Consider the following 70,905-nt stretch of genomic DNA (forward strand, 5'->3'; position numbering starts at 1 on the left):
AAGGTGGCGTAAACACGAACTCCACAGCACACTGTCTAAACTCTTAAAAACACTTAAACAAAACACACCACTACGGACCCAACAACATGGAAAAAGGTATTTGAATAGATTCAATAGTGCTAATCCACCAATGCAAGGCCTACTAGACAAAGAATCTAACCATCCTTAGGACTCTTAACATTCCACAAGGAAGAAAACAAAGAGGGCTTTGGAGGGGGAAACCACAAAAATGGAAAAGAACTAAAGGAAAACCCAACCAAAGGATTGGAGCTTTAAGAACAAACATCCCTACAAGATCCAAGATGAAATGTATCCCTAATAATAAATCGGAGGGTAACCAAGGAGAAACTAAATACAAGGTTATAGTTCTCCAGACCATACTCATCAAACTTATGGTGCTGGAGTTGACAAGGATTGAGATGATATGAGTAAAAATCTGTTTTTGTTAGATATTTTATTTTATTTTATTTTTAAGGGAGAATAGTACATCAGCATCTAAGCTTAGTTTTTTTCTTCCATTTTTAAAGTTTTTATTTAAATGACTATTTTAGAAAACAAGGATTCTCATTGTGTATGGGATCAAAAGTTTAGAAGGAATCTTACTGATGTGGAGATTGAAGAGTGGGCAACTCTCTTGAACCACTTACTTGCTTTTAGACCGAATAACAGGGAAGATTTGAAAGTGCAGATGCTGGAAAAGGAAGGTTAAATCTCTTTTTTCTTTTTTTTTTTCACAAGTTTATTTTGCATCAAGAGGCTTTGGACAAACAAAAATCTGATATTACGTGGCAAGCCTAGTGTCCTAAGAAGGCCAAGATTTTCTGGTGGATTTTCTTTTTTGAGAGGCTGAATACTTGCTGAAAAATCCAAAGAGTACATTTCCCTTCCCCCAGCTAATGCTATCTTTATAAAAGAAGTGAGGAAACTTTGATGCATCTCTTCTTTCATGCCCGTTTACTGCTGATTGCTGGGAAATGTTGTTTAAATTGGTCAATATGCAGTGGTGTTGGCCCAACAAAGCATCGGATGCCCTCCTTCGACTTATTGATAGCCCTCAGTTTAAGGCTCAGACTAAAATCCTATAGTTCAATGGTGTATTTGCTGTCCCTTGGAGACTGTGGTCCGAACAAAATTCCAGAATTTTTCATGGTTAAGAAACTAACTAGGGCGTTTTTTGGGATTTGGTTACTCTTTTTGCTTCTGCTTGGTCTTCTACTTCAAAAGGAATTTTTTTTTTAGCCTAACTCATATTTACACCAGCTGGGCTTCTTTTTTGTAACCCGTTGGTGTAGAGATATCTCATATCCCTCTCCTTTTGTATTCTCGCTTTTTACAATGAAAGTTATGTTTCTTGTTTAGAAAGAAAAAAGAAAAAAAGAAAAGGGGAGAAGAAAACAAGGATCCTAAGGATGGAAGCCTTAGTTTTTCAGCTCTCGATAGCTTTAATATTTTCTTGTTTTTTTTCCCTTCTTTCTTGCAATTACTCCCCCTCAGCTATTGTTTTCTTAACTCTTTCGTTGCTTTTACCCCTTTCAATTTCACAGTATCGATGAAATTTGGTTTATTATCAATGTGTCATGTCTATATTCATGAATAATATTTAAACCAATATACTTTCAAGTTTTACCAGTTCTCAAGAGTTGAGGACTTCAAATATGGCTACGAAATTTCAATTTCAAAGCCTAAGTAATAGCGCCATTCAGAATTTTAAAATAAGGATACACTGTGCTACAAATGCTAAAATAACATTCAATCCAGCAATTACATACGCAGAAAAGATGCAACTAGCTTTGACCTGCTCATGTTTCAACTGGGTACAAGCCCCTGACTGAAGAATATCCAAGGCTTCTGAGTACCTTTCTGCAGCCACGTATCTGAAATGAGACAAACACATGTTCAATAACATGCCTCTTGATTCCCCATTTTTTGCATAATCATTTGGGTGAAGACAGTGGTTTTAACAATAATTGAAGAAGTATAAGTCTATTACTATTTGTGATTGATAGAAATTGCCATTTATAAACAGTTTAACTAGGAGTGCAGCAGAGACATTGGGAGTACTGGTTATCAACTAATCACCATTAATTATCTACTAGTAAGAATCACTTTCTACGTGCCCATTTTGCATAATAATTTGGAAGGATTTATTTTTTTAAGATCAAAACCAAATGAAGAAGGTATTACTGTACCTTGCACTGACAGATTTGTACATCTGTTGAGCACCGTAGTAGTCACCACTGTCGACAACGTCTTCTATTTTAATAATATGCTGTAATCACAGTTCAAAGAAGTTAATGCAGTCTAAACATTCCTCGACTCAGTTAAAAAACAATGCATTAGCCTAAAGAAACTAATTGATTCTCAATGAGGGAGAGGTTAAAACCAGCTATAAAGCAAGAAAAACACACAAACACAATGAACATATTGACTGGAGGACAAGGCTTCTGCTGAATGAACTAAAAGGGTGATTTAAAAAAATGATGCCACGAGTATATTACAAAGTTAAAATTAAATAATCCATGAAACTCAAATTCTTTTGATCCAAACACGACATCCTCAATGCAATTGATAGTAATCGCAAAAACAAAACGTCATGCAATTTCTTCATTTCAAACAAATCTTAAGAAATGGTAACAAAATGAATCCCGACAACAAAAATAGAGTCATAAAATTCCCACTCAAGGCTCAAAATAGTCATTGAACAACGTAAACAATGAACAAGAGGGAGGGAAAAGATCTTTAACAACAAGTTTGGAGCATTCATTACCTCTTGAACCGGAGGCAACACAATTCGCCTGGATCTCGCGCGGGACATGGTCTTCTGCAACGGGTGGGAGCTCATTTTGATTCGAATAGCGATCGCAGAAGAATGAATTCGTTCAGTTGATGATCCTCCAAGAAAGAAGAACAAAACCGGGGACTTTCTGTTTTCGTCTTCGATTGAGAAGTGTAAAAGAAGAAATGGAGGTACGTGATTATAATAAGCCCCTTTCTTTTACCAAAATAACCTTTTATATCCCTCTGTCAAAAAATGGTATTTTTCAAAACACGATTTTACTAAAATCGTTTTATCTGCCACCACAATAACAAAACTTATTTGGAAACTTTTTAGGGTTTTTTTCTTAAATATCTATTTTTTTTAATATATAAATTGTATTTAAACATTATAAAATATTTGAATGTTCACCAGATCAACATTGAATTCAGAAGTCGAGTATGAAACGTTGAGAATGTTGAACACCCCGCATGGGTGCACTAAAATACTTGTCTGCTCTCTAGAAGAGAGTGGAAGAGGAGAGGGAGCAATGAGACGTTGTCTTATGCATGTCGAGGTCCAGATTAATCACAAAAGGATCAAGAAGAGACTCACATATGATTACATGTAAAATATTAATATTTTCAATTAATGGAGTTAATAAATATTTTGTGGTGAATCTTATATAAATTTATTGTATACAATTTCTTCACTCACAGATATTCATGTGAAAATTGTGGATCAAATCATTCATCAGTCTACTTAGTAGACTATATCATTAGGATAATGCACTCAACTTTATCCATATATTATAAACTCTTTCAATCCGTCTATTATAAACTCTTTTAAGTTATTTATTGAACATGATCCTCTCATCCATTAACCACATCCCATTTAAGATTATACTAATAAATCAATTGAATTAAAATTTTAAATTTGTTATAGATCTATTAAATACAAAATTGAGAGTTAAAAGGTATATTAGAAACTTTTAAAACTTCGAAAATTAGGTAAATACAAAATTTAAAATTTAAGAACTAAACTTGTAATTCTTTTAAGTGATTACATTTAAACGCTAAATTATGTTTATGTGGCAAAAGTCATTATTTGTTTAAATTAGGTAATGTTTATTTAATTAGGTTAGATTACTGTTTCTCCCACATCGGAAGAGTGTTAAGGGCGGCTTTTCTTTATGAGAATACTTGAAGCGATAAGCCATCGCCGAGCTTGGTTACGCAAGCTTGTGACCCATGTGGGGGCGATATTGTGATGGAATGGTGTAACTTCTCCCGCTAGGCCGGATTCGATATTGACTTGTATGGCTCGCCCATTGCAAGCACAGAGTTGAGCCATGGGGTTAGGGCGAAGGCCCATGTCTCATTGGCTTCTAAAGCGGAGGGCAATGCGTGAGGCTGGTTTCAACAGAGCAACGATCACCTCCCTCCCTGTGTAGTGCAAGGATAACAGGCCGTGTTAGTCGGATCCAAATTGCCCCGTCGGGTTGGCATTCAACGAACCATCATTTTTTTTCACTAAATGTTAATCGTCCATGTTGATTAAACAATATTCAATGATCCATTCAAAGTCGAGAAATTTCATTGTGTGTGTAAAATTGAGGATTGTACAACTTTTTTGAATACTTCATTGAGAGGAAATGAGTATGAAATGGCATCAACATTTTGGCACAAACTAGAGGGTTTTCCCATATATATCATTCCCCGGGATTATAGAAATAAGCCACAAATCGATAATACAATCCAAGAGGGAAAATAATTACACCTTTAGTGGTTTTCATTGACTTATATAGCCATACCCTCTTGGATCGATGTGCCATACTATAGAAAGCTTCAATGGGACTGAGAGTGATTATAAATTCCATATGATTTGGTGCTGTAATGCCTCCAATAAGACACTCTCCATCCTGCATGACATCAACCCAACCAATTCATTTTCTTACCTTTCTTCAACTCTTATAATTAAGATTTAATCATACCTCTTGGGTAAGAATCGTCTCTAGCATGATCGCGTAAGAGAATATGACTCGGGTACTCGTTACAGTCACGTGAACTAGGATAAAGGCAACAAACTTGTTAGAAACTCGTTATAAATCGAGGAGGAAGGAAGAAGAGGCTGATACCCTAATCGACGAGGTTTAAGGTTTAGGGTAAATGAGTTTAAATTGAAAGAAAAAGAAGAAGGGGTTGATACCGTAATCAAATATTTAGGGTTTAGGGTTTAGGGTAAGCATGGAAAAGAAAAAATGGGTATAGAGTAAACGAGTTTAAATTGAGAGGAAATGAAGGAAGGAAGGAAGGAAGGAAGGATTAAGGGTTTAGAGTAAACTCGTTATAAATCAAGAAGGAAAGTGGGGTTGATATACCGTAATCGAACATGTGATACTCAGTAACAATGTTTACGAACTCTTCTGAATCCAAGCTTACAAACGACGAGAAATCAAAGTCGCCGACCTCCAACGGGTCAAGCGAAGGAATCAATTCGAACTCAACCTCATTAGAAAGACCTAAAAAAAAAGCAATAACACCATAAGAAATGGAATGTAAAGTTAAATAAAGTGAAAGAAGTAAATAAGTAAGTAACCATTTGGGGCTTGAAATTTGAGTTCGGCGCTTTCAGGGTATGTGACAGTGAAACTCAAGGAATTAAACCCAGATTCTTCCATGTCGATCATAAGAGGGAAAAGGTTCTTGACGAAAGTCCATGACTTCAGAAGTTCGTTGCAGACATATTCGTCAAAGAATTGAGGCCACAAATGGAGGGCTATCACGCCGCCGAGGGCAGGGTATGAGTCCGCCATTATGGCAAACATTTCCCGGGAGAATTTCATGTCCGCCATGTCGTCAGCACTGGCCACCACCGACGCCGCGTCCACCAGGTCCTGCATTTGGTTAAGCACGAATTTGAATATTATTGGGGTCGCCATTGCTAAACTCGCTGATTTTCTTGGTTTCTTGGGTTTTGGTTTCTTTCGAGTTTGAACAAATTCTTTTGCCTTTTGCTCCTTATATACTAGTGCCCCACTTCAAGAATTGGATCATAATACCATTTTGTATTAGTTTCGGAAAATTTACCTTTTTTATTTAATAATATATATACACTAATTTTGCTCATAAATTTTCAAAGTATAGCGAGTCAAAGGTCAAGTAATGCACTTGATCGACCACGATTTGTGAAGATAACAAGTTCAAAAAGAAGATTGATGGGTCTGACATCAGGAGATGCAAATTGAAAGTTATCTTGCTAAAAAAATCTTCACAAACCCTTGTACGAGTGAAGATGCTATCCAATTGGCACTCTCCAAAAACATAGTGGAAGCTCAAGAATTGATAGGCTCTAAGTTGGATTGAGTTTGATGCTATCTAGAAACATAGGGGAAGCTTAAGGATTAGCATACTCTGGTTGATCCAGATGACACTATCCAAAAGCATAATGGAAGCTTAAGTATTGCTAAGCTATATGGTTGATCTAGTTGACACTGTAGAAGCGCATAGTGGAAGCTCAAAGATTGGTAGACTCTATGGTTGATCTAGTTGATATTATCTGGAAGAGCATTGGAACCTATAGGATCGAAAGGCTCTCGAGTTGATCTAGTTGACGCTGTTCAGAAGTGGGGTGGAAGCTCAAGAATCAGTAAGCTTTAGGGTTGATCTAGTTGACGCTTTCTAGAGACGGAGTGGAAGCTTAAGGATTTGATATGGAAAATCAACCTAAGGGAAAGTATGGAACGAATTACCTTGATGATCAAGATCAAGAATAAAGAAAACTCGTTTCTAAACTCGTGATTTGAATCACTCCACAAGAGGTTTGATCAATACCACTTGAATGACTCTATATGCAAGTTCTAAACACAAGTATTTGCAAAGAAAGTTTAGCTCTCAACAAAGCTAAAATAGAAATTTTATTCTTAATTCCAAAATATGATGTCTAATCAAAGAAAAAAAGACTTTATATAACTGTTACAACCTTAACCTATGTGATATATAACTTCCAAATTAAATGGGCTAGTAAATGAAAAATACTCATAACCTTCCTATTAAAATGGCTAGTTAATGGTGGAATATAGTAACCTTAACTCCTATATTTAAAACTAGCTGACAAACAAATAGTTAAACTATAATTAAATAATACAATTAATAAAATGTGATTATTGACTCATCCTTAGACTAGTTTCATAAATTCAGTGGAGTTCATTAAATACAACTTAAAGTGCATTTAATTCAACTCTTTCTTGAGGCTAAACTTTGCACAACATATAAGGGAGGTCTCCAGCGTCTTCTAGAATTACATTTGATGAGCTCACCATAGCTTGAATATAACTGTATAAGGTTTGTTGTAGCTTCTTAGCTCTCGTTCTTTGTAATTGGACCTTGAGGTATGAAAATTCATTGATCGTGGTTCATATCAGGATTGGTAGGCTCTAGGGTTGATCTAGTTGATGTTGCCTAGAAACACAGTGAAAGCTCAAGAAAAGGTAGGCTCTAAGGTTGATCCAATTAATGTTGTCTAGAAATGTAGTGGAAACTCAATGATCAGTAGACTCCACGATTTATCTAGTGGATAGTTTGAGAAACGTGGTGTTCAACATTGTCAAGGAGAAGACAATGTTGGATATGTTGAAGGCCTTGTCAAATATGTATGGCAAACTGTAAGACAAGATAGTCGAAAAAATTAAACCCGAGGGTTCAATGAAGACTTCAATAGTGCGTCACGAGTATTAGATTTGAAAGAGCAATTGTGAGTCAAAATCAGGATAGCTTTGGAGGTCAAAGCCAAACTCCTTGAGTAGGAGAAGTCTTACCCATCAATGAAGCAAGAAGATAGAAGTGCTTTGGGAGGAGTAAGCATGAGACTGGTAAGCTACACTAGTGGAAGTGCTCCAAAAGGAGTGAGCATGAGAAAGACAAGTGACACTCGTAGAAGTGCTCCAGACAGCGAGCACATGTGTATTCCTTGAGCCATCGCCTGTACGTAGGGTGATGATTCCACAAAAAAAAATGTTAAGACCAACATTTGCTCAAGAAGAAACACCAGACTGGATGTAAAAGGCATAGAAGAATGAAGTTGCAGCAAGATTAAGAGGAGCCTCAGTGCAACAGTTGCCACACGAAGATGGTTAAGTAAAGAGCTGGTTGACAGGACTCTTTAAAATCTTCTAGACTTTGCTTTAGTAAGGGATGTGACCAAAAGAGGAAATATTTGGGTTAATCTATACGACTTAAAGAATATGTGTATTGAAGCTAAAATGGCCACGTTTGGGACATGCTCCTCCTAGCGTAGGCGAAAATATGCTAATGCTAGATTTAATATGGTTTGTTTAGTGAGTCGGGCGAGTCCGAGAGTAGGACGAGGTATGCCCCTAGTGGGATATCTCACAGTTATTGGGCGTTTGACATGCTTATTGATATGAACCAAGACATCTCAATCATGCAATATGAATTTTAAGATAGTTGGATTTCATTTATTCTTCAATGGTGACAAATTTTGGGGATGATAATTTAGAGTTATGATATTTCTTTAATATATTTTAAGACCTTTTATTTAAAGTTACATTTACATAATGGTTAATTATAGTCATAAATGATACATAATGGCTAATTATGGTTATAAAGTAGGAAGGTTAACACTCTTGTAATGCCTAATACAAAGGTTAAGGATTTTTATTTTAAGCCTATATAAAGCTAGATATATTGTTGTTGTTTTTTTAGCTAAAGACTAAGTTTGTTTTTACAATTTTATGTTGTTTAAATTGCATGTTTAGAATCATTCTTGACATTATCAACCTTCTTTATGGAGTGATCTTGAGATATTTGGTCAAAAAATAATCTGAATTTTACTTCCTCTTAGAGTAATTCCTTATCAATAGGGCTATTTTTTTTTGCTGTTCTATATAGTTTAGATTGTCTACAATCATTCAAGTTGACATGATCAATATGGATTGTGGAGTGATTTGAATCTTAAATAAGTGTTCTTGTCTTGAGATATTCGATCAACAAGGTAATCCAAATCTTACTTTCCCTTGTAGTGATTCCTTATCACTTTGTTGCGAGTCTCGAAGATCGAGAGAATGTCTATCAGTGAGATAGTCCATAAGTGGTGCATAGTTTTCATATTCGTTCTGAAACATGTTTATTTCCAGCAAGTCAGTTATCAGACATTTTGATGTTCGAGTCGTCATTGAGACGATACCGAGATTAAGGGAGAGAATGTCATAATCCACAATGTAGTTCTATTGTGAACGATGACTAGTTTAAGTAGGCGAGAGTTTCATAACCAGACTATGAAGGCAATAGGTTGTGACCCCCATATGCAAACAAATAAGCAGTGACACAAAAGTGGCTCCCAAACGATCAAGTGAGGGACGAGACAAGACAAGTGTCATTTAGTTGGTGAATAACCCGATCTATCATTTACAGACAAAACATATCAGAAGAGAATACCCTTTCACTCGCATATCCGTGGATGAAGTTGATATATGTTTTGAGAAGATAGAAGGAGCCTCTAACAAAAATGTTGACAAAATGTGTTGATGTCAATCAAACCTTGATTAGTCTTTTGTAGCTTCTACAGATAATATTTGCCGTGAAGATATTGATGATGAGGAGAATCCTTTGAGTACGAGTTTTTGGATTACCTGTATCAGTCTCTAAGCATAGAATGATTAAGTTGTAGAGTTTGATCTTTACTTATTATTAGTTAAATTGATCTGTAACTACTTGAAATCATCTCTAAATAAACTATGGCCATAGTAAAATTTTCCATTTCAATGCCTCCATGTATATTTCTCTTTGTGTCGACCCTAACACCAAACAAAGTATCGAAGATGAATCTAAACCACATTACTCGTTCTTAAAGCTATAAAGTGAGTTGTAAGTTCCTAAGATCCTAACGTGAGACATTGTTTTTAAAGAACAACTGGAAAGAATGCATTATGTTACAACCGTCCCTGACTTACCGCATTTACGCTACTACTACTGTTATGTGAATGGTTCAAATTAGTTTGATCTTTCTTAATTATCCTAATCGGAACAAGAGAATTAGGGTACTGACTCAAAACCAGCTTACTTAGAGAATCAAAGTGTTCATGTCAAATTTTCAATAAAGAAAACTCAATCTTGACGGCTGGTGAAGATGAGTAGTGGCTACATGACACTTACGGTTCAGAATTATTAAGAGTAGTCCCATATCAAGAGAAAGATCATCGAAGTAATACTATCTCCATTCGATGATTCATTTTTCAAATTGATCAACGTTGAAACATGTGATTATAACAAATTCAAGAGTAGAACAATTAAAAAAAAAAGAATGTCAAGAAATGGCATTTGATCATAGTTTTGTAAGGCTACACAAACTTTCCCATTTCATTCTTTCCAATCATCAGGAAAATAGGTCACAAATCGAGCATGCAGTCCTAGAGGGGCAGAAATTACACCTTTGGCAGCTTCATCGGACTTGAATAGCCATACCCTTTCAGTTTGACGAACCAAATTGCAGAAAGTATGCATTGGATGAACAGTGATTACATATTTAATCAAACCCGATTCTTCAATACCTCCAATAACGCATCGTCCACTCTACATGCAATAAATTCCAAATTTTAATAACGACTCGTATGTTTACTTGTAAATCCATGATCATTTTCTAACAATCCATAAAAAATAATACCTCACGAGTAATAATATTCTGAAACCTTGTGTACGAGAACTTGACTTGCGAGCTCGTGAGAGTAACAAGAACTGCCACAAACATTCAAGAAACTCAAGAACATGTTAGCAACATAAAATGTGTATCTTTTGATTAAAGGGAATTACCATAACGATAAAATTCAAAGTCTGTGATTATGTTTATGAACTCTTTCGATTCCAAGGTGACAAAAGTTGAGTAATCATATGGCCCGATATCCCTCGAACCATCGCACGGATTTAACTCGAAATTGGCTTCACGTAAACGGGATGGGCCCTCGAATACGAGGTTGGCCAGATTCGGGGCTGTAAAAGAGAAGGACAAGGAAGAGAAGCCGGCTCGGTTCAGATCGGACATGAGAGGGAAGATTTTGTGGATGTTAATCCATGAATAATGAAGATGGTTGCAGGTATATTTTTTGAAGTATGGAGGACATAGTTGTATTGCTATGATGCAAGCAGTTTCTGGTGAGGCACTGCCCATTATGGACATTTTTTCCCTTGAGAAATTCAGATAGGCTATGTCAGTAACGCTGGCGATTACGTACAGTGCTTCGGCTAGCTCATGGGTTTGGTCTAGTATGAAGAAGAACATGATTCTTGGGTTATTGGGTTCTTGGGGTTCTTGGGGTTCTTGGATTTTGGTTTCTCTAAGTTGAAACAATTCTTTGGTGGGTTTGGCTACTTTTGGATTGGAGGCCGCAGGTTGTGATTTAAAGATTCATTTATTGATGGATCGTGCTTCCATGTATGAAATTTTTATGACTATTGAGACGAGAGGAATTAAAATGTGTTCTAAAGTATGACTCAAATGCAACGAGTATATATGTTAGCCTGGTATGTCATGATATCATGGAAGTATGGTATGAAATCCTTCATGCATGCTATGTGTACACTAAACTAAATGATTTCATGTTCTATTTCTTCTTTTAGCTCAACTACGTGAGAGTATAACGGCCCAAGCCCATTGCTGATAGATATTTTTCTTTTCAAGTTTTTTTTCTCAAGATTTTTAAAACGCTTGTGTTAGGAATAGCTTTTCACACCCTTATAAAACGTGTTTTATTCTTCTCTCCAACTGATGTGGGATCTGACCGAGAGCCCATGAGCCTATTTGGAAACCTAAGGTCTACAAAAAAAAAAAAAATTGGGTATTCATATAAGAGTGGGCCATGTGTGGAGATGTGTTATGCATCCATATCCATTCAAAGATGAATTAGAAGTTAGGATAATAGACATGATTTTAGGTCATTTTAAAAAAGAAACCATGGTTTTATGTGTTTGTATTTTTTAAGTACAGACAAGAGACACATGTACAAATTACGACCTCCACTAAGAAAGCCATAGATTGTATAGTTTCAATTGTTAGAATAACCTAATAACATTTCAATTTTTAAACTCTCCTCTAACCCTAATCTCGATTCTTTAAATCCGTGAAAATTTAGATGTAAAATGTTTTAAAATACTCTTTCACTTGAATGGATCAAGGCATTACATGAAGTAACAGTATATTTTAAAGAAAAAAATGGGATCGTTATAGTTGGTATTAGAGCTCCAAGCTTAAAAATTCTATAGACTAACTTACCATACAATCTTAAAGTATTTATATATTCCTAACGGAAGCACCTCGTCACCATTAGATATGTCTAGTAAAAGATTATAAATTATGTTATGTTGTCAATGGGTGAAATTCCATGTTGAGAACCATAAATTCCTTTTATATGGATACTAGATCATGTTGCCTCATGGTGTGGAAGAAGATGACCATCGGTCAGGGACGAGGTAGTAAAGAAAGGAAGTTTGACTCACGAAACTTTGGTGAGTTGGATATCTGTGGCATTTCTAGCTGAGGAACTAAAAGTTTAGCAAATAACACCTAAGCAAGTGTTGAGAAAATCATCCAGAATCATCAAGTATCAGATAGGTATTCGCATAAGTCTAGATGATGAGATGAGTTCACTTGAAAAGAATGACATGAAGGTGTTGATTGAGTTACATACACAGAAGAGAGTTTTGTTGAATAAGTGTGTGCTTAGAATCAAGGTTGAAGCCAATGACGAAAAGAGGTTTGTTAATGAAAGAACGAGTGATTAAATGGTTGATGAGAAAATATATTATGAAGGGCAAAATGGCTCTCTATACTACAGAGAATATAAAAAGATATTAATAAATCTACCTAAAAATCTCTAGAAATTTTAGTAACAAACCTGTAAATCAAATCAAAACTAAATAAACTCCTAACTATCAAGAGATTTAATCACAAATAGAAAAATACTAACAGATAACAATCTAAAACAAGTGATCTTTAACACTTCTCCTTGTTTAGATGTTGCAAACTCCCAGCTTTTTCCTGAACACCCATATTACTCCAATTATCTTTTTGTTTAGAGATCGATCAACCAACTCCCATGTTTTTTTTTTCTCGATCATCGAAAGCTCCTCCTGCATTGCATTTTTTTTTTTTTTTTTGCATCATGGAACCCTGTAGGCTCACAAACAGCTACATTACACCTTTGATAAATATCAGACAACAACCTTGTATCTCAAACAGGTGCATCATCAACCAAAGCATCTTGTCGTTCATCTTTAGACTCTTCTAACATGCAAGCTTCAAATGGTGTCAGGTCCTTCACAGCTTTTGTTGAAATTTGATTTTGGAAATACACAACAGTGTTTGCTGCTTCTCCCCAAATACGTTTTGGAAGATTCTTCTCATGAAGCATGCATCTCGTCATCTCCATTATGAATCTATATCTCCTTTCACTGACGTCATTTTGTTGAGAAGTGTATGATGCTGTCAATTGATGTTCAATTCCAGCCTCTTCACAAAACTTGTTAAAAGTTTATGAAGTGTACTCCTTGCCATTATCTGATCTTATAGTCTGAATTTCCAAAATACACCCACAACTTCTGACTTTTGCTTCAACAAGAAGATCCAACACATTCTTGTTAGATCATCAATAAAAACAATGTAATAAAGATTATCATTTAATGATGGTGTTCGCTGAGGACTACAAAGATCAGTTTGAACCAGTTGTAGCTTTTTCGAGGCTCTCCATGCTTGTTTAGGAAAAGGTTGTCTATGTTGCTTCCCAAAATTACAAGCACGACAAAGAGACATGTCATCATCAATGTCAGCGAGTTCTTCTATGAGCTTTTTTGACTGCATCTGAAGCAAACATCGATGATGAAAGTGCCAAGTCTTTTGTGCCAAATCTCAGTGGCACTAGCTCTGGATATAAAGTCATCTACTCTTTCTCCATCGGATTTAGAGCAAAGTTTTTTCCTTTCATTTTGACATTGAACAAGTATTTGCCACTAGCATCTCTGATCAAGGATTACTTATTCTCAAGCAACACTTTATAGCCTTTATCAAGTAACTGACCAATACTTAAGAGATTTTGATCAATTCTGAGTACAAATAAAATATCTGGAATAAATTTTGTACTCTCATAGCTTGTTATAGCTACTATGTCTTTTCCTTGACTTCTAAGTGTTCACCGTTGTCAATCCTCACTCTCTTGACTTCCGTATCTCTTGATTCCTCAAAAAACTCCTGTCATATGTCATATGATTTGTGCACTCATTGTCAATCGACCAGCTCTCGCTTGATTCTTTGCTTGAGAAACAAGTGGCCACAAACAATTAATCTTCATCTTCTTGATCAACTATCTGGGCATCTACTTCTTTCATTTGATCTTTGACTTTGTAGATCACAACTTCATGTCTAAGTTGATTGCATTTGGAGCATTTGGAGCATTTGGCGTCAGGTCTTCTCCAACACTTGTACGGTGAATGACCTTTCTTCTCACAATGGCGGCAAGGTAGATAGGATTTTTTGGAACCTCCTCCTTTTGTCTTCTAATAATTGGCATATGAATCTCCATTCGTCGATTGGTTTTTGATAATTTTCTTTTTTTATACCTGTCGTTGTCTTGATGCTTAAGAGGTAAGGCACCTTCAATCATCCCTTCTTGCCTCATAGACCTCATTTTCTCTTGTGCTTGTAAAGCATTCAGGTCTTTGGTGTTCTCCAAAGTAGTAATAGTGGCTTCAAACTTCTTTGGAACACTGACTAGCAGCTTTTCAACAATTCTGGAATCATTTAACATAGAACCAAACAATCTCACCTTGTTGTCAATGCTGAGAAGTCTGTCAGGGTACTCTTTCATCGACTCAGACTCCTTCATCTTCTGCAACTCGAAATCCCTATTCAAATTTAGGACTTTCATTCCACGAATCCTCTCATCTCCTTCATATTCACCCTTGAGGTAATCCTAGATTTCCTTTGCTATTTTGAGGGACATTATTCACAGGAAGATCATTTGAGATACGGCTGCAATAGGCAAGCTTTTGCCTTTGATTTTCTTGTCTTCTTTTCCTTTTGTGCTTTGATTTGTGCTACAGTAGAATTTGCTGGAAGTGGAGAGACATCGTAATTCTCTTCTATTGCTTCCCAAAGATGAAAAGCCTTCAGATAAGTCTCCATACGAACTGCCCACATTTGATAATTGTCTCCATCGAATACTGGTGGTGCAACAGCTGAAAAACTGAATTCTCCTTCCATTTTGATCTCACAAATCTATTAAGAAGACGGCTCTGATACCACTTTGTTAATGAAAGAATGAGTGATTGAATGGTTGATGAGAATATATTATGAAGAGCAAAAAGGCTCTTATAGATAGAATATAAAAAGGTATTAACAAATCCACCTAAAAATCTGCATAAAATCGGGTAACAAACCAGTAAATCAAATCAAAACTAAATATCTTCTAATTACAGGAGATTTAATCAGAAACATTAACAGAAAAATACTAACTAACAACCATCTAAAACAGGTGATCTTTAACAAGGTTGAAAGCTCAATTAGTAGTTAAATTATATTCACTAAGAAAATGTATTGATTATGCTGAAATCATTTTTTCGATTGTGAAATTAACTACGGTTGGAATTCTATGAAATATTGTTACATTAGAGAATTTACACCTTGAGCAGATGTTTTTACATGGAGATATAGATAAAGGAGATTTATATGCATCAATCGAAAGAGTTTTTAGTTCCAGCTAGGAATACCTGAGGTGCAAATTCAATAGGAGCTTGTATGGAATGAAAAAAGGACCAAGACAGTAGTACAAGAAGTTTGACTCCTTCATGAGCAAGAGTGGACCGTAGTGAAAAGGATTAGTGTTTCTACTTCAATAAATACACTGATTTTATGTGTTTCTACTTTTGTATGCCGATGATATATTAATTGTAATATCTAGTATGAGGAAGACAAACAATCTGAAGGCAAAGATGTCTTCAATATTTGAGAGGAAAGACTTAAGTCTAATAAAGTAGATTCTTGGGATGAGGATTTCTCAAGATAGATATGTTGATACATTAAATCTATCTCAGAAGTAGTACATAAATAAGATGTTGTCTGAATTTATGATGAATGATGTTCAATCCAAGGCTGCTCGTTTGACAAGTCATGTTAAATTATCGAAGGCACATACTCCCAAGATAGTTGAGAGGCGTGACCATATGACATTAGTTTCATACGCTTCTGCAACTAGGAGTTAGATGTATGTTATGGTTTACACTAGACTTAATGTAACATATGCAAGTGGGAATTGTTAGCAATTACATGATAAACTCAAGAAAGAATATTGGGATGTTGTGAAGTGACTTTTGAGATATCTGAGAGATACATTTAGCCCTTCGCTTTGTTAGATGTCTATGCTTCTAAATTATTTTGCTCTTTCATCTACTGAGACTATCTTTCATCTATTGAGGCTAAGTATCTAGCAATGGTTGAACCTGGAAAGAAGATAATATAGACAATAGATTATCTAGAAGAGCTAGACACGATGCGAGAAGATTCTTTATACATACAATCTGAGTTCCATATAGTTGGTGAAACGATCTATTATTCAAAGTCAAAGCACACTAAAAGATAATATTATTTTACTCGCATGTCAATGGAAGAAGGTAATATGTGTTTGGAAAAGATAGTGCAAAAAAATCAGCAAACATGTTAACAAAATGCTTTTGCTCGGAAATTGAGATTGGGTCGAGCTTTGGTTAGTTTTTGTAACTTCATTGCAGTTGACATTGTGCAAAGCATTGGTTAGTCTTTTGTAACTTCCAAGTGAGATGGATTCTTTTATATTCTCTTATAATTGAGATCGATTTGGATTGTAGTGTTAAATGTACACATCTAGTCATTATGTAATGTTGGGAGATTTGGTTTGAAAGTTGAATTTGTGGAAATCTTGAAGTGCTAAATGTCCAAGGGCTCAACAAACTAGCTTTCACAATCACTCCCCAACTCCATTCACCATACGTGCAATTAAAGATGTTCATTTATCCCACGAGTTCTGTAATAGTCCAAGCTCACTACTAGCAGACATTGTTCTCTTTGGTATCTTTCTTTTGGGCTTCCCCTCCAAGTGTTAAAATGCGTCTATCAAGGAGGTTCCACACCCTTATAAGGAATGCTCCGTTTCCCTCTCATAATCCACCCAAGTCCACCACTGACAAATATTGTCCTTTTTGGGTCTTTCCTTTTGGGTTTTCTCAGAAGGATTCCCCTCTCCAACAGATGTGGGATCTCATGATCCACACCCTCTTGGAGGCCCAATGGAACCAGACATCGGGCGATGTGCCAACAAGGATGTTGGTCCCTCAAAGGGGGTGGATTGTGAGATCTCACGTCAGTTGGAGAGAGGAACAAAGCATTCTTTTAAGGGTGGGGAAACCTCTCCCTAACAGATACGTTTAAAACTTTGAGAGAAGCCTGAAAGGAAAGCCTAAAGATGATAGTATCGGCTACTAGTGGGCTTGAGCTGTTATAGGCCCTGTCCTCAAATGTGGCCGAAAATTGAGTTGTTACAGGTCCTGTCCTCAAATTGAGCTGTTACATGTCCTATCTTCAAATTGAGCTGTTACAAGTCCTGTCTTCAAATTGAGCTGTTACAAGTCTTGTCCTCAAATTGAGCTGTTACAAGTCCTGTCCTCAAATTCAATTGTTACAAGTCCTGTCCTCAAATGTGGCCTAAAAATGAGCTGTTAGAGGTCCTATCCTCAAATGTGGTAAAAAAATGATCCCCATTTAAATAGAGAACAAAGAGGGATTGAGGATAAAATGTGGTAAAAAAAATCCACATTTAAATCGAGAATGAAGAGGAATTGAGGACAAATCTCTCCCTATTAAATAAACGGGACCACTGATGAGAATTATCTAATTTCCTAACCCGCCTCGTCTCGGCTCTTTTACATATAAAAATAAATATATATATAAAATATTCTATTACAAATTACAATAATTTTTTTTATATTTTCTTCTTATAATTACATTTTCATAAATGGACAATCATTTTATTTCAAGTCATACTTTATGTTGGTAAAAGTGAAGATCAAACCAATGAATTTTAGAATTCTTGTGAATATTATTTATATATTATAACCATGATAATTAAATTTAAATTAAAACTATTAATTTTATTTTTGTGCGAAGCAAAATATTATTTTTGTTTGAAAATTATATTATATTTTTATTTAAATTTTTTTAATGAAATTATATTGTAAGATGATAATTATGTATTAAAAAAATGTAATGAAAAATTTCGAAAAATGAAAAAGAGCAGTGATGGAGACAAGGAAAGCTTCAATTCATCTTGATAGATTACTAATTAACAATGATGTTCACTAAAAAATAAAAAATAAAAAATAAAAAATAAAAAAGTCATGAGCCAGACCAAATTCAAATGAAAGGTTTGCTTATGAAATGTAAAGATCAAACTAATTTTATTCAATATAAACTCAAACCTTTGCTGCTTGTTGTTTGATTTCAATGGACGTTTCAGCATGACCAATTACCAAAGGTTGATCATTTCAATATCTGGGCAATTCTTTGTCCAACATTATTGTATTCAAACTAGCACAATCAATCCGAGTGTCACTACGACTAGACGAACCGACCATTCTACACCAAACTACACCTCAACTAAAAGATGTGTCACTGAATATAGCAATACTGTAACGAACATGGAAAACTAAGCTGGAAAAAGAACCAAAAAATGTATAAGGTGAATGTTAAAGAGCAAGGCAATGAGTCTAAGAGAAGAAACAAACAATAAAGCAGTTTAGAGACTTACCCTCAAAAGGCGGCAAGGATAAATTTCCATCTTTACTTCGCCCACAAGCTCATCAACAAAATGCAAACAGAGTTCAGAATGTTTGAAGTTCATTTCCGACTGCACTTTACAAGGGCAGTAACAAAAGTACATGTCCATATCACAGTCTACTCGCACTGAGACTATAAACCGAAGAGTTCTTAATCGTATGGAATTTGGATGTAGGCTGCATCACAGAAGAAAGGGATATCGGCATACATGCCTGCAAGGGCACAGCGAACGGCTTCCAAAACCGTGAATAGGTAAGCAAACGATACGGCTGTCCAAAAGTGCATCCCTACTTTACCCCAATAGACTGCAAGGGGCATCCAACGGCTCACTGTACCAATCACTTGCAGGGCAATCTCCAACAACATGCCCATGACTACGTGAAATCTAAAGAAGTGTGGCCATTCCTTACGTCTTACAATTCCTAGATAGGCTATAAAAAAATATGCAATCAAGAACCAAGTTGGTAGTTGCCCAAGGGCTTCGAGAAATGGATATGTCAAGAATTCAAAGTCCTCCAGGAACGGGTGTAGGTGGTACGCTGTTTCAGAGTACATCCAAGTTTCGTGAAAGGGCATTAGATAGGGTAAGCATGCCAATGTCCTCCACCACCATTTTGGTTTAGTGGTCATCGGAGGGAAACGATAACTCGTAGGGATATCTTTGGCTGCCCGTGGTGTCATGCCAACATTTCTTTTCCTTGGTAACCTTGGGATTGTATGTAGCAACCCACCTAGATCCCCGCTTAAGAGATGGGAAGATCCAGCACCTAGTTTTAAGGGAAAGACACCTACATTGGAAAAATAATGGATTACTTCAAGAAGCAATTATCACAAAAGTCCGACAGTAATTTCTTTACATTTACGTCTCCACCACAGTTATAGTTGTTTCAATAAAAAGATCAAATAAAAGATGAATAAAGATTGTGAAAGGCTTCGTATGCACCTCTATAGCGACATGTTTGATGCTCTAAATGAGGTTCCCTTGAACTTCTAATGCTAGCAGCAGCATGCATACTGCAATCAGGACTACGTGAGATCGCAGAACGGTTAGGAATAGACAACCTGGAATTTGAGAAGAAGAAGCCAGTGGGCGTGGTGCATCCATTGAGAATCATATCGAAGTTACCTGTTTAAGCAACGTCATTGCAGAGTGTAAGGAACAAAGCCGCATGAAAAACAAAGGGAACAATGCTTATGTTCTCAAGTCCAATTTAATTTTCTTTTTTGAATTCTTTATTTACAATTTTTTTTTTTTGGTATTTTCATCAACATCGATATTGAAAACGTTCATTATAAAAATGAACTAGGGATCGTTCTGATTAGAAAAGTTCTTATCCCCAATTCTCAAGGATCATTCTCATCTTAGTAACTCTCTTATCTAACAAATGGCTCTACTTTCTTGAACAAACTTGATAGTAGTAATACTTGACTCAGTGAGCAAGAATTTTTAAATACTTTAACTCATGGTTTATTTATATTGGTCTACTTATAATGCAAGTTGTATCAAATTTCACCAACAGCATACAACATACATCACATCATGCTCTCACAATAAATATGAAAACAAGTAAATATATGTGACATATTCAGCTCATGAATCATAATCATCTCGTCCACAATATTCACGTCATGCACGCCTATCCTCGAACTCGAGTTCTAACAAACTCTCGAACATCACTGAGTTCTCATAGTTCTTTCTAGCTCTTTTCCAAGCTCTTTCTAACTCCATTCAATCTTTTCCACATCTTTGAGATTTACTCTTGCAAGACACATCGACTCCTGATCATTTATACCAATAGCCTCAACACTTCCTTACAAAATGCAAAGTTCAACCCTCGACCATTTACACCCAAGGCCCCAATGCTTATCAAAAAGCTCATCACACCGGCTCTTGAGCGTTTATACCCAAGGCCTTGATACTTCTCTTATCCAATATTGGCATGTCGACTCCCAACCATATATACTACAGGCTTTGACACCCAATAGTGACACACCAATCCTTAACCATTCATACTTGAGACCTGATATTCACTTACTTTCCATAACACAATACCAACCGTCAATCATTTATATCCAAAGCCCAGACACTGTCCTCACTTTTAAAGTCTTCTAACCCTCCCTCACTAATCAGTCTCACAAATTCTAACATGCTTTCTGAGCCATATTTCTGAAAATTAACAACATGAACCTGCTTCCAACATAAGCATCATACTACCATATAATTCCAAAAAATTTCAACATCCAACATGTCCATCATCACAAGGATGTAACTCAACACCACAGCATAATTACACTTACCAGAACCCAAAACAGCTTATAATCGCATACAAATTAAATTTTATAGATCATAAAAATAACAAGGAACAGACTTCACAAGTAAGAGCTACTTTACGTTATAAAGCGCTACTATAAGAAATTCTAGACAAGATTTCAAGGTTAAAGTTCCGTTTTAAACCTTAATCAACAGCTATTTCTTACCCAATGTCAACCTTAAACTTGAATCGAGCAGTCCGAACCTGTATACAAAAAACTTCCAATGGTTAGAATCAGAATTAATACACTTAATAAACTCGTAAAGAGCCCACCCACTATCCAAGGCTAGTCTTTGCTGGAATGTGTTCGAACAGGTTCGAACTAAATCTCACTTTTACAGGTTATGGGGAATCCGATTTGAGGCATTCGGGTTGTGGGTTGCTGCCGAATGTCACCTGGGAAGAGAAATCAGTGGACGTGCGTTCGTCAAAGGACCAGCTGCTGACCTGTGCGTCGCGACTCGTGATAGGTGCTCGCGCCAGAGAAGAAAACTTCTCGAGTCCGTCGCCGGCGGTAGGGTCACTGGTCGGAGGACCAGCTGTTAACGTCGAAGAAGGAGACTGGCTGGTGATGGATTGCTGCGAAAATGGGTAGCGACTGAAGATAAACCTAAGGGCAGAAGAAACGAGGGGATAGGGTTTTTTAAAAAATAAATAAATAAATAAAAAAGAAAATAAAAAAAGAAAATAAAAAAGGAAAAAACAAAATTAACTCATTTTAAAATTCACTTTAAACTCAACCTCACAAACATTTAGAAATATCCAATTTAAAAAAAATAAAATTGAAGGTAAAGTCTATGATTAAATAATTTGTAATCAAAGAGTCCATTAAAATCTTCTCATCTAAAAGGTAAAAATTTTAATTTATCTTTTAAATTTCCTAGTGAACCATGATGGTTGATGACATCTCGGGACTTGAGATGACATCAAGATATGTGGGTCATGTTCGTTAGAAATTAAGATGATGAGTTGAGATGTGACGGCGCGCATAAATGACCTTGGCCTAGAGTAGAAGCAAAGTCGAGTCAAATGACTTAGCCTAGTATAGAGCCAAGTCAATTAAGGTTGCAGACAATTGAACATACACGAACGAGCTGCGTGTGTGGCCGAACAAGTTTAAATTTCAAATGAATTATGTTTGGTTGACAAAAACAAACTCGCCTAAGGTTCAACAAAGCTACAAAACGGGGATGAAAAATGTATATAGAGCTTGAATTTCCCTTAAAATTTGTTATAAGCGTGTCAAGATCATATGCTACACGATTGAATCAAATAAATGCAGTAAAAGAAAAAAATAATCAAAAGAGGAGGGAGTTTAGTTCAAATAAATAAATGAAAATTTTATGAATTAGTTGGTTCATGAATTCCAAACCTGAATTAACCCACCCGAATTTAATTAAATATTTGAACCAAAGCAATTTAACTGGGTCAGTTAGGTTTATTATTTAACCAGAGTTGTTTAGGTTGAAAAACTTTACAACTTAAATAATCAGATCAGGTCTAAAAAATGTCGAACGCAACCAACTAACACCACTGGATACATAAATTAAGCCTTCCACAATCCTTATTAATCTTGCAAATTGCTAGAGATGGTACTCACCATCTACAACTGTACAGACCCCTTGGTCGAAAAAAATAGAAAAGGTGTTCAATTGAGATTGAATTAAAACGTTTACCGCTATAATTAAGACCATAATAAAATTGGATCGATGATTAAATTGAAACATTTAAGATCGACCGAATCAGCTAGACGTGGGAGAAACGAATAGGTTGAATATTACATAGGGGTTGGAAACTCAATTGAAGATAAATGGACATGAATGGATATAAATATCCTATTTGGACTTTTCCCTTTCTAGATAGAGGTTTCCACACCCACTCATAGATATCATCTTCGGTGACACTCTTCCCATCTCTAATCGATGTAGGATCCCCTAATTCACCCCATTCATGGACCAACGTCTTTGGTGGCACACCATTTCGTTTCCACCTCCTTTGGGACTCAGTCTCCTCATTAGTACATGAGTAGGAACCCGACTCTGATATCATTTGTAACCGTCCAAACTCAATGTAGTGTTTCAATTACATAACATCATTAAGTTGCTAACTACAAACCCAATGAATTAAATGCATTGAATGTCATGGGGACTCCACTTTAAAGCTTAGAACAATCAAGTTTCAACCGCCATCTTTAATGCACAAAATAATGGAGATAATAACCCCTTCAGCTTTTGGTGTTCTATGAGAGTGTTTCCAAACGCCAATTAAGAAAGAGAGGCGAAGAAGATGGGAAATTGGATTGGAAAGAGAAGAGTAATACACCCAATTGAAGGCCACGAAGGACTGAGAAGCTGTTCGAGGCCTTTAAGGATCAAAGTAGTGATGACTCGAAACCAGCTGAAGGAGCTCATGGCTATGGCTGACCTCAGTTTATGTGATGATTTAGGCAGCTTGATCTTGCAAGAATGCTGCCGAGGTAAATTTGATGCTCGTCTTCTCACTTGTGTTTGAAGGATTCGAATTTCTAATTTCTTTATTGAAAATAAACTTGCGGTTTATACTTGATTTTGCTTAACATTATGATTTGTATAATAGGTACTCGAGGGTAGATTTGAGATATTTGTTTCTATATATTCAATAGGATTATTGTCTACCAATAGCTTCTATTTGAGAATGTTTGTTTAATCTACTCCACCTAAATCGTGTGAAAGTTATCCTATGGTAAGAGACTGTAGAGAGATTTATTCCCTATCTCGATCCATGCCCCAACCTCGCCAAATACATATATTTACATGTATAAAATTAAAATTTGAGTTTTTAGAAATTATATTATATTTTTAATTAAGAAATATTATTGAGCTTATTAGAATGATTTATTTTTTTTTAATACAAATTATATTGAAAAATAGGAATTAAAATTAATATATATATTTTTAAAAAATATACATAGAGAAAATTATGGGTGGAAATCTGATCCTACCATTTTTCCTCGAGAATCTCATCTTGATCTTGACAAAAATAAATGAAAAATTTAGTGGAGATGGAAATTGAAATTGGAGTAGAGATAGGGAACAGGGACATTAATAAGCCATGTATGTTAGTATGTTCGCTATATGGCAATGAGATATTAATATGTCATGTATGTTAACCTTGAAAGATATGTTCATTATACGTATGCATGTATCGTAGAAATATTATGTCATGAAAAGAATGAAGATATGATTTGTATCAGTATATGCCATGATTTGATATTATAAAACCTCATGCATTATATATGTTACGTGCATCGAGATATTTCTCCGCTATGATGAGTACGGACGTGACAGTACAATATATGTGTGTTATGATATTATGTGGGCTCCTTTCCCTCGGTGGCTTTGACAACGTGCGTGTGCGCTAGTTGGAGGCTAATCCCAAGGATACGTATACGAACCCGTTTGGTGGGTCTATGTGTGCATGTGTGTGCTATGTGTATAGAAGTATTGCATATCCAATCTAGTACGGACTAAAAGTAGAGTTCAAGGCTATGATATTTTTATGAAATGATAGGTCACACCATGATTGGGATACCATACTGGGAAAATTTTTGGGATGAGTATTGCCTGCAATAAGTCACCAGACGCCTTCAAACATATTGAGATACCATACGGGAAAAAATTGTAGATATTTGATTGAATGTTGTTAGCGAGCTAGACTTACAATAGATTAGAACGATCCTATTTGATAGAGATCATGTGATTAAAATAATAATAATAATAAAAAGATCAGGAAAGAAAAAGGGTATGTAACCTCTTCATTTCTGGGGAAAAAAAAAAACAGAATTACCGTTAAAAGATTTTCTACGGTCGAAGTTATTTTTACAAAAAGTAGAGCTTCTCCATAAACCTCCTATAAACTGTACATTGTTTGTCCCCGATATTGCACAGACTTAAGCCACACAAGAAGTGATGTTATCATTTCGAGGCCATTTTGGTAAGTCAATTTTTCGTGTGTGCGTACGTGGATCGTATTATAGAGAAATACTATACATCTAACTCTGTCCCGAACTAGAAAGCCGCCTGAGGGCATACTATGATGTTTTTAAAATGATAGATCCCACCATATTGCATATGTTTGTATTTTCCAACCTCAGTAATGGAGTTACTTAGTGACTATTTCTTAAAATACTCAAGTTACATGAACTTTTATTTACCCAGTAAAGATAAGACACCCTACATATGACAACATCACAATGAAAGTCATAGAGTTGGTATTAGGGTAGTCACATTTATGTTTATTTTATAGTCTTTAAGTTAGCTCAAGACGTTGTTTAATTTTCTTATTTATTTAAAATTTCACGTTATTGTGTTATGGTTTTTTTGCTTTATTGTTTTTTTTAAAGATTCTAATACGAACGCTTTAATCCATAACATATTTTATGAATTATTTTAAATGGATGTTATCACCTTATCAGTCATGTCATGCATGTAGAGACTTTATTGTAGTAGATAAATAGAGTTTAAATTTTCGTTTGGCAAACTAATTTTTTGACTGATCAATTAAAATCCCAAATTAATAATTGCGTCAACTTAAAACCCTAAAATTCCTAAAATTTCATAGTAAATTTTTTGAGATTTTATAGCTATTTCGATTAACTTAAATATTTCTAAACAAGTAGAAAGTAATAGATAACGATCTTTATATTTAAAGAAATCTCACACACGTGTAAAACAGTCGGGCGTTTAACAATTTTAAAACAAAATTCTAATAGAGGGTCCAATATATAAGTTTAATTAATATAAACTTTTAAAAAAATATTTAAATTTAAGGTTTTAGAGTGAAAAATGAATGTTAAATGTAATAATGCAGTTCTAGCTAAACCAGTTCCTGATGGCATTTCCAGTTTCCTCTAAATGGTGCAATCCTGTGTAATAGTCAAATATGGTTCCACAGAAAGACTCATTACTACATTTTTGAAAGTATCCACAATCCTATAAATCCATTTCTAAAAGTATGGTCAAAGCTAACCACTATAAGCCAAATGATCGGTATCGAAATAGCAGAGAGAGATCATTTAAAGAAAATGAGTTCAAATTTGTATTTTATATCTCATTCAACTGAAAAAAGAAGGTAAATGTGAGATCCCACACGGTTGGAGAGGGGAACGAAAAATTCTTTAAAAGAGTGAGGAAACCTCTCTCTAGTAGACGCATTTTAGAACTTTGAGGCGGACGACAATACGTAACGAAACAAAGTGGATAAATCTTGTTAACGATAGGCTTGGGCTGTTACAGTAATAAACCTTCAAAACCGACACAAAAATGAAAGATCTTGCAGATTCAGTATTCCAAAACATTCAATCATAAATAAGTGCCCGAAATACTAGTAAACCACATGAACCAAGAAACCAGTATAGCAGGAATATCACAATCTAGGACCCATGACAATGCCAAATGCAATCATACATCTTTTCCCTGGGTATCAAAATTGAAAGACAGATCTCGAAGATTGAAACACATGGGATCAGAATTTCACAAGTACGACAACAAGTTTAAATGCTCTACAATACCTGGGATTTCAACAAAATCATGCCCCCTCATCTTATAATGATCGTTAGAGCTTTGTCTTCCAAAAAGAAAGTTTTGATGCTCTGTGCAACAAACCTCATAATTTGCTTATGAATGATTGGATGAAGAGCATGCCTCCATTTGATTGTTCTAGAAAAAAACAGGGTGAGAGACAATCGATATTGCCATCCTTGTTCATTCTTCCTATATCCATCCTCCTCCGCACATTGGTCCACCAGTGTGTCGTCATCTGCGTCGGTCATGTAATGGACTCCTTTATCATGTTACATCGACTAGCAATTCTTCGAAAGTCATCCATACTTAACTGTGATGGAAACGAAAAATGGACACGTAATCTTGGAAAGGATGATCAAACAAAGCTTAATTCAAACAAGATAGGTTGGACATGATGGTAGATAAAAGTAAGCTATATTTACCGGGGAAACAAGCCACAAACCTTCACAAGTAACTGGTAACAAAATTTTCCTTCAGAAAAATATTTCAGTAGTTTGAGATATAAACATGCAAAGGTTCTCATGTCCATCATTGTCATTGACGTCAAGATGTCTTTTTCTAAGCAAGTCAACTAAATATGTATCATGTCCTATCCCCATTGAGTTTTGACGGCATTGTTAAGCATTTCGAATCTTGAACGAAACAATTGAGAACGTGTATCTTAGACTCAAAAACTATATGAAGATTACAATTCATCTTATAAAGAGAGAGAATGGAATTGAGATATGAAAAGAGAGCATGAATCCAAGAAACTAACCTTGGCATCTCCATCACTGTCAAAGCAATTAATCATATCCTCTAATTCTTTGACAGACCAAGTAAAATCATGAACAGCTGCCACTCTTTTCAGGTCACGTACAGTAATGCTCCCTTTCCATGATTCTATTAGCCAAGTTCACCAGGTCAGTAGTAAAACTTACTTTAAAGTGCATTAATATCATACCAGATATATAAAATACCATCAAAACAATAGAAGTTCATGATAAGTTCATCCTCGTTCATCTGCATCCGACTAGTGAACTGCAGTTCAGATGTGAAGAAAAAGAATTAAGAGAAAATATGAATAAAGGATTACTAAGGCTATAATACTACGTTATGAGTAAAAAGCTACCAATCCTTTTCTCTTCATCCCTCCTCCCATTTCCTGATTCTTCACATTTTTCCTTCTAACATTTTCAAAAGGACCTTGCATCTGTGCATCAGACGTTTCACCAGATTCCTGTAGTGAAAGTTTGATCGCCTGCTTGGGAAGCATATGAAATTGTTAGCCTGTTTGTGATGTCTTGAATTACAAAGTACTGATGGAATATTATGAATCTACCTGTTGTAATGCATCATCATCTTCATCATTTAAGTTATTTGATTTTTCGACCGAAGATTTCCTTTTTTCTTTTGAACCTCTATTCTTTCCCTGAAATAAAATTTGAACAGTTTTCAGACTGCACGAATTAGAATGTGCTGAAATAGATGAAATTCACATTTTGTACGTAAAAAAACAGGCAGAAAGCTTTCATCTATAATATATATCCCCGTTTAACTAAAAAAAAGGTTTTGCTCGGAAATGAAGCTAGAAACAATACATGGTTTTCCGACGACAAGTAGTTTTTATTTTATTTTGGAAAACGAAGAAGGCTTTCATCTATAAAATGAAAGAAAAAGTACGCAAAAGATGGAGGGAGATAAGCTATAGCCCATGGTTTAGTCAAAGAAGTACAAAAATAATTCCCCTTCGACTTCATAATCTATCTACGTGTAACAGTTTTACCTCGGGGAACAGTCTAGTATGAAGGCGTCGAGCTAGAAACAAATCATTTGACCAATCCATTCACTAAAGGAATTTTTAGAAATCCTACTGTTTTACACCAGGAAAATACACCAATGGAAAGCTAAGGTGCATGAAACAAGACATTCCTCCTTTGTACTATATACATTTCATAGTGCTGATGCTGATAAGACTTGAAGCCCAAAAGAACACTCCCAACTGTTTTAGGAATTTTTAACACAGCCAGCTAGTTCTCTGTCAATTACCTGAGACTGAGGAATCTGAAGTCAAATTGCAAGAACTTGACTGTACATAAGCCAGAACTCTTAGCAACCATTTTGTATGTCATTTCTCTCAACTGGTAAACAAAAGGGATACTCATCAAGACTAGCCCACACCACAATTTCTTGATAGAATATAAGTTCAGATCAAATTGTTCCCCATTTCAGCAACTCTAATTATATTGCAGCATACAATTGACAGTGACATATTTCTCTATGATTGGAAGGTGTTCTTGTGATTAGCTCTTCATGAGGGGGTTCTCTTTCTACAACCCTTCGGTTGTTTTTTCCTTTTTTGTTATTAATGTTATCCTCTGGTTTCTTACCAAAAAGAAAGAGAAAAAGGCAATAGCATATAAGCTATAACCGAGGAAATTTCCTGCACAAAAATGCAAGCTCCCTCCTCTTTCCAATGGGTTGGAACTACTCAAAACACACGATCTCTGTTGACAGGAAATCTTACTCCATTGAGGTGATGAAAATTACGAAGAAAGTTAAGCATGGATTATCAAATTTGGACAAGATAATATGATTTTTCCTTCACCCTCCACTGGGGAACCATATGTCCTGGTTAATTGACTATTACAAGCTATTATGGGTTGAGAAGCTTTCAAACAAGAGGCATTCGTTGGCCGAGATCACCAAATTGTATGCAAATGAGGTACAAACAGAATCTTGGTTCCATCTTGAGAAAACAAAAAGCGCTAATCATCATTTCTCTACTTGATATACGACTTTCCTTTGTAGGAAGGGAACGAGAGCTAGTACTGCTCCATCAATCCCTTCCAACCGAAGAAAGAAACTCTACGATCTAAAGACAGAGACCAAACAAGACTTCTTTGTTACAATCATGCTGGTGGGTCTGAACAATGTTTTTGGCATACTTGATTTGGTAATCCACCAAAAACCTCAAAAAGAAAGAATACAAAGGCCAATGGAAGACTCCCAAACACCTAGATGTATCCTCCACAAACCCAGAAAGCCCTCTTATCTACTTTTTCAATCCCCCCTCCCGCTCCTTTGATCTATTTCTCATTCTTTTCATTTAAAATTGAACCAACATTTGTTTGACTTTTTTTTTTCTTTCAAAGAAAAAACAAAACAACTAAAAATCTCCTTCAAGCTCTAATTCTTTTCCAAAGCTTCTGATACCATTTCCACTTTAGCATCAATAGGTTCTTCCCCAATTCTGAAGGGAGAAAGGCTCCCTCAACTCCTTGGCCAAGACTTATATTTTCCACTTCACTATAATGACACAATGAAGCCAACTCTCCACCACTCAAAGCCTTAATTACTGAGATAAAAGGTGACAACTGAGTTCATCTTTTCATCATACCAATGAATAATGTCTTCTTTTTAAAAACATATTTACTCTCAGCATTTATCTCCATCTTTGATGGATATATACAGACATAGAAACATGCAAATTGCTAAATATTCGACTTAAGGATCCCAACAGGAAATTAACAGTGAATCAGCCTAAGGAACATTGCTGAATCATGAACAATGCAGCGACCACCAAATTAATTTTTGTACAATGGTAAAAGTACACAATAACAGAAAATGGAGAGAGATTACCTTCATTCCACGAGACCTAGAAACTTTCCCACTTCCAAAACCTTCATCCCCTTCCTCCGAGTCATCATCTTCAGAATTCGAAGAATCCTCGCCAGGATTATAATCTTCATCGAACTTATGCTTCCCCTTTCTATCAATCTTCCTCAGAGTCTTGGAAGAATCCATAAATGAGGTCGCCAATTTGGCCAATCCAAGGGCTTCCATTCTCTTCCTGTTCTCGGCGATTCTAGAAAGCCTCTGTTTCTCATATTCCGGCGTATCCTTGACGTCTCCGCCACTCATGGAACCTCTGGGCGTCTTCTTTGTGTCAATGATTGAAGAATTAGGAGCTTCCTTGCGCTCGGAATCAGACATTGGAGTGTCGCGTTGGGCACGAGTCATAAGCAGCACCCTGCGTTCGGGCTTCGTTACAGGGTCATGGTAGTTTGGAAGAAAGGATCCATTTGAAATGTACATATTTATCGAGTCCTTGGGTTCATTTTAGGAACTTATCTCTTCCACCATACCATGAAATTCTTTTCTTAAAATATCTTATAAAATTCAATAATGGACTGAATGACATAAGTCAAGATTGTTAGACGAACACGACTCTCTACAATGGTATGACATTGTCTACTTTGATCATAAATCTATGATCATTCTCTAAATTAACCGATGTGGGAGTTTCATCATTCAACAACACTTCTTCTTAATCGAGGTTTTGACTCCTTTGGCTCTGATATCATGTTAGACGAATACAACTCTCCATAATGGTATAATATTGTCCACTTTGAGCATAAGCTCTCATGACTTTGCTTTGAGCTTCCCCAAACGACCTCATGTCAATGAAGAGATTATTTTTTTTATTATAAACACATGATCATTCCCTAAATTAGCAGATGTGAGACTTTCATCGACAAAGATGTTATATAATTTTTACCATTGATCACCACTTTAGAGTCATGCAAGAGCCTAGTGGCAGCTTTTAAATCTTTCTGTGGAAAGATGTATTAGAGAAAGTATTTTCAAAATAATAAATGGAAAAAATATGTCAACATATTCTACAACTTCCATCATTTGTTCATAACGTGAGATTCATATGAGGCTTCACGATCACTTTTGGATCGTCCCCTTTACAAGTTACTTTCATGGATCAATATCGGGATGAACTCTTGATAAGGATAGGATAGTAATTTTATTTCTAATACTCAATCTACTAAACACACACTTTTGGGATAAAATTACTAGATCTTAAATGATGAGTCAGAATTGACCGAAGACTAGTTAAAACTGTTAATGATGTTATTATGAACCAAGAGACATCAATCATACAATATGCTTCAAAGAAGATATGAAGAAATATTGTTGAAATTATCAAAAGATATTTCAATTTATGACACATTGAAAAAGAATGAAGTTTATGTTATAAATTTTGGGTGGATTACAATTTAGAGTAATTTAGAGTTATTGTATTTCATTAATGTATTTTAAAACTTTTTATTTGTTTAGGTTACAATTACATAATGGTTAATTATGGCCATTAAGTATGAATGTTACCACTTTGAAATGCTTTTTTAATAGTTTCATTTTGAGGTTATATAAAGTCATGTATGTTGTATTTGTAAATAGATTTGGAAAATATAGTAAAAGAAGCATTTGTGCTTTACTTTAGCTAATGACTAAGTTTCTTTGCAATTCTATGTAGTTTAGGTCGCATGTAAAATCATTCAAGCTCGACATGATCAATCTTGCTTGTGGAGTAATTCGAATCTCAATCAAGTGTTCTTACCTTGAGATATTTGATCAACAAAAGTCATTTAAGTTAAACATGATCAATCTTGCTTGTGGAGTGATTCGAATCTCAAACAATGTTCTTGCCTTGAGATATTCGATAAACAAGGTAATCCGAATCTTACTCCCCTTGTAGTGATTCCTTATCTTATCATTTAGTATCAGAACATATCTCAAGACAAGAACATTGTCCCCTTGTAATGATAAGATAAGGAATCACTACAAGAGGAATAAGACTCGGATTACCTTGTTGATCGAATATCTCAAGGCAATAACATTGTTTGAGATTCGAATCACTCCACAAGCGAGATCGATCATGTCTAGCTTGAATGATTCTTGTTGATCAAATATCTCAACGTAAGAACACTTGTTTGAGATTCGAATCACTCCACAAACAAGATTGATCATGCCGAGCTTGAATGATTCTACATGCAACCTAAACTACATAGAATTGCAAAGAAACTTAGCCATTGGCTAAAGAAGAGCACAAATGCTTCTTTTATATATATTTTCAAGTCTACCTACAAATACAACATGCATGGCTTTATATAGCTTCAAAATGATACTATTAAAGGTTTTCTAAGAGTTGTAACATTCATACTTAATAATGGCTATAATTAACCATTATGTAATTGTAACCTAAAGTAAATAAAAAGTCTTAAAATACATTAATGAAATACAATAACTCTAAATTACCCTAAAATGTAATCCACCTAAAATTTATAACATGAAACTTTATTCTTCTTCAATGTGCCATGAATTGAAATATCTTTTGATAATTTCAATAATATTTCTTCATATCTTCATTGAAGCATATTGTATGATTGATGTCTCTTGGTTCATATCAGATGTACTTGACCAAATTGATGGTAACTAAATACTATAAGAATAAGAATTATTCTAGTATAATATTTGGTTGTGATTGTCTTAAAATGAACACTTGACCTACTCTATAGAAACATCGATTCAAATAGACTAAAGTACCATAACATTAGAAGTGATTTATAAGGTTTTTTTTTTTAACTTGAAAAATTTTATAATTTGAAAAAGGGGCCTTATTGAACTTGCCTCGACCATCCCTCAATTAGGCAAAGAGGCAGCCAATGGGAGTATGTGTTTTTCTTCAACTTATGAGCTCTGAAGAATTGGTCTATTGTCAAAAAAATCGTCGTCACTTTATGACTACCAAAGGACTATACCTCAGTCAAAGGACTTGTATGCATCTAGAGTATAGATTAGTCGAGAGCTTAATCTTAAGCATCTTAGAAATGATTGTTGAGAATCAAATCGTCTAAATGTTTGTAAGAATTTAGTAAATCTACGACCATCCGGACGTCCAAGGTAGTTCACTAGACTATAATTAGTATGAAAGATGTCATCAATCTCTCCACTATCCTATCTAATTAAATATTAGGGTAGTGTGTGCCCCAACCTTGAGAAAATGGCTAGAGATGAATCTCCTCACGGTATTGTAAACCTATTCTTGAAAAGGGGGTCGTAGGAGCATATAGGTTGACCCAATAGCTGGCTGGCACATGGGGATTACATTCCCTAAACTTTGGTCTTTATGGTCCTGTGAGAGGGTCCCCTAGCTAACCTTTCTTAGTTGATGTTTAGATTAGCTCACATCATATTGTCCCCCAACATTTTTATAAAGTAGCGCCTCATTTACTACGTAAGCAAAGCAAGATACTTAAAGTCAAAGAATAGAACAATAATTCACCTCAGAGATGGTATTTAACTCTTTACAGATTCATGGCGCCAGAAAAGGGTGAACCACCGTAACAACTCACTTTTCGATGGACTCAAGTCACAGACTGTTACATAGTGATATAGAAATGAGTAAAAATGCGAAAAATTCAAAACACTTAAACAAGTGCATGCACTTTGAAATTCAATTAATGTAGCAACAAAATTTTTGCTTGTACCAAAATAAATAAATAAAATGAGACCATAAAAATACACTACTACAAGATCAAACTATTTAAAATACATGAAATACAAGATTTAAAGATAAGTACCAAAGGAAATCTAGACTCAAGTGTGATGGGACTCCTTATAGTCGAATCTCACATGCACCTTCGCCTCGATCGCTACATCAAGCTCCACATGAAAAAGAAATTGAAGAAGCATGAACGAGTATATAAAATATACTCAGTAAGCAGTTTGTTGATAGTTTATAGTTCGTTCTTAAGTTTGGTTGATTTTAGTTCGTTTGGTATCTTATTCTCGTTTGGGTTTCGTTCCCAAGTATAGGCTTTTCCTAGGTTACCCCTAAGTTTACTCATTATATTTTCTTGGTTCTTTGTCCTATATGAACCTCCAACCCTCGAAATATTCTTAAGTTTTGTAGGTCTCTTGGTTAATCGTTTTTGCTAGTCTCTTTCATCATCGTAACTTTAGGCCCTTGAGGCACGACCTCGATATTAGTCTCATAGGATTCATGCATGCTAAGGCTCAATCAACTCTAAGGTACACCTATGGACCCTTGTCCCTCGTGATAAGATCACTAAAGGAAAACTAACAGACAAATTTCCTAATAATCCCTATAGAGCACAAATCATGTCATAAAATATCATACACCAGTTCTATAGTTATCCGGACCCTTGATAATCGAGTTAGGTTTACGATTAGAAGTTAGTTGGCGAATTCTTAACCGTCTTCGTATAACTGCTAAACTTGCATGCATGAACAATAATCATAAGTCTCAAGGACAACCAACTCTTGGTACAACTGTCGACCCTTACCACTCGTGACATGCTCACTACAAGAAAGCTAACTGACAAACTTCCGAGTAGTCCCCACAGGGTACATTTAGAAATCATAAAATTTCATAAGTCAGTTCTATAGTTATCTAGACCTCTCACAATCTAAGTCAAGTTTATGATTAAGGGTTAGTTGGTTTATAACCCCTAAAATCACATACATATATAAAAAAAAGACACAACATAGCAACCTAAGAATAACGTTTAACGTGCTCTTATTGGTGAACCCCTAATCATGATCATTTTTGCTCTTATTGGAGCAACTCATGTCTTTCTAGAAAAACGTGCACCATAACATTTAACGTGGTCTTACATATAACAAATTCACTTCTTCCATACTCAAATCTTGATAATATGTTTCTTTTAACATGCCATTGATCCTGTTAAAAAAATGCTATCAGTTCCATTTAAATAAAAGCTTAATAGATCAATTATTAAGTCAAATTAACTCAATTTAGGCTCAAATTTCAGGCTTATTTTACCATGCTGCACCCACTGACGTCAGACACGCATGGACGCCACCCTCCTTTTTACTTCCTCTTTTTTTTTTTTTTTTTCTTACTGCTTACTTTTGCTGCTCGTATCTCTCGTTCTAGGCCTTGGATGAATTTTTGTTCTCCAACAAAGTTGTAGTACATTTCCATCTAAATCCATAGACACTACGATTGCGTTATTTCATTAAGAAATGTGTAAGTTATGAGTGTTCAAAGTTCATGGGGTTTCTTTCAAACTTACCCGCGCATCCATCAGCTCATACTCCCATCCCCATCGTGTACGATACTCGAAAACTCCTACCATCTTTAGCAAAGATGATGCCTTATTAAAGCTGAGTTCAATGAGCTAAGATTTGCATGCTTTGGTTGAGATTTGAGAGATACATGAGCGTCAAAAGTTATTAAGGAAAGCAACCGAGCTTATCTCAAACGATGGCTCCAATCTCCTCCATCCCATGCTCTCGGTCTTCTGTTCCTTTGTCACGCTCTTACTCTAGTCCCCTTCGGCAAACCCCACCACTCAACGCATTTGATTGCTCCAAGAATCTTTGATGGTTTGGGCTTGAATGCTTGACGGATGAACCAATAGATATTATAATTAGATTATTTTAAGATGAAAGATAGTAAGATTTGAAACTTGTTCTAAATTAAGTTACTCTACTATAGAACTTGATCATTGAATGACTTGCATATGCATGCACAAAATTAAAATTTAGAAATGAATATACTCAAATTTGTGAAGGTAAAAAAACTTTCAATTGTTCAAATATCCATAGTGGTCATAATTTGCTCCACGTTCCTTTCAATATACACAAAAAGAGAAGTCAATTGTACAAATAACTTCCCACCCTTTTTGTCCATTACAAGAATTATGAAATTAAAAATAATATATATAGTTTTCTAACAACTTATATGCAATTTCTAACATCTCATCCACGGTGTAAATATTCACTTATGAAGCTCTAAATGATCCTTTCTCAATCGAAAAAGCTTGTAACACATGAAATAATGGTTGAACCGACCCTATCTAATTTTGTAGATGAACAATGAATATTTGTTAAATCTTTTTTACCTTGGATCGTGTAATAGGTTCAATTAGAACATTTGGAACACCGTGATTTTTATCACCTCCCCATCTATTTTATCATCTCCCTCTATTGTCGCCGTACGCCTGTCGCTACCATACGCTGTGGGCGGCTACAAACGCTCTTTCTGCTTCTTTTTTGGATATGGGAGCTTGTGGATATTTATTAGGTTAAGGATGCGATAAGAGCCTACAGGTACGTTGGTTACGGGCTATTTTATACTTACTCACTTTCCCTTTTTTAAGGTGTTTGTAGACTGCGAGAAGCGTTAGAGAGCTGCGTAGTCATAGAGTGAGTCGTTCTCAAGCATCGATTCATTTTTTATATTTTGAGTCTTTGTATTTTTGCTTTGTCATTGTATCTCAAACTCATTTTCCTTTGTAATGAATTTGAATAGTATTGTTTTGTAACTGGAGTTCATTTTGTATTTAATTGTGGTGTTTGTTTTATTTTGATTTAAATTCGACGACATTTTATATTTTATTTTATATACTTACGTTTTATTTGCTTTTGGTTCTTGTCTTTTTAGTCACAATTTGAGTTTCCAACCTCGAAAATCGAGTTGTGACACTATGAGACCTCATGCATTTTTCATGTCACGTGCATTGGGATATTGCCCCGTTATGATTAGTACGGACGTGTACACCATCATATTATACACACTTCTCTCTGTCCATGATTTCTAGAAGCTTTAGTGTGCATTAGCCCATAGTCATGTCTAGAAGTTTGAGTGGGCACCAACATATTATGCACTAGCCCATAGGTGGGTCTATGTGCGTGTGAGTGGGCTGTATTTAGAGAAATACTACACGTCCAACCCTGGCAGGACTGAAAGTAGAGACCAAAAAAAAAAAAAGATTTATGGAAAGATAGGTCTCACCATGATTGCATTTTTCGACCACAATAGTGGGGCTACTTATTGAGTATTTTCTAAAATACTCAAACAATGTGCTACTTTTTTACGAGATAAAGGGAAGACACCCATGTATGAATGATAACATCGCTATGAAGACCATAGAAATAAAGTTAGGGTCGTTGTATTTACATTATATGTTATAGTCCTTAGGTTAGATCAGAATGTTTGCATTTCTTTTAACCTCTTGTTATTTCGATTTTGCTGTTTTGTTGATACCATTGTTAATTTGACTATATTTTATGAACGTTTAAATCCATGACAACATTTTAGTAAACCGCTTAAAAGAGTTTTTTTTGCACATATTAAATATGTGATGCATGTAATAGAGATACATATATATGATATATATGGGAGATATTTGGTCTAAGTTTTGATAGAAATATATTTGTTAGTGTGTAGGTTTAAATATTTGGAACCTATATTTAGTAAATTGAAACTATATATATATATATTCTATTAGTCGTACACACCTTCATCAATAATAAAACCTTTGGCCAACACTTAAGTCATCAATAATAAAACTTTTAGCCAATATTTCTCATTGTATTTTCTCTCTCCTATTCTTTGTCATCTTGATCGAGCGTGTGCATTGTTGAGCGATCATAACAATTGGTATCAGAGCTAACAACTGGTATCAATCCTAACAATGTGAACCGAAAACCTAACCGGACAACATTGATGGACTCACTAGTGGGGATAATGTTATGGGAAGATCCACCAAGCCCAATGGCCTGATAGCCCATCCATACGAGTCCATACCACATCCTAGGTCAGCTGCAAACTTACCCCAGCACGATAGACCAACGCACACTTAAGGGAATAACGCCCAACATTTTATCTTATATACTTCAATATTAATAATTTTTTATTCCATTCGTTAAAAATCTCTATTCTTACAAGGAATCTTCTTATAACATATCAAATTTATAATTGATGATTTGTAAATAATTTAGTGACATGTTAATGGTCGTATTAAAATTTTTAAAAATAAAAAAATTAAGATTCTTACCGTTAAAAGCTATTTGGAATGATATCTTAAGTTTTTATTTTTAAATTTATCATTCAATATAGCTTTTAACCGGATGGATCTTAATTTTTTATTTTTAAACATTTTAATACGACTTATCTTAATTTTTTATTTTTAAATTTATACCTAATTTAGAAAATTCTTTATAAATTTAAATCCTAAATCACTTGATCTAGCACATGATATAATCAATATGAACATGAATATGAACATGACTTAAAAAAGTACAAACCTTTGGCAATGTCAAATGCTTGCATTTGGTAATAAAATACTTGTGTACTCATCAAGTCATGTTTGCTACCACCTTTTTAATAATAAACATACCAAAACTTGCATTATTAAGTTTGTTTTCCTCATTATTTTATTGTTTCTCTTTTAAAAGATCTTTATCATGCATTATTGCGTTTACTTTGACTTTCCATTTTATCCATAACTTCAGAACATCCATTTTCTCCCTCGACAATCAGCAAAAACACTACGTAGTCAACCGCCAATTTTAAGCTTTTTTTTTCCCTTTGAAATTGTGAATTTAGGTCAAGCACTTTGGTCAAGTGTTTGTACCTATCTAAATTATTGTGGATAAGTACATTCACTTGTACTTAACCAATTATTATGGTTAAGTACATGCATGTACATGAAACTAAACTAGTACTTTTTTCATTATCCCTCCCTTCACTTATTCAACATCTAGTCTAACATTTAGAAACGTTTATATGATTCGATAATTTAATCAATTCATACTACTTAATCCAAAATCATTATGGTTAAGTTAGGTTGGATTAGATTGAATTCTTGGAAACTGAAATTTTGGTTGTGTTTGCGGGTTGATGTTTTTTTTTTTTTTTTTGTTAGATCAACCCGACCAATCTAAAAATAGAGTTACTATCAAACCCCTCACTACTCTACTTTTAAAAAAATTAAGAATATCTATCATTTATAACAAATGTTAGTGATATGTTGTGACTTGTAAATATTAGATATTTATAGTTTTATCTCGTTTGATGTTTTTAATTTTTACTTAAAACTAATAAAACAAATGAAATGAAAACACTAAAAAGCATTCAATACATTAAGCCATGGCTACATCAATACAATAATTTAGTTATTTATATTCATAAAATAAGCACAAGATCCCAAGCTAAACCCCATGAAAAAGATAAACTAAAGATAAATCAAGATTCTTGTAGCAGTGGGACAAAGGTCGTTTTGTAGCAGAGTCAAGACGCTATCCAAGAAAGAATTAGTTATCAAGGCAATATGTGTAGGGTCTCTAACCCCTCAAAAGTGGTTTGGTTGAAAGTGGTTTTATATGTTTGGTTGCATGGAACTAGCTTTGTCAGCCGAGTGTCACAATCACACTCTTGCAGTATAGTAGGACAACGATTGTGCGACACTTCTTCTAACCTAGTAAACAAGTTAACTGTTTGAGATTCGGACTTCGTGGACAATATCGACATATGCTTGTGCCTCGTGTTACGTTTGAGACAAATGTTTTTGAAAATGTGAGCGAGGAAATACGTTGAATACTATTTTAAATAAAACAATATTATAAGCTAAAAGTGAATGAGTAACAACAATGAATTTGTTAGCATATAAATTGGATAGTAAGAATTGACAACTATTCACATTTTGGGGCATTTTAGCCCTGACGATTGTAGACATGATTTTAGTGACCGGTCATACACCCCGTAGTGACACAATAATAATAGTAAAGATCTATATAACATGAAAGCAAGTGAAAGGGGCTTGAACTGAGCATGCAGCCGTGGAAAACACGTCGACAATCATGACCAAGACATCCGACATTTGACCACAGGCAACACATCATGCATAAGTACAACCGTGCACCTAGTGGTGCACTTGTCAGCCATTCCTTAGACACGTCCAGTCCATGTGCCTAGTAGCCTTAGCCCAATCCCAATGACCCAAGGGCTGACCCGATACTCGCGCCTTGGTCCAACTCCTACCCACGGGCGTGCGCCAGAATTTGATCCTACCACCTGTCTTAAAAGATACCATCTATGACCCATGCCTTCTATCCTCGGCTCAATGTCGTCGTTGCTGGGCTTAGTGCGACAGTAGATCCTCTGGTGCATTCAACTCGGGCTACTTATTTTAGGGCTTATTCGACATTTTTTATACCATAACCTACCATTTTTCACCCTTTTGGAGCTGATTTTAGAATTTTGAAAAGCATTTGAGATGAGATGACTATGACTATGACTATATATATATCACCAAGTTAAAGTATTGAAAGCTAAATTAGAGGTTTAAAGCTAAATTAGAGGTTTAAATATGAGTAATAGGTAGACTACGGCATTTAACATGTTTTAATATGGTGTCATGAACCCACCTCGGTTGACTTGAATTTCAAGAGACAAATTTAGACTAGTGCCAAAGATAAATTAAGGACTCTAGTTTAAGCTACTCAAATAAGCCATTTAGACTAGTGCCAAATATAAATTAAGGACTCTAGTTTAAGCTACTCAAATAAGCCATTTAGACTAGTGCCAAATATAAATTAAGGACTCTAGTTTAAGCTACTCAAATAAGTGGCTTTACTACTGGTTTGGTTGGATGAATTGCTTGAAATATGAAATGGTGCATGCCATATGACCCTTACACATATGGTATGTTGTGATTATTTAATGTTTGTTAATTATGTTATATTATGTGGTAATTATGAGTTATGTAATGAAATATCTGACGTATTATGTCATTGGTGATTGTGTTATGCTAGGAAAGTGTGATACCATGTCATATGCTATATTATGAAATGATATAAAATGATTATGTTACAATATGAAATAAATGAAGATATAACTTGCACAACAGATACATGTCATGATTTTAAATTATGAGACTTCATGCCTACACTACGATGTTATGATACGATATTATGTACACCATGATGCTATGTTCACTCACCTCCCTCTGTGGTAACTCGGCAACATGAGTGTACGCTAATAGAAGGCCAGTTTCAGGGGTACATATATGAGTTTGCCTTCGATTCATATGCACATGTGTGGATCGTGTGTAGAGAAGTATTATACATAGTATGTCTGAACTAAAAGTTTAGATTAAGACCATGAAATTATGTTTTATGAAATGATATGTCCCAAATATTATTGCATATGATTGCAATTTCTGACTTTAGTAGTGGGGTTACTTACTATGTATTTTTTAAAATACTTAAGCCACGTGTTACTTACTCTTATTTTTCAGGTAAAGGTAAGGTACCTTTGCATGGATGACAATGTTGTAGTGACGACTTTGGGACTGAAGTTAGGGTAGTTGCATTCATGTTATTTTTCTTTCATATCCTTATGTTAGATCACGACAATGCTTTATTTTCTTGTTTTATTTTAAATTCACGTTATTTTTTTTTTTTCATCATATTGTTTTAGTGACTTTATTATGAACGTATAATTTTTTTATGTTATGAAATATTTTAAATGAATTTTTTCTCACTTAATAGTCATGTCATGTATGTAGTAGAGACTTTATTTCAGTAGTAAAAATAGAGTCATTATAGTTAGTAACAGAGCTCTAGGTTATAGATTCTATGACTAGCCTTCGACGTAGGCTTAACATGCTCCTATAGTCCATTCCGACACACGGTTTCTGTTAGGTCTGCCTGTTGCTTATGATTGCTTCATGTGTGCAATGCAATGTTATGTATGGTATAATTATGATTGTCGTTAGGTATGCATGTGCAATGATTACTTCGTGTTAAGAATGAGAAACAAAAGTAGAAACGTCTGCCAAGTTAACTCTAAGCAAGTATTTGTTGATGATCTGTACACATTGATTTGTTTTTTAGACTTCCGAGAAATAATTAAATTTCTCAAGAATATGCAAAACTCAGATGATCACACATTGGTTTTCTTTTTAGACTTGCAAAAAATAATTGAATTTGATAAAAAGATGCAAAACTTAGAAATAGACTACAATGATTTAGTACAATTCTATCTCATTTATATTTAATTTGATTGGAACAAGTGAAAATCCTGGCGGATCACAATGCTGAATGTAATAAGGATGTGTTAAATCAAACATCCGAAATTTTGAAGCTGAATTTGATTGATTTCACCAAAAAGGAAATTTTAATATTTAAGAACACCAAGATCGATGTTCCCCATAAATCACTTGAGAGGTTTATGCGCATGGGCTACTCTAAGCATCAAGTTCTTGATTCCTTTCAAAAAGTTTAAGAGGATAAATAGAATAAGGATAAATAGAAGCAATTGGAAAGGAAAATTGGTCGACAGGTTCTTCTAATGAGGGGCATGTGCCCAAGATAGTTGTTAGCGATAATGGATAGAGAACTTTTTAACTTGAGATTTTATTCATCATCTAATCATTCCATCACTAAATCCCGTAAAGATGTTGTGAAAGAAAATACGAACATCTTAAGCATGCCACCTTTGAGTTTTGGTGAGAAATTTGAAGATGCTTATAACATAGTCTTGATATTGGACGATTGAGAACAGTTTGTCAACCATAGTTCTTAGTCTAGTAGAATGATTGAGAATATCTATAACCAATTCAAGACCCAGATTGAGATTAGGAAGCTACGTGTTGGTAAAGAAATTTGGATAGCTCGCCACAAACATTTTGAGAATATGTTCTTGATTTTATTGATGATTTGCGGTGTTCAATCAGGGACAACCACTATAGAGACCAAAAATTAAAACTTTTGAGATGTAGCCTTAAAAGGAAAGATATATCTTGTGGAAGGTCGTCCCAATTCATCTGTCGTCATCTATTCCGATCTATGTCACTTTTATTCTATTCTTTCTCTTCTTTTGCTTTGATACGTGTTAAGAATGAGAAAGAAAAGTGGATTGAAAGTTCAATCTTCATTAATATTCACAAATTTAAATAGGATACAAGTTACCAACTAACTTATACAAATAAGAGAATATACTAATAACCAACTCTCGTAAATAATATAAAATATACTATCAACAAATTCCTAACGGATTACAGCTCTATAAAATATATTCTCAACTAACCTTATATCTTAAATTAATTTTCATGATAACTCGAGAGATTCTTAACCCTGTCGGAGGGGTGATACCATGGTCCCAATTCAAAGAAGCCTTTCAGTAGGAATATTACTCAAAGGTAGCTCAACTCGAAAGAAACCAAGAATTTACCTAACTAACACATAATGGACGCTTTGTCACGACCTACCGTAGATAATTCATGAGATTGAAGTGATTTGCCTCTGAAATGGTTGACATGATGATGAAGTTGGCACACAGGTTCGTCCTAGGTTTGGAAGAGAAGATTCATTGTACTGTTGAGGTCCTAAATCTATCATACGTTGCCATCTTGAGAATAGCTAAGGCTATGGAGAGAGCTATAGTCGGGAAACATCAAGGGTCGCTCGCATTGATAGCCTCAGTAGGAAAAATGTGGCGGTTTAATCAGATTGACTCACATTGCTAGCCAACAGTGTGCCTGTAGCACCAGGTTAACACATATCGTAGAGACCCAGGTCATGAGCAATAGCAAAGCCCATATGGTCTACACATTACTTTATAACTGTCCATCTCAAAATATGTTAGATAAAAGCGTGTGGTTTTCTTATTTAGTATTCACGTTTTTTCTTAAATTAGGTAGTTGAATCTTTATTTAGTTTATTCACGTTTTTTCTTAAATTTGTTAGTTGAATCTTTATTTAATTTATTTACGTTTTTTCCTAAATTAGTTAGTTGAATCTTTTATTGACAATTTGAGGCATAAACATCCAATGGAGTAGCATATTTTTAGTTGGCCATTTCGGCCATGTTTAAGGTAGAATTATGAGTTAGAAGAAAATGCATCAAAGCACAAAAATTGACACTTCGAGTAGGCTTTGTTTATGCGCGTTAACCTACAGGAGGTGCTGGTGTCTCTCTCCACCAAGCGTACCATGCAATCAGCCTAAGAGGGGATCAAATCCTATCGGGTTGGTGTGCAGCGAGTGAGAGAGTCCAACATCGAGCATTTGCGGAAGGAGTTCTTGGAGATCCGCTTCAAGGATGGATTTCGTCGAGCAAAGAAAGAAGAATGTCGCTTCAGCTGTCGACAACCCAAGTAGGGTTGTCTTCTCCTACTTCAGAGGAATGACTTGCATGCCTGAAGTTCCGTGACAACTCTGACGAGAGCAACGAGTCCTCCGGCGGCAAAGGTGGCAAGAAGCAGTGTCTTCCCCAATTTCGATTCCAAATCCACAGAAGCAGCCGACGGCGGCGCTGCTCTAGTGAGCTTCATTGATGAGGGTTCAATAGGTTCTGAAGAAGAGCTCTAGTGGCGTACCCAAGGCATCGATTGGGGAGCGTATTCAGTTGAAGGAAGAGCGAGTGTTCGCTCAGATCGGCGAAAAGGCAAGCAGCACGAGCACCGGCGATGGGTCCTCAACATAGGGGGAACAAACCACATGACTGTGGCCAGGTCTGCATTTTTTGAGCTCGACTGGGGGATTTGTGGAACAGTGAAGTTTCGTGACGGCTCTATCGTCAAAATCGAAGGGCGCGACATCATCCTGTTTGTCTGCAAGGGAGGCAAGCACCACAAGCTGATCGACATCTACTTGATCCCGAGGCTCAAGGCTAAAACCTTGTGAGCCTGGGTCAGCTCGATGAGGCCGGCTGCCACATTTCCATCGAGCGCGGGTTGCTCAAGATCTGGGATGATCGACGACGACTCCTCACGGCGAACCGCCTCTACATCTTGGGGCTGAAGATAGAACTGCCGGTCAGCCTCTCGGCCAGTACCGAAGAAGCAGCTTGGAGGTGGCACACAAGGTACGGGCACTTGAGTTTTTCTACTCTACAAAAACTACAGAAGGAGCAGATGGTGTATGGTTTACCGGTAATCGAAGGCGTGAACAGGCTGTGTGCGGGTGTCTCATCGGCAAGCAGAAGCGCACCCCTTTTTCGTCTCAGACATCCTACTGCGTCGGTGAGCTGTTGGAGCTCGTACACGGCAATTTTACGGGCCTATTAAGCTGGCGTCCCCAGGGGGCATGACTCTCTTCCTCCTGCTAGTTGATGACATGAGCCGCTTCATGTGGCTGATTCTACTGCAAGTGAAGAGTAAGGTGGTAGAGGCGATTAAGCAAATTTAAGTGCGCACGGATGTCAAATTCGAGAAGAAGATGTGAGTGCTGCGCATGGACCGAGGTAGAGAATTCACCTCGGTGAGTTCTGGCAAGTACTGTGATGAGCTCGTCATGCAGCAACACCTAGCGGTGTCCCCTAGTAGAACGCAGTGGTGGAGCGCCAAAATCAAACCATCATCAGGATGGCAAGATCACTACTGATGATGATCGGGATGCCCGATAGGTTTTGAGGAGAGGTAGTCATGACGGCCATCTACCTCCTCAACTGGTCGCCAATGTGATGTCTCGACGGGAAGACATCACACGAGGTCTGGTACAATAAGAAGCCTGCGGTACATCATCTCCGAGTGTTTAGCTGCGTCGCATACATGAAGATCACGCATCCCCACATCGCCAAGCTCGATCTTAGGAGGCTTAAGGTCGTCTTCATCGGCTATGAACATGGGAATAAGGCATGCAGGCTCTATGATTCTGCAGGGGAACGAGCTCATGTGTCACTCAACGTTGTCTTCGACGAAAACACCTTTTGGCAGTAGAATGATGTTGCGAGGCGGTCCAGACCCCAGAAAAATTTACGGTGAAGTACCTCATCACTGATCCAATAGAAGGAGGAGAGCAGCATGGGGCACTGTCACCACTGCCAGCAGCTACACCCGACACGCCTACGCCAACACCGACCTCAACTCCTACTATGCCCCTTGAACTAGTGGAGTTTGCAGCATTACGTACTGTAGGTTCGATGCTGGATGCCGATCACGATGATGGTTTGGCGGCTAGGTACCAGAGGATTGATGATCTACTAGGAGGAGGTGAGCCACCGGGATTGGCGGAGCACGAGCTCGAAGAAGATGTGGCGAACTGCATGGCATCAGTGCGGATGAATCGAACTCTTTCGCCGAAGCAGAGAATAACCCGTATTCGCTGAAGGCAATGCAGGAAGAGATGACATCCATCAATGAGAACAAAACGTGGAGTTTGGAGGATATGCTGTCGGGACACTGAGCCATAGGGCTCAAATAGGTGTTTAAAATGAAGCGTAACGAAGACGGAGAAGTTGTGAAGCACAAGACCCGTCTTTGTTGGAAATAAACTTAAATGAGAGAGAAAAAAAAGGCATACTTATTTTAGGAAAGGAGTAGTTTATGGGAAGAAAACTGTGATAGTTATGGCCATTTTTAGGTTTTAGAAAACCTATAAATTAATAGGTTTTCAATTGTAAAAAGCAGATAAAAAAGAGCAAGAGAAAAGCAAGAGCTAACAAAGTCTAATAGAAAAGGGTTTTTCAGAATTTCTTTGTCTACTTGTCTCTCCCCTCTCCACATCTCCTTCACAGCCTTGTGAGTGTTATTTTAACAAGTTAGTTTTAGAGCGAGCATTTATTTCTACAAATTGGAATAAGAGCGGATTGTTATTTTCTACAAATTGGTATCAGAGCGAATTTTATTTCAACAAATTGGTATCATAGACGATGGAGAACATAATGGGACAAATACCACTACCACGATTGACGGAGACGAACTACGAGAATTGGAGCATCCAAATGAAAGCTCTTCTCGGTTTGCAAGACGCATGGGAGGTGGTCGAAGAAGGTTTCGAAGAACCGAAGAATACCACGGGTTATACGGCGGCGCAAAGAAAGGAGCTAAAAGAATTACGGTCAAAGGATAAGGCAACATTATACATGCTGTTCTGGGCTATTGAAGAGTCAGGCTTTGAGAAGATTGAAAGGGCAACTACTTCAAAAGAAACGGCGGACACTCTAGAAAATGTGTTCAAAGGAACCGATCGAGTCAAGCAGGTGCGTCTCCAAACTCTGCATGGCGAGTTGGTGAGCATGAAGATGAAGGAGTCAAAAAATGTATTTGACTACTTCACACGTGTACAAACAGTGGCAAATCAGCTAAATCAAAACGGAGAAATGTTACCCGAGACACGGGTTGTGGAGAAAATCTTGAGGTCGTTAACAGACAACTTCGAGAATGTCGTATGTGCATAGAAGAGTCAAAGGACCTGACAAAGTTCACAGTTGATGAGCTTGCCGGTTCTCTCGAGGCACACGAGCAACGCAAGAAAAAGGAGGAGCCACTCAATCAAGCGCTTCAGACGAAGGCATCAATAAAGGATGAAAAGCACTCTACTCTAAAAATTTTTGAGGTAGAGGTTGTGGAAGTCACGGGAATGGTCGAGGTGGTCAAGGTAACAGTTATGAAAAAATCTATAATGAGAAGAGACTATCGAGCCAAGCTAATTAGCATGGAAGAGGACGCAGTCGAGGAAGAAGACGCCGATCAAACATTCAGTGCTATAAATATAAAAAATATGGTCATTATGCGAATGATTGTAACTCCGAAAAATGTTATAATTGTGGTTGAATGGGGCACGTTGCAAAAGCATGTCGAGCCGAAAAAAGGGTGGAAGGAACAACCAATATAGCCGTGGAAGACGTAACAGATGAAGGTCTTCTCTTGATGGCTCAAGATGAAGAAAACATCAATAACGACACTCTGTGGTACCTCGACTCAGGAGCAAGCAACCATATGTATGGTCGCGAGCTCCTATTCAAAGAAATGCAAAAGATTGAAGATGGTCATTTGTCATTTGGAGATGCGTTGAAGGTGGAGGTACGATACGCTTCTTGCAAAAGGATGGTGTGATGGGGTCAATCCAAGATGTCTATTACGTACCAGACCTCAAGACCAACATATTGAGTATGGGGCAACTCACAGAGAAAGGTTACTCAATTTCCTAAGGACTGTCTGCTACACCTGAAGGATAAGAAAGAGCATTTGGTTACTCAAGTTAAGATAGGAAAAAATCGAATGTACAAATTGAACTTAAGAAGCATACGAGAAAAGTATTTGAGAGTCGATTTAGAAGACAAGGCATCACTCTAGCATCTCCGCTTTGGTCACCTACATTATGGCGGCCTAAAGAAATTAGCGAAGAAGAATATGGTACATGGGCTACCAAACATGGATTTTGAAGGAAAATTTTGTGAAGAATGTGTGCTCAGCAAGCATGCGAGAACCTCAATTCAAAAGAAGGCTGAATTTTAGGCGAAACAACTTCTCGAGTTGATCTATACATATATATGTGGACTAATTAATCCCGAGTTCTTCAGCAAAAAGAGGTATTTTATTTCATTTTTCAATGATTAATCACTGAAAACTTGGGCTTACTTTCTGAAAGGAAAATTCAAGGCATTCGAGGTATTTAAAAAGTTCAAAGTAATGGTGGAGAAGGAAACTGGTAGACACATCAAAGCTGTATGATCCGGTAAAGGTGGCGAGTATACTTCGACGGCTTTCATGGAGTATTGCGAGGAGCAAGGCATAAGGAGATTTCTAACCACACCATACACTTCTCAGCAAAATGGTGTGGCCGAGAGAAAGAACCAGACCATTCTTGACATGGTTCGCTCAATGCTTAAGAGCAAAAGGAGGCCGAAGGAATTTTGGGCAGAAGCCGTGCAATGCGCCATCTACGTACAGAATCGATGTCCACATGCAAAGTTAGATGATCAAACACCACAAGAGGCTTGGAGCGGACAAAAGCCTACAATTTCTCATCTCAAGGTGTTCAGTAATGTGGCTTGTGCTCACATACTGGACCAATAAAGAACGAAGCTCGAAGACAAAAGCAAAAGATATATCTTTATTGGATATGATGAGAAGACAAAAGGATACAAACTACTTGACCCGATTAGCAAGATGGTGATAGTGAGTCGCGATGTGCGAGTAAATGAAGCAAGCGAATAAGACTGGAACAATTCGACGGAAGTCAATATCGAAGTTGGAGAACCCTCAGTCGCTGCACCAACAAGTCACCAACAGACACATAAATTTTCGATGATGAAGATGAACCACGACAACCCAAAATGCGAAGTTTGCGAGATTGGTATGACTCAACAGATGAGGTACACCTTTTATGTCTTCTAGCAGATGTTGAAAATATCAGCTTTGAAGAGGCGGTGCGAGACACGAAGTGGCAAACTGCTAGGGATGAGGAGATTAAAACTATCCATCGCAACAACACATGGGAAATGCCATAATTACCGGAAGGAAGTCAGCCCATAGGTGTGAAGTGGGTATTCAAGAAAAAGATGAAGGCTCAAGGTGAGATTGAGCGATACAAAAGTGTGACTTGTTGTGAAGGGATACAAGCAAAAGGCGGGAATCGACTATGACGAAATGTTTGCTCCTATCGCTAGAATGGAGACAATCTAATTGATCATTTCCCAAGCAGCCCAATTCAAATGGCAGATTTTTCAAATTGATGTCAAATCAACATTCTTGAATGGTGTGCTTGAAGAAGTATATCTCGAACAACCTCCCGGGTACGTGAAAATTTGAGAAGAGAAGAAGGTACTAAAACTAAAGAAGGCGCTTTACGAATGTTGATTTGTGATAACGGGTGCAAGCAATGTCCCCACGAACATTCACTTTATACAAAGAAGAGTGAAGGTAATGTGATATTTGTCTCTCTTTATGTCGATGATCTCATCTTCTCAGGCAACAATGATGAAATGATAGAAGAATTCAAAAGCACAATGACACGAGAATTTGAGATGACGAACTTGGGCTTGTTGAAATTTTTCCTCGGTTTGGAGGCTAAACAAGGAGAAACAGGTATTTTTATATCACAGGAGAAATATGCAAAGGAAATTTTGAAGAAGTACAAGATGAAAAATTGCAACCCGGTATCAACACCAATGGAACCAGGTGCAAAGCTCTCAAAGTACGATGAAGGAGAACAGGTAGATGCAAATAGGTACCGAAGCCTAGTGGGAAGTCTTCACTATCTTACATGCATAAGACCAGTTTTTTATTAAATGTCGGCATAATAAGCCGGTTCATGGAGGAGCCAATTTATTCACATTGGAAGGCGTTGAAGCGAGTCCTACGATATGTCCAAGAAACATTATCACTTAGGTTATTCTACTCACGAACAGAAGATTATAAGTTAGTTGGTTACTGTGACAGTGTAGGGTGCGAAGACATAGACGATCGGAAAAGTACATCGGGTTATGTATTCTTCATGGGCAACACAACTTTTACTTGGCTTTCAAAGAAACAACCGATCGTGACACTCTCGACGTGTGAAGCTGAATATGTAGCAGCATCTTGGTGTGTGTGCCACGCAATATGGCTTAGAAATTTGTTGAGTGAGATGGAGCTAAAGCAACGATGTGCAACTGCAATACAAGTTGACGACAAATCAGCAATTGAGTTGGCCAAAAACCCAGTAAAGCATGAAAGAAGCAAACACATTGACGTTTGATTTCATTTTATCCTAGATCATGTGAAGAAGGGAACGTGGAATTGCTGCATGTGACAAGTCAGGATCAAGTTGCGGACATTTTTACAAAATCGCTACCGAAAGTACTTCTCGACAAATACAAGAAGATGATTGGCATGACAGATGGTAAGAGCATTTAAGTTTATGGGGAGTTTTGTTGGAAATAAACTTAATGAGAGAGAGTAAAAAAAAAAAAAAAAAAAAAAAAAAAAAAAAAAATTGTTATTAATTTTGGTTTTTAAGTTCAATCTAAAAGCCATACATATTAGGAAAGAAGTAGTTTATGGGTTAGAAAAAGTGGGATAGTTATGACCATTTTTAGCCTTAGTAAAACTTATAAACACGCTCTACTTCTCATTATAATATGAGAGCAAAGAGTAAAAAGGGAGTATAACAAAAAGAGCATGAGCAAGAGTTAATACAGTGTAATAGAAAAGGGCTTTTTCAGAATTTCTTTGTCTCCTTGTCTCTCCCCTCTCGACATCTCCTTCACAGCCTCGTGAGTGTTATTTTAACAAGTTAATTTCAGAGAGAGCGTTTATTTCTACAAATTGGTATCAGAACCGATTGTCATTTTCTACAAATTGGTATCAGAGCGAATTTTATTTCAATAGTTTGGTGGTGATGGGCTACGTCGAGAAGAAAGGGATTGACTTTGAAGAGGTGTTTGCGCCGGTGGCAAGGTTGGAATCTGTCCGCCTGTTGCTGGCGATCGAGGCACATCATTCTTGGGAGGTCCACCACATGGACGTAAAGTCTGCTTTCCTCAACGTCGAGTTGAAGGAGACGTCTACGTCCGAAACAACCTGGCTTCCTCGACAACGACAATCCCAGTAAGATACTACGCGTAGCACAACAGTACCCTATTGTCGTTGAAGTTCAAGCGTTATGCCTCTGAGCATGGCATGTACACTCGCGGCCACGACGAGCAGCGACTGATCGTGGGAGTGTACGTCGACGACTTCATGATCACTGGAGAGGACATGGAAGTTCTTGGAAGATTCAGGAGGGAGATGTCAAAGATCTTCAAGAGGAGCGATCTTGGCATGCTCAGCTACTATCTCGACATCGAAGTACCGCAAAGCACTACCGGCATCACCATATGTCAAGGTGCGTACGCGAAGAAGCTGTTGGACACAACTGGGCTAGTGAACAGTAACCCTACAAGGACACCAATGGAGGCTCAGCTCTAGTTAAGGAAGGCCGGCACTATGCCGAAAGTTGACGCCACCAATTACCGCAACATTGTCGGGAGTTTGCGCTATATGGTAAACACACGCCCTGACCTCGCCTATTTCGTTGGATACATGAGTAGGTTTATGGAAGCACCTAGGGAGGAGTATCTCGTGGCTGTCAAGCGCATCGTGCGCTATGTGGCCAGAACTTGAGGCTAGGGTGTGAGATACTGTGCAGGGAGAGGAAAGAAGAAGCTTGAGCTAGTTGGCTACAGTGATAGTGACATGGTCGGTGACGTTGATGATCGTAAGAGCACTAGCGAGATGATTTACTTCGTCTCAAGTGACTTGATTTGCTGGGAGTCAACTAAACAAAAGGCAGTTGCTCTGTTTTCTTGCGAAGCATACATCGCCGCTTCGACGGTGGCCACATAGGGGCAAGCCCATAGAGATCAGAAGAGAAGGCGATCCACCAATGCTATACGTGGACAACAAAGCTAAGATCTCCCTGATTTCAAATCTATTTTTGCACGACTGGAGCAAGTCCATATAGATAAGGTTCCATTACATTTGGGAGTGTGCAAATCGGGGGCTTATCAAGATTGACTTCATTTGAACAGAGGAACAGCTTGGAGACATCTTCACTAAGTCTCTAGCACGGATAAAATTTGAGGAACTTCGCTCAAAAATTGGAGTTCAAATAATAAGATGATATAGCACAGGTTTTAGGAGAACATTGTTAGATAAAAGCATGTTTTCTTTATTTAGTTTATTCAAGTTTTTTCTTAAAATCTTTTTTTTTTTTTTTTTTTTTTTTTTGACAATTTACCACATACCCATACATGGTACCATATTTTTTTCTCGTCATTTGGGCATGTTTAGGTGCAAGTTTAGTTAGCCATTGGGCCATTTTTAGAATGTAAGTCTGTCTTAAATACTCCAATCTAATTAGAAACATCAGAACAAGTGTTTAAACAACACAAAACTCAAAAACTTTTGTTCCCTTGCTTGTTCTATTATTTTCTTGTGCTTTATGTTTTTTTCCCTTCTTCCAACAATTTCTTCCTAGACGATGAAAAAACATCATAATCAAACATGTTTTCAATTAGAACTCTTATTACATATACTGTTTGTACTAGTACTCCGACAGTCGTAGCTTTAATTGCAAGGGATAAAGTGAAGGGTGGGCAAGTGTCCATTTCTAGACAAACCCTAGATGATTGGTTAGTCGATAATCATGCCAACATAGACAATCACGGAAAAGAAGTGGTATTTTTGCCATCATCATGAACAAACTTCAAGTTCTGTTGTAATAAACTTAAATGATGAAGGGTAGTTTCTATTTTTTAGTTAATTTTAGTGGGTTTTAAAGTAGTTTCTATTATTTAGTTAATTTTAGTGGGTTTTAAATTTCAGTCAATCAAAAGGCAAAAAAGAAATGAAAGACAAAGATTTATTTTAGTAACCATGGGTAATGGGTTAGAAAATGGTGGCACTCTAGTGGCAATATTTAGCGTCTAGAAAGCCTATAAATTAGTTTGTTTTTAATTGTAGAGGTTGAGCAAAAGAAAATAGTGAGTTAAAGAGGACAGAAATAGAAAAAGGTTTTTTCAATATTCTTTGTCTCCTTGTCTCTCCCCTCTCGACATCTCCTTCACAAGTACGCGAGTAGTACTTTAGCAAAGCGTATCGAAGCGTTCGATTATTAGTGAGTGTGAGATTACTTCACAGATTCGTGAACGTTATTTTAACAAATTGTTATCAAGGCCGATGGCGATTATGATGGGTCAAGTACCACTACCGCGATTAACGAAGACGAACTACGAGAATTGGAGCATCCAAATGAAAGCACTTTTCGGTTCTCAAGAAACATGGGAGATGATCGAAGAAGATTTTGAAGAACTAAAGGATACCACGGGTTATACGGCGGCGCAAGACAAGGCGTTAAAAGAATTGCGATCAAAGGATAAGGCAGCATTATACATGTTGTTCCAGGCTGTTGACAAGTCAGGCTTTGAGAAGATTGCAAGGGCAACTACTTCAAAAGAAGCGTGAAATATGTTCAAAGGAACCGACCTAGTCAAGTAAGTGTGTTTCCAAACTCTACGTGGCGAGCTGGAGAGCATGAAGATGAAGGAGTCAGAAAATGTATCTGACTATATTTCGCGCGTACAAACCGTGACAAATCAACTAAATCGAAACGGAAAAATGTTACTTGAGATGCGGGTTGTGGAGAAGATCTTGAGGTCGTTAACCGACAACTTCGAGAATGTTGAGAATGTTGTATGTGTGATAGAAGAGTCAAAGGACCTAGCAAAGTTCACAATCGATGAGCTCACCGGTTCTATCGAGGCACACGAGCAATGTAAGAAGAAGGAGGAGATACTCGATCAAGCACTTCAAACCAAAGAATCAATAAAGGATGAAAAGGTACCATACTCCCAAAATATTCAAGGTAGAGGTCGAGGAAGTCGCGGGAATGGTCAAGATGGTCAAGACAGTAGAAATGAAGAAAATTATAAGGATAAGAGTTGTCGAGCGAAGCAAATTGGCGTGGAAGAGGATGCAATCAAGGACGCGGTCAAGGATATAATTCCAACCTCTAATGTTATAAATGTCAAAAATATGGCCACTATGTGAATAATTGTAACTTCGACAAATGTTACAATTGTGGCAAAATGAGTCATCTTGTAAGAGATTGTCTAGGTGAGGAAAAGGTGGAAGAAACAATTAACCTAGCCTTGGATGACGCAACAAACGGAGGCATTCTCTTGATGGCCCAAAATGAAAAGCTGAAAACAAAAGAACACGGTGGCGCGAAAGACGATGGCGATAGTCGTGAGGCAGTGGAAACTATTGAAAATGAGGTGATACGCAGCGGATTTGATGGAATCTTGATAGCGGAGACAAGAAAATCGAAAAAGGATGAACAACCGGATAAGAGAGCCCGAGCTAGAAGAGAGAGAGCTCTAGTGGCGGGAAAGGCAATTTGAGGAAGAAAGAAGAAAAAGGATGAGGATGGAAGAGAAGATGAAAGAAGAAAAGAAAGATTTAGAAATGAAGATTGAAAGGTTAAAGAAGGAAGTGGCTGATCTCAGTTAAAGTTATTTCTATCTCAAACAGGAGAAGGAAGAGAATGTTAAGGAAATGTCTGAGCTTGTGAAGAAATTGAAGGTGTGGAGAAAGAGAATGGCTTGTTAATGGAGATTGATGTTCTAGTGAACGAGCTAGTGAAGAAGGAGAAAGATATAGAGATACTAACTCAACAGAGAGACTCACTCAACGAGAACCTTAATCGGGTCCAACAGGAGGCATTGAATTTACGACACACGATTGAGATAATCACTCGTGATACAGCCGAAATGGAGGAAGCAAAAATGGAAGTTGAAAATGTCATTGTGAACTTGCGAAAGGAATTGAGTAAACTGAAAGAAGCTATGACATGTGAGTCGAACGTGATTGAGAACGGGAGAAATGAGGAGCTAGTATCTCAAATGGGTTGTTCTCGAGAAGCTTCAAATGAAGTCCCGTCATAAAAGAACAAGCTTAGTTTGCGGCTCGAAACAACGAGAGAAAATTGAAGAAACCATGACTGAGCTCGAGAAAACGAAGATGACATTGGTGGAATTTCTATTTTTTAGTTAATTTTGGTGGGTTTTAAAGTTGAGTGGCAGATGAAAAGGTGAAAAAAAAAATGAAAAGCCAAGATTTATTTTAGGAAGAGTGAATTTATGGGTTAGAGAATGGTGGCGATGACCATATTTAGGTTTTAGAAAGCCTATAAATTAGTTTGTTTTTTTTAAAGTAAAAGCAGAGCAAAGAGAAAAGAAAAAGGTTTTCAGTATTCTTTGTGTCCTTGTCTCTCACCTCTTGACATCTCCTTCAAAAGTATGCAAGTATTACTTTAGCAACGCGTATCAGAGCTTTCGATTGTTAGTGAGTGTGAGATTACTTCACAAATTCGTGAGTGTTATTTTAACAAATTGGTATCAAAGCGAGTGTTATTTTAACAAGTTCAAGGGTGTTTGTATGAGAGTTATCACAATGTAGTGTCCATGATAAAAGTAAAGAGATTAATTCAACATGGAGCTTGGGTATATTGGCCAACGCTTGGGTATAAAGAGGGAAGAAAGTCTTGATAGCGGTGTCGGTGATGAATGAGTTCACTGATGTGTTTTCATAGGATTTACTAAGAGTACCTCTATTTCGAGTTGTAGATTTCTGCAAAAAGCTTGAACGGGTACCATTCTTATCTCAGAGGTACAATTGTAAGACTTGCTAGATAAGGGCTTCATTGGCCACTGTGTGTCTGCTTGGGGTGCATCGTGTTATTTGTTTAGAAGAAGGATGGATCAATACGTTTATGCATCAATCACAGAGAAGTAAATAAGAGAATAGTTAAGAACAAATACTCTCTTCTCCGTATAGTGGATCTATTTGACCAACTTAGGAAAGTAATAGTGTTTTCTAATATTGATCTTCGATCACACTACCATCAGATTAAGATCAGAGAGGAGAAAGTGCCAAAACAATGTTCAGAATGATATATTGTCACTATCAGTTTGTGGTCATGTCGTTTGAACTCACCAATGCTCCTGCAATATTTTATGTTGTTAATGAATCGAGTATTTAAGGAGTGTTTAGACATGTTTGTTTTCGTGTTCATAGACGACATCCTAGTGCATTAAACAACAGATTAAGAACCCAAGTTATATCTAAATGTGAATTCTGGCTACAAAAAGTCAAAGGATGGGGTTTCAGTGGACTCCGTAAATGTAGAAGCAGTTACCAAGTGGGCTTTCCTGACTACAGCCATCGAGGTACACTGTTTTCTGAGGCTAGCAAGATATTACCATCATTTCATGTAGAATTTGCTAAGATAGCCTTGCCGCTCATGTAGTTGACCCAGAAGGGTGTCTCATTTGTGTGGATTGAGGCTTGCAAAGTGAGCTTTCAAGATTCGAAGCATGGGTTAGTGTCGACCCTAGTGCTGACAATTCTAAAAGGTTTAGGAGGCTATGCGGTTTACAGTAACCCTTTAAGAAAGGGTTGGGATGTGTGTTTATGCAGCTTGGGAAGATCATCGCCTATGCATCCCGTTAGGGGAAGGGTTATGAGCAAAATTACCCAACTCATGACCTGGAATTGGGTGGGGTGATTTTTGTATTGAAGATTTAGTGGCACTATTTATATGAGGAAAAGACTCAGATTTACACCAACCACAAGAGTTTGAGCTACTTTTTCGTCCAGAAGGAATTGAAAATGAGAAATCAGAACATGAGACATTAAAGGTGACCGTTGATGGTAAAAAATTATGACATAGACATTTAATACCACCTTGGAAAGACGAACATAGTTGTCGATGCCTTAAGTCGTTAATACTAGAATGGGAAGATGAGATGGAGGATAAACACCCGAATTGTTTCATAACCCACTCTCCTCTTTTCCCCTGCCACTATGAACGTAAATCCAACTTCCCCTTTAACAAAACAAAATCCTTCACGATAAGACATCTCCCTCAGAACCGATTAGTCGCTTTGGATATTACATTAGTTCAACCTATAGATTGCGAGGGAAGAATCGACGTTGGAAGGAAGTTAGCTATTAGTTATCTTAAAACATTAAACAGCATACTTAGCTATTAGTGTTAGAAATTTAACGGGTAAGAATATACCGAAATTGCTAAAACAAATCGACTAAGGTCAAACAGTAAGAAATCGCAAAACAAAAGCTCTTTGAGGAAAAAAAAAATGCATTGGATCCAAGTCCGAGATCGAAACCGAGCCAAAATACTACCCCTTAAGTTTTGGAATGGTGGTAATGTATTTATGAGATTTTTGAATATATGACGCTCTTGTCTTTAATGAGTCGTCTTAGCATCTGCTTGTGCAATGGTCACAATGAAAAGGTACTGCTAGCTGTTATGAGAGATCATCTTCATGTTTTTATCGTATTTCCGCCCTATTAAAAATTGAGTTTGCAAATTTCACACTTTTTTCTTTAAAAATGATATCATCATATATTTAATTCTAAAATAGCTAAATTTAAAAATTTAGAGCGTTACATGTTAAAACTGTCGTTAATATTTCTATATATTTATCGGTTTAACATAGACCTAAGAAATGAATCAACATTTTCACTATAATATAAAATAATTTACAAAAAAAAAAAAAACTAATGTGAATATAATATAAACAATAAGTATTTTGATTTATTATATATATATATATATATATATCTTTGGATAATACTATTAAATTTCAAATTGATAATTGTTCGCTCATTGCTTAGGTGCTAAGATACATGTCAAAATTAATGCATTTTAAAAAAAATAATATTTATTCTTTATTTAAGTTATATTATTTTATTCCTATATTTAATAAATTATTTGAATCTCGATCAATGATTTTTGTTCCATTTTTCTCATCACTTCTAAACGTTGACTTCAAACTTCAATACTTATTTAATTATAATTGTTAACATTTATTTATAAAATTGTTTAATAAATCAATTAATTTTTCTCAAAGTTGAAACCTATAAAAGAATTTTTTTTTATTTTATTTTATATTTCATTAAAAAAATTGAATTAGGTCCACTTTAAAAATCATTTAATCTTTTTGTTCCATTTTTAAAAATTAAGTTTATGAATTCTATACGTTTCTTTCTTTTATTACTTATATTTTATAAATAATATATTTTTAAAATTGAAATCAAGTTTTAACTTAAGAAAAAAAAAACATGCAAAGAAATTATAAAAAGGTAAAGAAATTATAAATAAATTAAGTTTGACTTAACGGTAATATGTCGGGATTAGTATAATAATAGGAGATGTGCTGGAATCAAAGAGACAATATTGACTTTCATTAAAAAGATTATATTATAATTTAAAACGTTTTTTTTAATACAATTAAATTCTTGTTACTTTCAATATTAGATTATATATGAAAGAAGAAGAAGAAATGGGAGCACATTTATTGTTAGTGATTAAGTTATTTATTTAATTTAGTTTGATTTTGCTATTTATTTATTGTTTTTAATGGTTTGATTTTATTTTAATTTTTAATTTTATTGTTATTTAATTAATTTACGGATAGAATATAATAATATTTGTGAAAACGTGATATTTTGTGTGTACATATAATAGTTATTAATAATTCAACTAAATTAGTTTCTTAATTTCAATTATTTCGTATTAAAAATTAGTTTAAATAATTTATTAATTTTGTGGATAAGTTAATGAATTTAAATCATTAATTTAACACTTTCTTCTTTTTGGAATATTATATTACTTTTCCCAAAGAAAATATTAAATAGTCTGTTTATAAAAGTAAGAAAATCAAGCTTTGGTATTTAGCTATGACGTAGTATTACCTATTTTAAATTTCTTTTTATAAAATATTCTTTTAATTTCCAATAATTTGTTTTATTTATTTCAATAAACTAGAACATTAAAATAATTCTATTTTGTCTTCATTATTTGCTTCTTTGTTTGAGAAATGTAATACTATCTTTTTTTTCTTTTTTTTTTCAAACTCATTATTATATTCTCTTCTTTTTTTCATAGAATATTAGAGGAAATCTATATAAATAAATTCTATCCATATCGGGGGAGTTCTTCGTCTTCTATTTCAATTTTTATCTTTGCAAAATTCTTCATTTATTTTTATAGGGATTGGAAGAAGCTTTTCGGTTAGTAATTTATGAGGATCAAATTCTTCCTAAGCAATTTTTTTCATCTTTTTATGTATATATATTTTTAAAAGTTATTCATTACGAAGAATTTTATAATAGATAATTGTGAGATCCAACCTCGGTTGGGAGGAGTGAAATATCCTTTATAAGGGTGTAGAAACCTCTCTCTAACAAACGCTTTTTAAAACTTTGAGAGAAAGTCCGAAAGGGAAAGTCTAAAGAGAACAATATCTGCTAGCGGTGTGCTTCGGCCGTTACAAATGATATTAGAGTCAAACATTGGGCAATGTGCCAACGAGGAGGTTGTTTTTCGAAGGGGGATAGACACAAGGCAGTGTGCCAGTAAGGACACCAAGCCCTAAAGGGGGTGAATTGTGAGATCCCACATCGATTGGGGAGGAGAACGAAACACTCTTTATAAGGGTATGGAAACCTCTCCTTAGAAGACGTGTTTTAAAAACCTTGAGGAAAATCTCGAAGACCACAATTTTGCAATAATTTTCATTTTTTAAATAAGTTCTATTAAAAAATGGAAAGTATACTAATAAACAAAAATGTCAATAGTCATTTAGTATTCGAGAGTTATTTGATAGCATTATTAGAATTTGTCTCCGACCCCATTTAGCTCACGATGAAATATCTTTTCCTACTCCCTCTTCTATTTCCTATTCAAACGAGATTCCTCACTTCAGAATGAATTAAAAGAATTTCTTTAGCTGAGTCGGGACAAGCTATGAATCGAAAAGACATTAAACCAACCCATCGAGAGGAGATATGAATCTCAAAGCTGAATGTGGTAGTTGGGAGTACGAGGTTTTGGAAAGAAAAAGGAATTGACATATTACATATTTAAGGAATGAATTAATGGGATATTGAAAAGACCAAACATAGGAAATTAAAGAAGAATTGGTTTTTTGTTGGGATTAAGGTCGATTTAAACTATGACGTTACACCTTCATAGTTGTTCGCAATTATTTTGGAGTTGGATACATTGTTTTTTCCAGAAGGAAACAAAGGATGTTACATAAACTGTCTTCATCCAATTGATAATTCCTATGATTAAGAATCATTCATTATTCTAATCATATGTCTTTTTATTAAACTCAATGATTGTAGCATTTGAACAAACTTATGAATGAATATTATTCTTCTTTGGTTAGATGCTTTTATTCATTCAACAATTATGCTCATTTTCAGTCCTTTTGATCCCATCTATTGCCTACATTCCAAAAATTATATATATATACAAATTAGGATTAGGTTATAGGTTTGGACATAGAATTTAATTTGATTAGATGTGTGACGAGCAATGATTTGGAATGACGTAGACCAAAAGTGTTACGGATGAAATTATTTGATATCGCTATTAAAATATATTTTGTATAGAATTTTTGTCCAATCTTATCCTTAGTTCATATAATTAATTTCTTTTTAGTTCAATAATATGTTAAAAGTGAAAATTTTAAATTTTAACGTTTTGGCGGATGATGTATGCATTGAGTAAAGATTGAATTCTTATCTTTGATAATTTTTGCTCGGGGAGGTGGTCGAGACTTTTTTTTTCTTCTTAAAATCAGAGGATGAGCAGCTGTATATGGGTGATGAGCTTGAGGGTCGATGTCTCAAGAGGCGAAGGAGTCTCAATGAGGTTTGAAACTTTATAGAATCGAGAATTTACAATCACTATTCGTCTCCGAGTACTTTTCTTCCTTCATAACCTAATTTTAAACATGTTTTTATATATTTTGAAAACTAAAAAAAGAAATAGTTTTTGAACGGTTTAAATATTTTAAATCTAAATTTTCTTCTTTGTACAACTTTGTGGAAGTGTCTTTGATGTTTTTGATACATCATCGAGTATATTAGGATGTCGTCTATGAACACGATGAAAAACTTGTCGAGACACTCTTTAAATAGTTGGTTCGTTGCTCTATGAATATCATAACTCTGAGTATACTAAATTCTCGCAATCCACGCAGCGACTCCCTTTGCAACCCCCACGGATCACCAGACGATTTCTCATACTTCTGCCAATGTTCTCTGACACCCCTCGAGCACTAGTAAGAGAGAAAGCTAGACGAAAAACAAAAGAGAGAGGAATTTGATGATGTTTTCGGACGAAATTCAAAAGTCGCTAACATTTAAACGAAATAATCAAATATGGCGTCAAAACACTCGATTCATGTCATGAAAGAGATTATCGACCATCATACGTCCACCTAAGGCACACTTCATACCTCGTAGTCGTTCGTTGTTGTCGGAAAAGAGATTGTAAGTTCGAGTTTTTGAAAGCCTTGTAGATTCTACAACCAACACATATTTACTCTCAAGTCCACTCTACTTTAGTGTAAGAGATGTCGTACATTATATGATAATAAACATAGAACTCAGTCAACATTAGTATAGTCAAGGTGACAAATTCAAATACAATTTACATTTGATAAAGACTAGACATCAACAACATATTTAATCATTGACGTTTACCTTACTTCTTTTGGTATCTTACCCATCACATACCTAACGGCAATGGAGCATAACGGTGGGACCATAAAACATGTTAAGCCTACTTCGCAGGCTAGTCTAAAAAATGTATAACCTAGAGCTCTAATACCAACTGTAACGACTTTATTTTTCTACTGAGCCGCTACCATATGTATGACGTGATCTTTTTATGCGAAAATATTCCTTTAAAATGATTCATAAAACGATGACATGGACTTAAATGTTCACATTAAAGCCTTAAAACGAAACAACAAAAAATAATCAATGCGAAAATATAAATAATTCAAAGAAAATATTAAAATGATGCTCCAATCTGCAAAGTAATTAAAATGCAACTATCCTAACACTAGTTCTATGGTTTTCAATGGGACGTTGTCGTCATTTGTACAGGCATACCTTGCATTTACTTGAGATATAACAATAGCATGAGGTTGTGTGTCATATAGTTGAGATAACCTATCCAAGTTGAGGTAGTGGACTACGTGATCGAGCTGACCAAGAGTTGGCTTCTCTTAGCGGAGGAGGTGTCCTATGCCATGGTCGAACTTACCTATCCTAGTAGAGGTGGTAGGTTCCATGAATCGAGCTAGTTTGTTTTAGTTGAGTTATAAGAAAGATACTTAGCTAGTTTGTGTTCGATACCATGCTCATGCTTCCTCACTCTCTAATCCATCCATCATATCTCTTTCTCTACCATTCCCTCTCCTTGTTTTATTTTCTATGTTTTTCTCAATATAATTCTTTCTTATTCCTAAATTAAAGAAAGATAACCAAGTAAAACAAATCCCTTTTCTTTCATGACCCCAAATTGAGTACTTATATTATTTGAGATGGTTAGGTTATAAAATCGAACCACATTAAACACGCGATGTTGTCTCTCTATATTATATGTTTTTCCCACTATATCATTACTATCATTGTAACCGTCCAAGCCCACCGCTAGCAGATATTGTCTTTTTTGGGCTTTCCCTTTCAGGGTTCTTCTCAGTGTTTTTAAAACACATCTGGCAATGGAGGTTTTCATACCCTTATAAAAAATGACTTGTTCTTCTCCTTGGGAGATTTCACAATTCACCCCTCTTTAGGGCCCGCTTACCTTGCTGGCACTCATTTCCTTCTCTGATCGATGTGGGATCTTAAAATTTATTTCCACAAGCTCAGTCTTCTTGTTGACACTCGTTTCTCTCTCCAATCGATGTGCAATTTCACAATACTCTCTTAATTTAATAGATTGAAATAAAAATAGAGAAACAATATTGTTGAAATGATGTTAATCCAAATGGGTAGTGGTGAGAGAGATTTTAGAAAGAAATGGAGTGTGACATGTGAGAATTCCATAAAAGAAAAAAAAAAAAAAGAAAGGAAGATATTCTTAATTGCTTAAAGTTCATCAAATAATTGAAGGTCAAGTTGAAAGAAAAATATGTTTCAAATTCAGCCAAGTGTCCAAATGGATGAAACACAAAATTATGCAGTTGGCTTTTGAAGATTGGGAAACTTCAAATATATTTAAATTTTAGTTCCTTTTTCTTTTTGACCATAAAGTAAGCCAAGTTAGAGTAATATTACAATCCCAACTTGCTAACAATGTCAAATAACAATCCCATTAACAAATGCCCTTCAAATTTCTTGATCTTTGGAAACCCCTATCGAGAAAGGTCAGTTTCGATTTTGTTAATATTATCCAAGATCGAATGAAGGACCGTTTTTTGTTTTAGCTTGATCCCTATAATTATATAACTTGAAATCTGTGTTACTCGTACAACATTACTAGGGATATCTATTTTTCTTACATAGATAGTACGTTTTCTTTTGAAGTCAACTGATTACTACCTTTGTCTATCACATTTAAGAAGAAAACCCCATTAAAATTTAACGTTAGTAGAAGGTTTTAATAAAGTTAAGGAAGGAAAGATGGGAAGAAAGGAAATGAGGGTGGAAAAGGGGTAGAAAACATAGGATTCTAGAATAAAAAGGAGGATTTAGATAATAATAATAATAAGGTTTGGGAGGGTAAGTGGAGAAGGGGGTCCGACCACAAAAAAACCAGGTACAGATAGAGTGCAAAGCTTGTCGTCATACTTGTTTCCATCCAAGAAGGACCATGTCCTAAAATGGCTCAAACAAGAAAATCTAACATCTTTGATGCTCTAACCCCACCACCACCCACCCCCTTTTTTCTATTCTTTTCTTCTTTCTTTTCACTTTCCCTTTTATTTTTTCCCATAAATCTAGATTTCCAAATCAACAATTATTCTTCCCCATCTCTTTTCTTTTTCAATTAAAAATTTTATTCTAAATTTAAGTCCACCCCTAGTAGTACATATTGTATGTTTTAGTTCATTACGAATGGTATTAAAGCCCGTAACCAAATAGTGCGAGGCAATAGTCAAAGTATCATAACTTTTTTATAAAATAAGTATCAAAACTTGTAATTTAAAAAGAATTAGATGTAAGAAAGAAAGGGTAATTTGGTCTTAATTGTCAAATTTATTTGGTGAAAGGTCTCGAGTCATGAACACAAAACACAGGTGCTTAAGAGATTAAGATGTCTCGTTTTCTCGATTTTGATTGGCCCCACCATATTTATAATCATAATTAAAACAACTTTGAATTGTTTTTAAATTATTTGTCCATGTGGACACCCATTTTGTAGTTATAATATTATCCCTTCAAATATCAAAATAAAGAGAAATTGCATTAAGTCAAATTCCATTCATATTTACATGAAAACAAAAAAATAAAAAACAAGAGGGAAATAAGAGCTTTGATGATATAACTGTCGTAGTAAAATGTACGAGGAACACAGTCCTACAACCCAAACATCATTTGGTGGGGGTTTTTTTTTCTTTTTTTCTTTTTTTTTGGCTTTTTAAACCCTCCCATATTTATATTTATATATTTATATATTATATAGTATATTTCTTTAATATTAATATATATATAGATATATATTTTATTAATTTAAAAGCTTGAATTACGCCTTGGGCATAGTTTAACGGTGAGTGGATTGGCCATCTCGCAAGAGAGCTTGAGAACTTCAGAGAAGTCGACGGCGTCGTTTTGGTTCGGTGAAGGCAACCATTTAAACTCGTGTAAAAGTGTAGCCACCCAGAAGATGACAGTTGTCCAAGCAAGAGCCTTTCCGGGGCAAGTCCTCCGACCCGACCCGAATGGAGCGAGCCGTAGATCTGAACCCATAACTGAAAACTCCACGTCAGCGCCACCAGACACAAACCTCTCGGGTTTAAATTCAAGTGGGTCTGACCAGACCTGTGGGTCTCGTGCTATCGACCACATGTTAACCATGGCAGTGGTGCCCTTAGGCACGTGGTGACCGTCTATGGTTGTGTCAGTGATGGCTAAGCGAGCCCAGGATAAAAGTGGGCCCGGTGGGTGTAACCTTAGAACTTCTTTAACCACCGCGGTTAGATAAACCAGGGACGGAATGTCGGATTCCACCACGGCACGTGATCTCCCAACCACCGTGTCTAGTTCCGATTGAACCTTTTCTTGCACCTCCGTGTGAACAACCATCCTGGCGAGAATCCATTCCATTAATACCGCCGTCGTGTCCGTACCCCTAAATATCATTTCCTTTACATCCAAAAAAAAGAAATTAATGTTTAGAAAATAATTTTTTTTTAAAAAAATGTGTTTTTAATTTAATTTCGATTTTCATTAATTACCCAAAGAACGGCTATGATGTCGGAGTCAGAGAGATTGTCAGATTGTTGAAGAGAGAGAAGAACGTCGACGAAATCCGTGATTTGATCGGAGGTTGAATTGGACCGGTGTTCAGCGATGATCCGGCCGACGAGGCGGTTCACTTGGGGGACCAATTGGGAGCATCTGAACCGGATTCTCTGTGGGTCGAAATCGGCTAAGAAGGGGAGATGGTCGGACCAGTTGAGAAGGCCCAATAAATCGTAGCCTTCGGCAACAAGGGTTTGGAGTTGTTCGGCTTCGTTATTGGAGTCGGTGAGGGTATAAAAGCGGCCGAAGACGGAGGCCATCATGCTATTTAAAGAGGCTCGTTTGAGCGTGTCGCGGACGCGGTGGGGGGAGGTGGTGGTGGAAGAGAAGATTGCGAGCATTTGGGAAGCGATATGGCGGCGGTGTGACTCAGAGGATTTGATTTGTTTAGGGGAGAAGAGATGGTGGGAAGCGATACGGCGGAGGGTCCGCCAGTAGAGCCCATAAGGGGCGAAACCAATGGCGCGATTGAACATCAAAGAGTAAGCAGATTCCTTAATCGGACGGTCAGCAAAGACGGAGCTGTTAAGGATCTCTTTAGCGACGTCGGGATGAGAAGTGACAATGACGCGAGTGTAGGCGAGTGAGAAAGCCATGAGACGGGTAGCTCCTAGGGATTTGGCGATGGCGGCGATTCGCTGGTGGGCCAGACCCATCATCAAGGTCATGCTCCCGATGAGTGGGAGGCCTCTTGGGCCAGGGATGACGGCGGCGGTGCGGCGGTAGTATCCGTGGGAGCCCCAAGCAGGGCCGCCAGGATGGGCCCAGTGGAAAATGGAAAGGAGAAAGCAAATAAGAAGAAGAAAGAGGAGTGAGCAAAGGAGGGTGTCTTTGGTGAGAGAGGAGCATTTGGAAGCCAACGCGAAGACCCAAAGGCTTTCAATTTGGGTACTCAACGACATGGTTCACTTCCTTGTCGCACCCTTTTCTTTCTTACGAGTTTAAACACAGAATAAGAAAGGGCGTTGGCTTTTTGGGTTTGAGGGCAAACAAGGTTGGTAATGGGTTTATATAGGGGGAGAACAAACCCTTTAGTGGACCAAATATAATTTTAAAACTGCCCAACAAAAAAATTAAATAAAATTATATAATTACAAACAAATTCAATTCCATTCCCTCCATTAATACAAATATTCCTAAACTTTATACTTTCTATTAAAATTTTTTTTTTTTTTTTTTTTATTTTAAGGATATTTTTAAACGGTACCATAGAAACTTTTGAAAATTTAAAACTATTTTTATCCAAAGTAAAAATATTTTTTTTATTAATTTAGTCTATTTTAAAATTATTTTAATAAAACATTTTGCGAAAACAATGGTTTTTTTATTATTATTATTATTATTTAATAATATAAATGCAGCCCACTTGCAAGTTCCATAGCATGACGACATATAAGAAAGTAAATTTCCGACAAGAGCGGTTGATACACACGCTCTCACGTGCCTACAGCCTTTGACGTGGACTACGTTGGATGCTGGAATTTTTATTTTTCCCAACCTACCCCTTTACAATTACCTTAAAGTTACTTATGATTTATTTTTTATTATTTTTTTATTTTGGGTATAATTAATAATCTTAGTTGCGATTCTATGTTGGTCAATTTGCAAATTTTGACTTTCACTTTTTTTGTCAGTATATTGTTAAACTTAAAGTTTGTTTTTCTTTTTTTAATTTTACTCGCCACAACTCATCATTAATATCAAAGATAAACGTTAAATATTCGACCAACAAAATATTAATCCACAAATTGAACCAAATCTTCCATTTTTCAAAAATTCAAAATAATTCAAACCGTAAAAACATATTTAACCCCGCCTAACTTTTATTATGGTTGAATAGTTTAGATGGGTAAGTTATTGGATCATATAAATACTCCTAAAGTATATATTAAAACGTTAAATTATAAAATTACTCTTGAATATATATTATAGTTTCAATTTAGAAAGCATAAAATAGTTTTAATTAAAAAATAAAATTTAGTATGATCAATCTATGTGTATATGTTTGAGTTGGGATCGATTTCAATGTTTTTAAAAACAATTAATAGTATAGAATCATAACAAAATTATAGTAATAAGTTTTTATTTGGTTTAGGATTCTTTTATTTTTAATAAAAAAAAATATATGGTTAATTTTATTTTGGATTGGGATCTCGAGTTGTTTTTTTATTATTATTTAAAAAAAAATTCTATTTTGTTAGGTTTATTGTTTTTTAACATAAATGTATAATTTTTCACAAAATATATTGTGAAGGGGGCCCAATTAAATGCATGGAACACTCATTTTAAATTCTAAAAAACAAATTAGTCTTCAAATTGTCAAAACTAAAATAAAATATAATAGAAGGGAGAAACCCCTCTAATTTCTAATACTATTTCATTCCTTTCTTTTGTTTCGGGTATAAATTAATAAAAATACTCTTAAATTTTGAATAATAAACTGACGAATAATATTTTTGAATGAATATATAAAATTATAAGATATATTTATTAAAAGGGAGTGAAATTGATATTTTATTTGCATAAAAATCTGGAAAAGATTGAGGAGTTGACATTTATGAGGTTGCCAACAACGTATTTTTTACTATAAAATAATTTTGTATGTTTGGTAAATTATGGAGAAAGTGGTGAGGAAATTTTGTTGAATTCTTCAAAACCTAACCATCTTGACTTACGAAGCAACCAAGCAATAACGTATTAATCAATAACAACACTCAATTGCCTCACACTTTCATGAAAACTATATTCAATTTTTTTTAAAATAATGCAACACTCTTCTTCCTTCAACCTTCCTTACTATATTATAAAATGTTTCAAATTTAGAAATTTTGGTTCATAAATAATATATTAGGATGGGTGCCTTATGTACTTATCACCGTACAAAACTCGTAATGAGAGACACTCCAACGATGCATGGTAGATAAGCATAGGATTAAGTTTCAGACTTGTGATTCTGATTAAGATGCGTCGTAGAAAATCATGTCTTATTGTGGAGTGAATAAACGAGAAAAGTCATGTTCAAGTAACTTAAGAATTTATAACATATTGATCAAGTTTAAGTGTTTTATTTTGATAGCTTTAAGTGGTGTGTTAGCAAGGACGTTAAGTTTTGAATGGGGTGGATTACGGGGTTCCATATCGATTGGAGAGGAGAACGAATGCTAGCAAGGACGTTGGGCCTTGAAGTGTGTGGATTGTGAGATCCCACATTTTTTTATAAGGGTGTGGAAATTTTTCCCTAATAGAAGTGTTTTAAAAACATTGAGAAGAATCCCAGAAGGGAAAATCCAACGAAGACAATATCTCTCAATACCCAACTGCTGGAATGGTCGAGCTTTCGTGTGTTGTGACGGTTGTTGTCGTCGTCATGCTCGGTCGTGGGTTCAAAGAGCAGTGCATGTCAATGCATATCTCAGTTGTGACAAGTCGTGCCACACGCAACAAGCTGAAGTTGGCTTGCGTTATCCCTTGTTGGCCGCCAGCTTCCTTGTCATTGTTTGTGGGTGTCCATAGTTTCGTTACGATGGTGTTGCCTTCTAGTGGCTATCTGGCCGCAACTGTCTGTGTCAATCATGGGACTGTCCTTACTGCCGAAAGTGTCTCATCGTGATCTCACCATCAAGGTAACCACTGGCCAAGTTGTAGTTTAATTGGAGAGGGTGTGTTTCCAATCGATGGATTCTAGAATTTTGAGGCTCTACGGAGAGTGTTGGTGCTAAATGTTGGCCTCTTTTATGATAACAATTTAACTACTCACTAGTGTTGGTGCTAAACATTTTTACCCGTGATTATACAATGTGATTGTTGTGTAATATTCGCTTTCTAATAATGAAGAATTACTGCTAAGGCTTTGTTGTAGGATTGGACTAAAGTTGAGTAGGTCGAAGGTGAATGGGTGTAGTTGCTCGAGGTAAGGATTTTCTGGTAGGACTTGAGTTTTTTTTTTTTTTTTTTTGTAAATTTTTAGACATGTATGCACATTACATGATTTAATAGGTTTTGTGCAAATTTTTAAATTTTTAGATGGGTACCTATCATGAGAGAGACACAGACACAGTTTATAATTAGATCATACCTAAATTGTTTATTAAAGATGAGGTGGTACATAAACTGAAAGATATAATTACAGGGTAAATTTGAGTTTTTTACATAGTTGTAATTACAAGTGGCTCGTGAATCCATCAATGATATTCCTGGAAAATAAAAATAGCAAGAATAAGTATAGAAATACTTAATAAAGAACTTGCTTTTAGGCTTTTATCGAATCTTACTCCTATTTAAAATTCTTAAGGATATGTTTTTTTTTGTTCTTTTGCTCAGGCTTAGAATTAGCCAATTTCATGGTTTAGTCATCTAGCCCTATCAAGCTCGTTCATTTATGGAATCGTGTCATTCCCATCTAAATCATTACGTGATTTTCACACGACTTAAAGAGTGCCATCAATGAATCTTGAGCTCTATGGTAAATTTAATAGGTGTAGATCATGTCTCCCTATTAGCGACCTCTCTTTGGTCTCCCTAATAGACTTCATACTTGCTACTGAATGCTATAGTTCCCTCAATGATACCTAATCTACTCCTTATTTTCTATCTTTAAATGATGTAAGGAAGGCTACCCACTAAGCACAAATGGAGCTCCCTCGGTAGTACTCTCTAATGTGCCACGAGCCCTAAATGGGTGAAGTCACATTCTTCTATATTAAATAAATCCTCATAAGTCCAAACAAGTTCATGATAGTACTAGCCAACTCACAATTATAATCGATCCTAAATATGGCTCAAGGACCAAAATATAGCAAAACATAAGCTAAGGTATACTAATCATGCATACATTACACTAGGTCACATAATATACAATCTAATCAATCAATCACAGGCATGATAGGGTATTCCAACCTTGTAATGGTTATAGGGAATAGGTGATTCAAAACAAAATTCAAATTAAAGTAGCAAAAGTATTAAATCATGTCGTAACTAAGTTTAGAGCTCTAATTTCTTGCTTAAATCAATCATATAACATGCTCATTGTCATTTTTATCTAAGTGTTCGTTGATTCCTACCGGTAGTTTTTTTTAAAAAAATATCCAAACAGTTACATGTTTGAGTGTGTTCGGAGGCTCAGTTTCCAAACGTTCTCAACTCTAATTCCTTAAAATATCTTGGATATGTCTTAAAATTAACTCGACTTCTATAAC

The 70,905-nt window shown here is 35.9% G+C and overlaps 7 protein-coding genes across 13 annotated transcripts in view; 1 reads left to right on the forward strand and 6 right to left on the reverse strand.

Annotated features, from left to right (window-relative positions):
• The window catches only part of LOC111499290 (Golgi to ER traffic protein 4 homolog), a 13,628-nt gene extending 10,657 nt beyond the window's left edge, over window positions 1–2,971 (reverse strand). The window contains exons 1-3 of one of the 2 annotated variants that reach the window (XM_023150847.1): window positions 2,768–2,971; window positions 2,190–2,269; window positions 1,796–1,874 (exon numbers count right to left, since the gene is read on the reverse strand). In XM_023150847.1, the coding sequence (XP_023006615.1) occupies window positions 1,796–1,874; window positions 2,190–2,269; window positions 2,768–2,842 (234 nt within the window). In that variant the 5' untranslated portion in view covers window positions 2,843–2,971. The remainder of the gene's footprint in view (window positions 1–1,795; window positions 1,875–2,189; window positions 2,270–2,767) is intronic. The other variant, XM_023150846.1, reaches the window with a different exon arrangement.
• Window positions 2,972–4,376: 1,405 nt separating this feature from the next.
• LOC111499308 lies at window positions 4,377–5,756 on the reverse strand. The gene is made up of 4 exons (XM_023150876.1): window positions 5,354–5,756; window positions 5,136–5,276; window positions 4,749–4,822; window positions 4,377–4,676 (listed from the first exon to the last, which is right to left on the reverse strand). Exons 1-4 carry the CDS (start codon window positions 5,694–5,696, stop codon window positions 4,467–4,469), a joined length of 768 nt encoding a protein of 255 aa, XP_023006644.1. The 5' UTR covers window positions 5,697–5,756; the 3' UTR covers window positions 4,377–4,466.
• Window positions 5,757–10,068: 4,312 nt separating this feature from the next.
• On the reverse strand, window positions 10,069–11,033 carry LOC111499319. Its single transcript, XM_023150893.1, has 3 exons — window positions 10,582–11,033; window positions 10,436–10,506; window positions 10,069–10,344 (listed from the first exon to the last, which is right to left on the reverse strand). The coding sequence occupies exons 1-3, from the start codon at window positions 10,943–10,945 to the stop codon at window positions 10,132–10,134; spliced, it is 648 nt and encodes a 215-aa protein (XP_023006661.1). The 5' UTR covers window positions 10,946–11,033; the 3' UTR covers window positions 10,069–10,131.
• Window positions 11,034–18,424: 7,391 nt separating this feature from the next.
• On the reverse strand, window positions 18,425–21,558 carry LOC111499301 (protein TIC 20-I, chloroplastic-like). Of its 5 annotated transcripts, XR_002720916.1 has the most exons (5): window positions 21,268–21,558; window positions 21,101–21,138; window positions 19,566–19,748; window positions 18,594–19,410; window positions 18,425–18,496 (listed from the first exon to the last, which is right to left on the reverse strand). XR_002720916.1 is itself a non-coding variant. In XM_023150865.1 (4 exons), exons 3-4 carry the CDS (start codon window positions 19,735–19,737, stop codon window positions 18,773–18,775), a joined length of 810 nt encoding a protein of 269 aa, XP_023006633.1. In that variant the 5' UTR covers window positions 19,738–19,748; window positions 21,101–21,138; window positions 21,382–21,558; the 3' UTR covers window positions 18,498–18,772. The 5 variants fall into 5 exon arrangements, 4 of the variants coding, with proteins under 4 accessions (XP_023006633.1, XP_023006630.1, XP_023006631.1 ...); XM_023150865.1 differs by lacking the exon at window positions 18,425–18,496 and having other exon boundaries at window positions 18,498–19,410; window positions 21,382–21,558; XM_023150862.1 differs by lacking the exon at window positions 18,425–18,496 and having other exon boundaries at window positions 18,498–19,410.
• Window positions 21,559–26,287: 4,729 nt separating this feature from the next.
• Window positions 26,288–30,553, reverse strand: LOC111499295 (caltractin-like). Of its 2 annotated transcripts, none has more exons than XM_023150852.1 (6): window positions 30,117–30,553; window positions 27,817–27,906; window positions 27,607–27,735; window positions 27,455–27,515; window positions 27,253–27,377; window positions 26,288–26,730 (listed from the first exon to the last, which is right to left on the reverse strand). In XM_023150852.1, the coding sequence occupies exons 1-6, from the start codon at window positions 30,495–30,497 to the stop codon at window positions 26,578–26,580; spliced, it is 939 nt and encodes a 312-aa protein (XP_023006620.1). In that variant the 5' UTR covers window positions 30,498–30,553; the 3' UTR covers window positions 26,288–26,577. The 2 variants fall into 2 exon arrangements, with proteins under 2 accessions (XP_023006620.1, XP_023006622.1); XM_023150854.1 differs by having other exon boundaries at window positions 26,288–26,805; window positions 30,117–30,552.
• A 16,202-nt stretch (window positions 30,554–46,755) lies between these two features.
• LOC111498898 lies at window positions 46,756–47,941 on the forward strand. The gene is made up of 3 exons (XM_023150252.1): window positions 46,756–47,111; window positions 47,177–47,586; window positions 47,679–47,941. The coding sequence occupies exons 1-3, from the start codon at window positions 46,756–46,758 to the stop codon at window positions 47,939–47,941; spliced, it is 1,029 nt and encodes a 342-aa protein (XP_023006020.1).
• Window positions 47,942–64,906: 16,965 nt separating this feature from the next.
• Window positions 64,907–66,700, reverse strand: LOC111499249 (cytochrome P450 78A3-like). Its single transcript, XM_023150793.1, has 2 exons — window positions 65,644–66,700; window positions 64,907–65,551 (listed from the first exon to the last, which is right to left on the reverse strand). Exons 1-2 carry the CDS (start codon window positions 66,610–66,612, stop codon window positions 64,919–64,921), a joined length of 1,602 nt encoding a protein of 533 aa, XP_023006561.1. The 5' UTR covers window positions 66,613–66,700; the 3' UTR covers window positions 64,907–64,918.
• Window positions 66,701–70,905: the final 4,205 nt, after the last annotated feature.

The sequence above is a fragment of the Cucurbita maxima genome, unplaced genomic scaffold, assembly GCF_002738345.1.
Source record: "Cucurbita maxima cultivar Rimu unplaced genomic scaffold, Cmax_1.0 Cma_Scf00026, whole genome shotgun sequence".
Taxonomy (NCBI): Eukaryota; Viridiplantae; Streptophyta; class Magnoliopsida; order Cucurbitales; family Cucurbitaceae; genus Cucurbita; species Cucurbita maxima.

Excerpts from the sequence above, each read along its gene's own strand:
- LOC111499308 (XM_023150876.1), bottom strand. The coding sequence starts at position 5,696 with ATGGCGACCCCAATAATATTCAAATTCGTGCTTAACCAAATGCAGGAC. Across the intron at positions 4,823-5,135 it reads GTATCACATGTTCGATTACG|TTCACGTGACTGTAACGAGT; the intron begins GTATATCAACCC and ends CCTTTATCCTAG. Across the intron at positions 4,677-4,748 it reads AGACGATTCTTACCCAAGAG|GATGGAGAGTGTCTTATTGG; the intron begins GTATGATTAAAT and ends GATGTCATGCAG.
- LOC111499319 (XM_023150893.1), bottom strand. The coding sequence starts at position 10,945 with ATGTCCATAATGGGCAGTGCCTCACCAGAAACTGCTTGCATCATAGCA. Across the intron at positions 10,507-10,581 it reads CTTTGAATTTTATCGTTATG|TTCTTGTTACTCTCACGAGC; the intron begins GTAATTCCCTTT and ends TGTTTGTGGCAG. Across the intron at positions 10,345-10,435 it reads AGAATATTATTACTCGTGAG|AGTGGACGATGCGTTATTGG; the intron begins GTATTATTTTTT and ends TATTGCATGTAG.
- LOC111499301 (XM_023150865.1), bottom strand. The coding sequence starts at position 19,737 with ATGATTCTCAATGGATGCACCACGCCCACTGGCTTCTTCTTCTCAAAT. Across the intron at positions 19,411-19,565 it reads TCAAACATGTCGCTATAGAG|GTGTCTTTCCCTTAAAACTA; the intron begins GTGCATACGAAG and ends TTTCCAATGTAG.
- LOC111499295 (XM_023150852.1), bottom strand. The coding sequence starts at position 30,497 with ATGACTCGTGCCCAACGCGACACTCCAATGTCTGATTCCGAGCGCAAG. Across the intron at positions 27,516-27,606 it reads GGATGAAGAGAAAAGGATTG|TTCACTAGTCGGATGCAGAT; the intron begins GTAGCTTTTTAC and ends TCTGAACTGCAG. Across the intron at positions 26,731-27,252 it reads ACAGTGATGGAGATGCCAAG|ATGACGACACACTGGTGGAC; the intron begins GTTAGTTTCTTG and ends TGACCGACGCAG.
- LOC111498898 (XM_023150252.1), top strand. The coding sequence starts at position 46,756 with ATGGAGAACATAATGGGACAAATACCACTACCACGATTGACGGAGACG. Across the intron at positions 47,112-47,176 it reads CTCCAAACTCTGCATGGCGA|TGGCAAATCAGCTAAATCAA; the intron begins GTTGGTGAGCAT and ends GTGTACAAACAG. Across the intron at positions 47,587-47,678 it reads AGACGCCGATCAAACATTCA|CATGTCGAGCCGAAAAAAGG; the intron begins GTGCTATAAATA and ends ACGTTGCAAAAG.
- LOC111499249 (XM_023150793.1), bottom strand. The coding sequence starts at position 66,612 with ATGTCGTTGAGTACCCAAATTGAAAGCCTTTGGGTCTTCGCGTTGGCT. Across the intron at positions 65,552-65,643 it reads ACATCATAGCCGTTCTTTGG|GAAATGATATTTAGGGGTAC; the intron begins GTAATTAATGAA and ends TTGGATGTAAAG.